At 37.8% G+C, this 72,089-nt stretch overlaps 4 pseudogenes; 1 reads left to right on the top strand and 3 right to left on the bottom strand.

Annotated features, from left to right (window-relative positions):
* Nucleotides 1-26,445: 26,445 nt before the first annotated feature.
* On the bottom strand, nt 26,446-27,958 carry LOC118532727 (thymidylate synthase-like; annotated as a pseudogene).
* Nucleotides 27,959-28,097: 139 nt separating this feature from the next.
* Nucleotides 28,098-28,865, bottom strand: LOC118532725 (large ribosomal subunit protein uL30 pseudogene; annotated as a pseudogene).
* A 35,712-nt stretch (nt 28,866-64,577) lies between these two features.
* On the bottom strand, nt 64,578-65,264 carry LOC118532726 (NADH dehydrogenase [ubiquinone] iron-sulfur protein 4, mitochondrial pseudogene; annotated as a pseudogene).
* A 2,854-nt stretch (nt 65,265-68,118) lies between these two features.
* Nucleotides 68,119-68,631, top strand: LOC118532723 (alpha-ketoglutarate dehydrogenase component 4 pseudogene; annotated as a pseudogene).
* The last annotated feature ends 3,458 nt before the right edge of the window (nt 68,632-72,089 follow it).

Raw genomic sequence — 72,089 nt, 5'->3', positions numbered from 1 at the left:
CTTACGGCGACTGCATTTCCTGTCTTGCCCCTGTGTGTTCAGCCTCTTGCCTAGTGAGCCTATATAATTCTGGAATGGGGGTGGAGGGTTTGCCTTGCTCTTGTTAGTCCCCTTAAAAGCTGAGTGCCTCTTACTGACATTGAAATGATGATTTTGAGCCTAAAACTGAGATTCAGGCTTGGTTAAAAACAAAGAAAAAACAACTGTGAGTCACAATAGTATTTGATGAGAGACCTTTGGAGGAAGCAAATAAGGTTATTACTACTTTCAGTGAAATAAGGAACAGACAGGTATGACGTGTATGTCCCAGTGGCCTCTAAAGTACAACAAAGAGCATCTTAGGAGAGGGATGGTAAGGTCTTATTCAGGTTTAAGTCTATTCATGGTCTGTTTCTTATTATCATGAATTATTTCTTCTCTTTAATGTTGGTTCATTAATGTTTAATCCCACAAGAATGTAACCTTTAACCATGAAGCTTGTTATAAATACAAATCTTACAAACATATTTGTTATGATACTGAATGTACTTGCACAGTCTGTGGCTATGTTTATTATAGGTAAATAAATGTGTTTATTTAGGCTGTCAATAAACCACCTTGTAATAATTAATCCACATTTTGTGTAAGTTGATTAGCCTGTTACTCTATAAAAGTCCTGTAGGTTAGCTCCTTAGGCAGAACTTTTATATGCTTCTGGTCAGGCGTTAATGAGGGCTGCTTGAGATAAAGGGCTGGTAGTAGATTCTCTTATAAATATAATGTGGCACCATGTCCTTCTGCATTGACTCCCTGTCTGTTTTTCTTTCTTTTTTTTTTTTTTAAAGATTATTTTCTTTTTTTTTTTTTTAAAGATTTTATTTATTTATTTGACAGAGAGAGGCACAGCGAGAGAGGGAACACAAGCAGGGGGAGTGGCAGCGGGAGAAGCAGGCTTCCCGCAGAGCAGGGAGCCCAACGCGGGGCTCGATCCCAGGACTCTGGGATCATGACCTGAGCCGAAGGCAGATGCTTAACGACTGAGCCACCCAGGCGCCCCTAAAGATTATTTTCTTGAGAGAGAGTTTGCACGCATCTGCAAGGGCAGGGGGACAGAGGGAGAGGGAGAATCCTCAAGCAGACTCCCTGCTGAGTGTGGAGCCCACCCAGGGGCTGGATGCCAGGATCCTGAGATCATGACCTGAGTATAAATCAAGAGTGGGCAGCTTACAGACTGAGCCACCCAGGTGCCCCTCCCTGCCTATTTTTCTATCTGCATCTCCAAATAGTTCCTCTTTGCCATTTCCTATCACTAAGCTTTTCTACCTCTTGGAACCATAGGTTCCTCTGTATCACTTCCTGTTGCTTTATATATTATCCCTTTCTGAAGGGTTCTCTATCCTGCCTGCTGAACTACACTTCCTTCATGCCCTGCCACCGGATTTCCTCCTCCAGGTAGTGTCCAACCGCATGTACCAGTTGCTCCCTGTCTTTCATCTCAACACTCTAATTAATGGGATTAGGTCTAACATGACAGGTGGAAAATGTTATATTTTTCTTTCTAAAAAACTCAAAATGTAACCTAGATTAAGCTGCTTTTTGTAGCTCTGTGGTTCTTTATTAAATTTATTTAGATTCAATTTAGTTAACATATACTGTATTATTAGTTTCAGGGGTAGAATTTAGTGATTCATCAGTTGCATATAACACCCGGTGCTCATTACATCACTTGCCCTCCTTAATGCCCATCACCAAGTTACCCCATCCTCCCACCCACCTCCTCTCCAGCAACCTTCAGTTTGTTTCCTGTAGTTAAGAGTTTCTCATGGTTTTCCTCCCTCTCTGTTTTAATCTTTTATTTTTCTTTCCCTTCCCCTATGTTCATCTGTTTTGTTTCTTACATTCCACAATGGCGTGAAATCATATAGTTTGTCTTTCTCTGACTGACTTATTTCACTCAGCATAATACCCTCTAGTTCCATCCACTCAGTGCAAATAGCAAGATTTCATTCTTTTTGATGGCTGAGTAATATTCCTCTGTGTGTGTGTGTGTGTGTGTGTGTGTGTGTGTGTGTGTACATATGTATACACCACATCTTCTTTATCCATTCATCTGTTGATGGACATCTGTGCTCTTTCCATATTTTGGCCTTTGTGGACATTGCTGCTATAAACCTTGGGGTGCATGTGCCTTTTCTAATCACTATGTATCTTTTGGATAAGTACCCAGTAGTGCAACTGCTGGGTCGTAGGGTAGCTCTATTTTTAACTTTTTGAGGAACCTCTATATTGTTTTCCAGAGTGGCTGCACCAGCTTGCATTCCCACCAACAGTGTAGGAGGGTTCCCCTTTCTCCACATCCTCGCCAACATCTGTTGTTTCCTGAGTTGTTAGTTTTAGCCATTCTGACCAGTATGAGGTGGCCTCTCATTGTGGTTTGGATTTGTATTTCCCTGAAAGATGAGTGATGTTGAGCATTTTTTCATGTGTCTGTTGGCCATTTGTATGTCTTCTTTGGAGAAATGTCTGTTCATGTCTTCTGCCCATTTTTTGACTGGATTTTTTTTGGGGGGGGTGTTGAGTTTGATAAGTTCTTTGTAGATTATGGATACTAGCCCTTTATATAAGACATTTGCAAATATCTTCTCCCATTCTGTAGGTTGCCTTTTAGTTTTTTTGACTGTTTCCTTTGCTGTGCAAAAGCTTTTTATCCTGATGAAATCCTAATAGTTCATTTTTGCTTTTGTTTCCCTTGCCTTTGGAGATGTGCCTAGCAAGAAGTTGCTGTAGCTGTGTCCTCTGTGGTTCGTAAATGATTTTGTTTTTGATGGGTCAAAAGAAACTGAATTGAGAAGCTGCTCAAACAAAAATGTTTATATCCCTTTCTGCAGGGAGTGACAATCTCTAGGTCACTTACTCTTAAATTTCTAAGGGCATAGGATCACTTGAGAATTTGTTAAGATTCCACAGACAGCTGTAGATGTTTGGAGGGATGTGAAAACTTTCTTTTATGCATGCTTTACTTGTTATTTTGAGCCAGGGGGTCTGGGGTCCACACATTGAGATAAATTGCTATGATGAATTAGAGAAATCCACCAATGTTTTTTCTACTGTTTAAGGCAGGAAAGTGTGTGATAGAGACTGTCTTTATTTTTGGTTGATCAAAAGGCTGGTCACAGGAAGAAAAAGCAGCTTCCTAGAACCATACAGGGCATTGTTTGCTATCTCATATGGACTGGCATACAATGCAGGCATTTAGTTACCTAGTGAGGGAAATTCCCAATGCCTTTATCACCTGATAGGCTGCCCTAATCTCTCTGTCTCTAGCAGGAAATGAATGACTTTATTTTGCTGTTCACACCACTAATTTCTGATGCAACTTGGCATGGTGCTTAATAAGAGGAATGATTCTTAAGAAGAATGGTGTGTGTGAGTATGTATGTGTGTGTGTATACTTTAGCTCCAATTTCAAATCACTATTTGAGGTTTTATGAGCGAATTCCTACTTGTTGATTATAAAAATTATAAAAATGGGGATGCCTAGGTGGCTCAGTCGCTTAAGCATCCGACTCTTGATTTCAGCTCAAGTCATGATCTCAGGGTTGTGAGATCAAGCCCTGCATCAAGCTCTATGCTAGGGATGGAGCCTGTTTAAGATTCTCCCTCTGCCCCTCCCCCTCCACCCCCCTTTCCCAGGGCACATATGCGCTCTCTCTTTCTCAAAAAGAAAAGAAAAAATTATAAAAATGGTACTTAGGAACATAATGCTTTTCATTCATAACATACATTCACTTTATCATTCAAACATTTATTTAGCATCTACTTTTTGCCAGACAATGTACTAATAAACACAGGAGAAATAGCCATGAACAAAAATGGCAATGTAATTCTGGTGACCACAAGGAATAAAAAGTTGAAAGCATTCCAAGAGTAGAATCTAAATTAAAAGGGGGTGAGTAGAGTGGAGAAATGAAGACTGGGGAGTATTTTTGTCTGATGAAGAGACACTTAAATTTTGATCTTAAAGATGAGTAGGAGTTAGGTTAACAGGGAGGGTGAGATCTTCCCTTGAGTGCTTGATGGAGTAGCCAGGCCTATTCAAGGATCAAAGAAAGCCACTGAGGGAATTGGGAGGGAATTAAGAAGAGGCTGGAGTGGTACATGGAGACAGCTCACCAGAACCATGTGCATTATGCCAACTCATGTACAGTGAAATACCCCTGAGCAGGTTTGAAGTGAGGAATGGTGGCTTGATGGTTTTGTTTTGTTTTGTATCTAAAAAGGACAGAGAAGCTACTCTATGAAGAATGGATTGCAGGGGAAGAGCCACAGAAATGAAGGCAGGAGATGGGTTAGGAAGCCATTGCAGTAGCCCAAGTGAGCAATGGTTGTGGATGGTTCTATGGTGATGATAATGGAATAAGAGTAAATCTGAGTCATAATTTTGAACTTGGTAATTTATTAGACATGGAGGCAAGAACCAGGGAAGTGTGACCAAGTTCTCCAGGTAACTGGCTAAGCAACTGAATGGAGAGCTGTGTATTTTACTGAGGTTGGAAACACCAACAAGGCAGTAGTGTTCATGTAGAGTTCACACATTTAGCTCCTGATCAGAGTGGGTCATCCAAGTAGAGCTGTCAAATAAGTAATCTAGGACTTCAGAAAAGTCATGCATAGACACAAATGTACTGAAGTCATGGGAGTGGATGGACTCATCTTGAAAATGAGTAGAGACGAGGTAGCCACTGGATAGGTTGCTGAGAAGGGAGGGTCCAGAGAACACAGAGAGTGACTGGCCTTTGAGAGGAGAAGGACATTTTAGCCAGTATGAAAGAGGAAAGAGGGAGGATAGATGCAGATGCAGGTAGATTTTGAGAGATTTTTCTTTATTTGTAGGAAGGTAAGGGCTATTTAATGGCTTCTCTTTTCTCTCTGAAGTCAGAGGCAAGGTCATCTGCTGAGAGTAAGGAAGATGGAAATGAGATCAGAGGTTTGAGGAGAAAAGAAAGGGTTGAAATGCAATGCTTTGAAGACACATGCCAACATTTCTATTTTGCCTTTTTCTGGATGGCTGCCAGCCCCTCCTGGGGCCAGCCCAGCACTAAAACAGCTGACGTGTATGTCTTTTACAGAAGGATTTCTCCTTTGAAAGGTATGTGCTGAGGGGCACCTGGGTGGCTCTGTCAGTTGGGCGTCCGGCTCTTGATTTTCGCTCAGGTCAATGATCTCAGAGACTTGGAGTTGAGCCCCAGAGTGGGCTCCATGCTCAGTAGGGAGTCTGCTTGAGATTCTTTCCCTTTCTTTATGCCCTTCCCCTGCTTGTGCATGCATGCTCTCTCTCTCAAATAAATAAATCTTTTTAAAAGAAAAAGTATGTGTGATTTGGTTTGGTATTCTCAAATTTTTAAAAGGCTCATATTTATTAAAGAAACTCCTGAAACACTGTTCCTTTACTGCCTAGAATGCCTTCAATGCACTTTAGGGTTATAAAACATTGAATTTTATGCTGCTGAGAATTTTCCATACGGAGTATGTCGTACAGCTCTTTTCTTGCTGAACACACCTGCCCTGAGAAAGTGACCTTTGACTTTACACCAAGCAGGAGGGAGTTGCTAAAGAACACCCAAAGAACACTTTGAAGTAGGCAATAGAATCGACCCATTTTTGTTGAGTATAATGGCTGATTTTCCATTTAGATAAAGGCCTATGGAGAAACCTATAATGGACTTCCCCTTTAGTGTGAATTTTACTAAAACTGGTGCTGATACCTAAATACACTTATGTTCTGGTTCTCCCAGCATCTTACCAAGCTGAAGAATTTTATAGTGAAACCTTTGGTGATTATGTTTAATAGCAGCTGATAACTAGTCATGATGTGACTTGATTTGAAGCCAAACTCTGTAAGTAGGATTAATGTCCCTGTCTGTTTTTCCATCCCTAGTGCATATTTAACCAAATTATCCTTTTCCCTCTTGATTTCATTTACTCATTAGCTGTGCTATAATGAAGATCCACAGTGACTAATTCTTCAGGCTCACAAGGATGTTGAGATCTATCAGTGCCGGTGTGAGGCTATAGTGTGTAACGGCTCTTTTCTCTTAAGCTGCCACTGGAGAGGTACAGAATCACAATCTGCCATTTAAACAGGAAGAGGTTTGTAGAATGAAACACCATGGAAAGGGTTATGAAGAGAATAACAGTGGTCCTTTGGTGCCATGAGCTCTGTAGCAGTCTAAAGAGAAATAACAGGACTTCATTTACCAAAGGTGAATTAATGGAAAACTACTCAGGAATGGTGAACAAACTCATCTTTTCCTACATAGTTATTTTTCTCGCACCACTCACTTTTCTCCAACCTGATGGTAAGAGGGAGAATCTTAGTTTTTGTGCTATTTTTCTACTTTTAATATAATTTCTTTTGCTTTTCTTTACTGTGAAGTCCTAAAAGTTACCTCATATATGTCTGTTTCCTAAAACATTCCAATGTTTGCTTCCCTTAATATTTTTAGGGCCTATATTTTGTTATTCTCTCAGGGCTTGCGTGACTTTTTTAATTGCTCACATAAGTCTTGAAACACTCAAACTTCTACCTAGTATTTTCACCAACATCATGGTTTCTCCATTGGAACAAAAACACTATCTTAGAATATCGGAGTACAAATTAGCTTAATATGTTAAAATAATATGACTATTTGCCCTTTTTGAAAAAGAGAACCACATTAAAAGGAACTCACAGCAACAATATTAGTGGGATTTCAAGTCCTTGAATTTGTTTCATGGGATCTTTCAGGACTGGATACTCTGGCCACATTCAAGGTTAAACTTGACTACATCCAGAAACTGGATTCTTGTTTTCTTAAACACACGCTGGGCAAACTGGGTCTTTGGCCATGTTGTGTATGCTCTTCTAAGGGGAAGCCCTCCAACCCTTGCCTTAGGTGGAACTCCCACCATGAGTAGAAGGAGCGTTGGTCTGGGAGCCTGATGAGCACTGTTATAATCCTGACCCACCATGCCTACCATGTGACATCCATCAGCCTTATCTTCCTTATCTTAAATGAAGAGGATACCTACTACCCTCTGGTAGGCAGTTGTGATACTCCATGGCATTTTGTACTCAACTCCTTCTACAATAGTTAGTAAAACCTGTTGCAATTTTTTTAAATGTGGTCATCTTTAAACCTTGACTAGAAGCTCAAGAACTGTTGTTTTCATCTTTTTATACACATTTTTCCAGCACATTGTAAAGACTAAAAATTAATTAATTAATTAATTTATTTTTTAAGTAGGCTCCAGCATGGACCCCAATGTGGAGCTTGAACTCACGACCCTGAGATCAAGACCTGAGCTGAGATCAAGAGTTGGACACTCAACTGACTGAGCCACCCAGGTGCCCCCCAAATATTCTTTTAAATAAGCGAATTCAACTTAACAACATCTATTAAGATCTATATGTAAAGCCTTTCTCTAGGTGCAATAGAAATGCCAAAATGAATAGGAATTTACAATCTATTTTGAGAGATGGGAAAACAGCTAACTGCACAGATTAGAGTACAAAGGTGAGATCATAGAGATGATGAAGAATCGTTGGAGGGAAAAATTAATTTCAGTGGGGAAAACCTGGGAGGTATTCTTCAAAGAGGTGCATTTCAACTGGCCTGAAGGCTGGGAAGAATTTGGGCATGTGGAAGCTCACAGGTAGTGTTGTGAGGTGCATGAACTGAACTCAGGAGAGTTTCCCTACCCACTACCATGTAGAGGAAAAGAATCAAGGGGAATTGGGCTGATTTGTGACATTTAATACTCTTAGCAGAAAGCATGAAGGTTTGCCATTCATAATTAATAGAATAAGTATCAGAAGTTTCTCTTTGATCAGATTTCAGAGTTCAAGCAAAGATCTAATAAATAATTCATTATTCCTAAGTGTTATCTTCATTTGTAAGTTTTTCCTAAGTTTTGTAAACACATAATGGAACAATAATCATTACCTTTTTAAAAAAGATTTTTATAAGGGAAATAAAGGCAAGTGGGAAGAATTTCCTGCTTAGTAGAAGTGAAGAAAATATATAATTTCGTTCTTATAATTTGGCTCATTTTAAAAAACAAAGAGTGAAATACGAACATTAAGTATCAAACTGTGCCCCCCCCCCAGAGGCCAACATCCTTGGATCTTTTCCATTCATGATGGAATTATGGTTCTTGGTAATTAGGGAGGAAGACTCACTCTTCCTTCTGTCCTATCTTCCCTGCCAAGCCTGAGCCCACATGGGCCCTGAGCTAGCCCTCTGGGAGTCAAGCAAAGAAGTCTCTGTGAGAGCTTTTTGAAGCTATCTGGATTCTCTCCAAGCTCAACAGTACACAGGTTTGTTGCATCTGGCCCCAGGTCAGTTTGAAGCCCATGGACACATCTCCAAGAACTCAATCACCTTCTTCCCTCTCAGTCCTACTTCCAGTAAAGCATCTAAAGAGATTTCATCCTCAGGTGGCCCAACTAGCCCCTTACCCTTAGATTAGGGAATGCCTTGGCTGGTGTCCTTAGGGTGATGATAAAAATGCTTTATGCTACAGAATCAGAGATGATGCAGTGTGAGAGAGAGACTTAGAGTTTAGAGACTGTCAAGTAGCAGATCTCAAAAGTAGGGGTCCTCAAAAGGACATTATGAATAGGATATAGATCATAGATACTGATGTAAGAAAGGAAACTTTCTGTTCCAGGTTAAAATAACACAACATAAATACCCTTTCCAGCAGATACAGGGTACCCTGCCTAAAGGCCTTTGGATCAATCCTCCAGCTTCCCAATTTGACCATGCTAACAATCCACTCCTGTACCTTCACAGGATTGCTCATGGAGCCAGAATGGAGAGGTGAAGGAACCTAGAAGAGTCCCTCCCCATCCCTTCTGGCTACCAGCAACCAACAACAGGGTGATGGAGTACAAAATCTCAGTTGTCTGCTTCCAGATGGAGAAACTGCCCTTAGGATCAGGCCTGGCCTAGGACTTCCTCTCTGAAACATAACCTTTGACTTGTTCCCCTTTCCAATCCTCCTCCTCCTCCTCATTGTCTCTTTGAATAGCATATCCTTAATGAACCACTTGTAGCCAAATTCTTGGCTCAGGGTCTGCTTAAGGGAGAACCTCATTTAAGCTATCATTACCACATAATCTGGGAAGAAACTACCCCCCCACCTTAGATTGCAAGAAAGAGAAAGAAGAGAGATGTTTCATTCATTAGCAAGATGAGCTGTTATGAAAGTCATATTTATGTCTGCTACTCTATGAAAATAAATCAGAAAAATGATAGTAATATCACCAAGTGGATCTAAAAGAATAGTAGGCATTGGCTACAATGTTTCTGAAGCAGAATTTCAGAAAACAAATATATCCTACTTCCTATCTTTCTGTTTTGTTTCGTTTTCCAATGAAAGTCCTACTTCCCATCTTATTTATTAAGCACCACGATAGGTTTTTCCAGGTTACATTAGGCTGAAAATGAATGAGCTCAAGGAGATAAAAAGATGGCCTTCCTCCACTGGTAAATAACATAAATGTATCTTCTGTTGATTTTTGACAAGATAATCTCTATATATCCTGCCAATATTCCATTGAAAATTGGTCTATGTGGGGCTGCAGCTATTACCCATAAGGCTAAGACAACAATGTCTATAGTAACCAGAGATTCTTCCATTGCTTTCAGTGGCCTATGGAGCAATCATGTAGCAGTCTGAATACTAGGTAAGCCTCAGTTTACTGTCAGGAACAGAGAAAAGAGAAAAGTGATACAGGAACGTCACAGTTGAGATTGAATTAATCTTAAGGAATTATGTTTAGATTGACCACTTGACAGTGGATGGGGGATACAAGAGAGGAATGCTCTCATTTTCAGATCTTAACAATGGGGGCTAAAATTCACACATTTCATCATTCCAGAAGCCCTCATCATCTTTCCTTAACAATTTTTACACATGGGATTAACATGTAGTGTTTACTTGTGTAAGCTTTATGTTTCTGTCAATTGTGGGGGGTTTTTATTGCCAATGATGTGTTTTATTCTGTTCTGTCTTACTGACTAGAGGACAGTTTTCTTTTTCTTTCCAAACTCCCCACAGAATGAGCCTCAGGAGTGTCTTATTCACTCCTATGAAATAGATCATTACTGTAAAATCATATTTTCTTCAAGCTTTATAATTTGAATTCTTTCTTATTTACTCTAGAGTATTTTGATATTTAAGGAACACTGCAGTGACTTTTATTTTGTTTTGTTTTAAAATATCATATTGAATTATGTACAGAACTTTCAAGGGTTTTCTGGGTAGCCATTAGTCTTTTTTACACAGTCTGAATTTCATTAACTGGGAAGCTTGATTTTAGATGTGCTGCCAACAAATATTGATTTAGTGCAACTATATATTATCTGAATCTTCCTTACTTTCTTCTAGAGATCTAGGAATAATTGTCTGGGTCCCAGCCACTTCTTCCACTGTGAAAGCTAAAGGCCAAATATCAATTCCAATAACACATTCAGGGAAGGTGAAGATGACCACAGAGAATGTTTTTGATTCTCTGTGATTGACTTGTAAGCTTGGTGCCCCCAGTAACCCCAACTACTTTCTCCTCTGTGTTCTCCCATAGTTAAAGCAGTCCCTCTTATCCAGTTGTGATTGACTAGAATTAGGGTAATCTCTGGGCCTCTATTTGAAAATCCTTAAAGTTTTAAGATTTTTACTTTTGTCCAAAACACATAAACTAAGCACAGGGCCTTGGGTGTCATCAAACAAATCTGCTATTATAATGAATTTAGAGAAAAGCTTTGGGCTTCTTGTCCTTCTCTGTAGGATGACCCTGCTTGGTTTCTAATCTTTAGGGCACATATCCATAATTCAATGAAATAAGGGTAAATTAAAGAGATTTAATTGAGGTGCAGAGATTCAAGAACACCTGGCCTCCAAATTCCCTTTTTTGGCCTGTTTCCCAGAGCAGGCCCAGTACTGCTCACGTTGAGAGCTTGCCACAGTTTTTGCAATGGCTGCAGTGGCTTCTCAGAATTTAACACTTTTAGGTGCTACCTCTTTTATTCTTGGTCACTTCACAGTATTGTGGGCTTGAGCTTCTGGTATTCCAAAACTCATAACCCATTTAATATTGAAGAATTGCTATAAGGCTAAAGCTGGAAATTGGCTCCTTGGACTAATATTCAAGCATGGATTGCTTATTAAACATGGCAGATTGACAAACATTTGTCTCCACTCCCTTCTTAAACTGGGTTATGATGAAAATGGAGAGGATAAAATAATAAATAAGAGACATCAAGAAAATTTTGGAAGATGAAAGTATATAAAAGTCTCCCATCTTGTGCAGCCAGATTCTTCTACTCTAGAGAAGTTGAACCAGACAGGAGATGGTCTCAGGGCAACTGGGCACAGCTGAGGACGGAGTGGGGGGCACATCCAGAAAACAGATCATTGAGTGAAGGTCTGCATATTGAATGAGGAATGCATTAGTTCTTCTCTCCTGCTTGGCATTAATATCTCTACAAGTCAGATTAATACTTAAATAGAAGATGTGAGAAAGAAATGAGTCCAAGAGAAAGATCTTCAGTGACTTGTGGGTGACCCAGAAAAATGGTGAGTTTCTTGCTTGGTCAGCCTGCAGTAAAGCCCAGAAGTCAGCAAACTCTGCCCCCACCCAGGAGCTTTTCATTGTGATTTTAAAATATAAATGGATCCACCAAGATCACCAGGCATTTGAGGAAGGCCTTTAGAAAGAAAAACACGGGCCCAAAGCAAAGTGGGAAGGGCAAGGCAGAGGGAAATTCATAGGAAATAGAAAAATGCAAGGAGCATAAGAAAATATTAGAAAAAAAAACCCCAACTATCCTAATATTGCCAAAGAGATGAGAGGAGATTGCATTTTTAAAAAGAAGCGGGATAAGAGGAAAGGAGAACATTAGAGAAGAAGAAAAGCTCCTGGAAATTAAAACAATGATGGAAGATAAAATTGAGATAATCTTTAAGAAATTAGAAACAACACTACCAACAAGGTGATGAAAAATAGGAAAATTGCTAGTCTTGGACTGTATAGGAAGAAAATCATATTATTTTAAAGTGATGATTTTTGTCTTTTTCTTTCCTGGGATTATTTCCCTCATTAGTTTTTCTTTTCTTATTCATTGCCCTGGGCTTCCAGAACACTGAAGAGTGGCCATAGCAGACATCCTTGTTTAGCTCCTGACTTAAAAAATAAATACTTCTTATCTGACTAAAGATGACTCCTTATATTCCTAGCTTACTTATTATTTTAATCATGAATGAGCGTTGAATATTACAAAATGGAGATTTACAGGGGCACCTGAGTGGCCCAGTCAGTTAAGTGTCCGACTCTTGATCTCAGCTCAGGTCTTGATCTTAGGGTCATGAGTTCAAGCCCAGCATGGAGCCAACTTATAAAAAAAAAAATATGGAGATTTATAAATCTCCATTCAGAAGACTAAATGGTTTTTCTCCTTTATTTTTTAAATTTATTTTTAAAAAGATTTTATTTATTTGAAAGAGAGAGAGAGGGATAGCAAGAGAGAGCATGAGCAGGGGCAGGGGAAAGGGAGAAGCAGGCTCCCCACCAAGCAGGGAGCCTCATGCAGAGCTTGGCCAGGACCCTGGGGTCATGACCTGAGCTGAAGGCAGACGCTTAGCTGACTGAGCCACCCAGGAGCCTGATTTTTCCCCTTTAAATTTGAACCAGTATTGTACTGGCCCAGGAATAGAATAGGAGATTGAGAGTCAGAGTGGAATAAATTATAATATGTGTGTTTTACTCAATGATATCATTTAATATAGAAAAATTAAAATAAGCACATTAATGATGCTGAAATCACTGCAATTTTAATTATTGCTTATTCTTAGCATCATTTAGGAATGAGCTAATTTGATAAAAGATAAATAATTGCCTTTAGCCCAGTTTGTTAATCTAGTTAATTTATTTAAATAAGTGTGGTGATATTTTGGCTGTATCAAAAGCACATAAGATAAAATTACAAAAACTATCTTAGAGTAAATTAATAACTTTAGTTTGGTAACAAAAAAATGAAATCGTCTTGTATTCTATGCAGATAAAGCAACTTACTGATTGTATGTATATTTTTACTGTGTGAACAGGGAGTGTGTGGAACAGAAGAGGTTTATGCTCTGAACCACCTAGAACAGAAAATGAAGATGTGAATTAGAATGTAAGTACTAGATTTGCACACAAAGATCTGTTTGTAAGATTCCTGAGAAGAAATGCGTTGGTGTGGTAAAGAACCCTGGACTCTGTAGCCAGACTGCCTGAGTTGGAATCTCAACTCTACCCTAACTGGCTGTGCAAACTCAGGAAAGTACTTGATCTTTCTGTTTCACTTCCTTCTCTTTAAAATGGAGTTATAATAGTACTCACTTCATAGGATTGCTGTAAGGACTAAATGAATTAATATATGCAAAGCCCATGGAATAGTGCGTGATCCCTTAGGCATCTATAAATGTCAGCTATTATTGTTGGTTTGTTATTTTAAAGTTCAAACACATGTATCTCTTTATATTGGTTACCAACCAGGACCATTTAGTTTTCTCTTTTCCACCTTAGGTATTAGTATGTGTGAGCACACGTGTATGTATAGTATGTTCCATGATAGACAGAATGATGCAATAAGTCATATTTACAAAGCCTGATTCCCAAAGCCCCTTATCTAATAAAACATAGAAATTGGATTATGATGTCATTGAGTACTTCCCTCTGTCTCCTTATGACAGCAAGTTTTCCACATGTTGGCAAACTTCCTAGTGTGTTTTGGAATAGAGCCCTATGCCGGAACCACCTTGCTCTAAATTTACCTTCTTCTTTGAGTTATTCAGCTTTAGGCTCATGCTTTACTTTTATGGGGTGTATTCAGGGTTTTAAATGGAAAGTCATACTGTGGTACACAGAGTAATTTCTTAGCCTTTCTGAGAAACAGACTCTTATTAAGCCACACATCTGGGAAAACAATATATGTTCTTCTCATGCCTAATAAAACAGCAACAACATCCTTTCCTGAGCATTGGATGATCTTTTGGTTCCCTTTCATACATGATATTATAATTACACCCCTCTTAATGAACTCTAATTTCAGAATTTAGAAACAATGGAAATAAAACTTCATAATTTGGATAGAGACAATTTGAACAAGGGGAATGTTTTGAAATGTGTATGTCCTGTGTCTTTCCCTCAGAAGAGGAAGTAATCTGCCAAAATGATGGACGTTCTTAACTCCCAATCATTTTTCTACATGACCTTTGGGGAAGGACTGTAGTCTTGTGCTATTTTTGACACAATTCCCCCTTCCTCTCTCCAACTAAAGGGCCCAGCAGCCCATTGTGGCTTTGAACTCCACACTGCTCTCCAACATAGCCTGCTCTCTGGAGCTTACAGAGGGTAACCATATTCTCATCGACTTGAACGTGATGTTAATGTGTTAGTTGTGTGAGAGCATCTGCATTTTCAGGGGATAAAAAATAAGTCTCTGGTGGTGGGTTTTGGGACAACAGGAAATAACCGCAGAGTTTTGCAAGGACACCGACAAAGGCTTACTGAGAGCACGCATAAAGGGTGACTGCTTACCAGTATAGGGCCTCATGGTTTATGAAGCACTTCATGGGCATTTTAGTTTTTATATTTAATTTAATCTCTGTAGCAGTCCTATGAGGTAGGCATTAATATCCTCACTTTATGTATGAGAAAATTAAGGCCCAGAAAATCTAAGTGGTTTGATCCAACTTACAAAGCCAGAGATTTGCTATGGCCTCACAGAGGCTGTTCATCTTCTCATCAGGTGTTCTTACTGTTCCTTTGGGTGGGTGGGAAAAGTAGACTTTCTGTGTATGTTATGCTACCTATAAGGACAAACGCAAATTAAAAGCAAGAAGCTTAATTCTCCTAGTTGCAAACAAGGGATGAGACTTCCTTCTCATTTTCCCAGAGCATTTACCTTAGAAATGCTTCAGAAAACTTGTAAAAAAGAGAAATGACCCAAATAAAATCATAAATGAGAGAGGAGAAATAACAACCAACACCCCAGAAATACAAACAATTATAAGAGAATATTATGAAGAACTATATGCCAACAAATTGGACAACTAAGAAAAAGTGGATAAATTCCCAGAAACATAAAACCTAACAAAACTGAAATAGGAATATAGAAAATTTGAACAGAATGATAACCAGCAAAGAAATTGAGTCAGTAATCAAAAAACTCCCAACACACAAAAGTCCAGGACCAGATGGCTTCACAGGCAATTTCTACCAAACATTTAAAGAATACCTATTCTTCTCAAACCATTTTAAAAAATAGAAAAGGAAGGAAAACTTCCAAATTCATTCTATGAGGCCAGCATTATATTGATACCAAAACTGGTATGCTCTAGGTAGCATTGACATCTTCACAATATTTGTTCTTCCAATCCATGAGCATGGAACATTTTTCCATTTCTTTGTGTCTTCCTCAATTTTGTTCATGAATATTTTATAGTTTTCTGAGTACAGATTCTTTGCCTCTTTGGTTAGATTTATTCCTAGGTATCTTACGGTTTGGGGTGCAATTGTAAATGGGATTGACTCCTTAATTTCTCTTTCTTCTGTCTTGTTGGTGTATAGGAATGCCACTGACTTCTGTGCATTGATTTTATATCCTGCCACTCTACGGAATTCCTGTATGAGTTCTAGCAGTTTTGGGGTGGAGTCTTTTGGGTTTTCCACATAAAGTATCATATCTTCTGCAAAAAGTGAGTTTGACTTCTTCTTTGCCAATTTGGATGCCTTTTATTTCCTTTTGTTGTCTGATTGCTGTGGCTAGGACTTCCAATACTATGTTGAATAGCATTGGTGATAGTGGACATCCCTGCCACGTTCCTGACCTTAGGGGGAAAGCTCTCAGTTTTTCCCCATTGAGTATGATATTCGCTGTGGGTTTTTGATAGATGGCTTTTATGATATTGAGGTATGTACCCTCTATCCCCTATACTCTGAAGAGTTTTGATCAAGAAAGGATGCTGTACTTTGTCAAATGCTTTTTCTGCATCTATTGAGAGGATCATATGGTTCTTGTTCTTTCTTTTATAAATGTATGGTATCACATTGATTGATTTGTGGATGTTGAACCAACCTTGCAGCCCAGGGATAAATCCCACTTGGTCGTGGTGAATAATCCTTTTAATGTACTGTTGGATCCTATTAGCTAGTATTTTGGTGAGAATTTTTGCATCCATGTTCATCAAGGATATTGGTCTGTAATTCTCCTTTTTGATGGGGTCTTTGTCTGGTTTTGGGATCAAGGTAATGGTGGCCTCATAAGATGAGTTTGGAAGTTTTCCTTCCATTTCTATGTTTTGGAACAGTTTCAGAAGAATAGGTATTAATTCTTCTTTAAATGTTTAGTAGAATTCCCTGGGAAGCCATCTGGCCCTGGGCTCTTGTTTGTTGGGAGATTTTTGATTACTGCTTCAATTTCCTTAGTGGTTATGGGTTTGTTCAGGTTTTCTATTTCTTCCTGGTTCAGTTTTGGTAGTTGATACATCTCTAGGAATGCATCCATTTCTTCCAGATTATCTAATTTGCTAGCATATAGTTGCTCATAATATGTTCTTATAATTGTTTGTATTTCTTTGGTGTTGGTTGTGGTCTCTCCTCTTTCATTCATGATTTTGTTGATTTGGGTCCTTTCTCTTTTCTTTTTGATAAGTCTGGCCAGGAGTTTATCAATCTTGTTAATTCTTTCAAAGAACCAGCTCCTAGTTTCGTTGATCTGTTCTGCTGTTCTTTTGGTTTCTATTTCATTGATTTCTGCTCTGATCTTTATTATTTCTCTTCTCCTGCTGGGTTTAGGCTTTATTTGCTGTTCTTTTTCCAACTCCTTTAGATGCAGGGTTAGGTTGTGTATTTGAGACCATTCTTGTGTTTTGAGAAAGGCTTGTATTGCTATATACTTTCCTCTTAGGACTGCCTTTGCTGCATCCCAAAGATTTTGAACAGTTGTGTTTTCACTTTCATTGGTTTCCATGAATTCTTTTAATTCTTCTTTAATTTCCTGGTTGACCCATTCATTCTTTAGTAGGATGCTCTTTAGCCTCCATGTATTTGAGTTCTTTCTGACTTTCCTCCTATGATTGACTTCTAGTTTCAAAGCACTGTGGTCTGAAAATATGCAGGGAATGATCCCAGTCTTTTGGTACTGGTGGAGACCTGATTTGTGACCTAGGATGTGATCTATTCTGGAGAATGTTCCATGGGCACTAGAGAAGAATGTGTATTCTGTTGCTTTGGGATGGAATGTTCTGAATATATCTGTGAAGTCCATCTGGTCCAGTGTGTCATTTAAAGTGTTTATTTCCTTGTTGATCTTTTGCTTAGATGATCTGTCCATTTCAGTGAGGGGGATGTTAAAGTCCCCCACTATTATTGTATTGTTGTCGATGTGTTTCTTTGCTTTTGTTATTAATTGGCTTATATAATTGGCTGCTCCCGTGTTAGGGGCATAGATATTTACAATTGTTAGATCTTCTTGTTGGATAGACCCTTTAAGTATGGTGTAGTGTCCTTCCTCATCTCTTATTATAGATTTCGGTTTAAAATCTAATTTGTCTGATATAAGGATTGCCATCCCAGCTTTCTTTTGATGTCCATTAGCATGGTAAATTGTTTTCCACCCCCTCACTTTAAACCTGGAGGTGTCTTTGGGTCTAAAATGCATCTCTTGCAGGAAGCATATTGATGGGTCTTGTTTTTTTTAATCCAGTCTGATACCCTGTGTCTTTTGATTGGGGCGTTTAGCCCATTTACATTCAGGGTAACTATTGAAAGATATGAATTTAGTGCCATTGTATTGCCTGTAAGGTGACTGTTACTGTATATTGTCTCTGTTCCTTTCTGGTCTCTGTTACTTTTAGGCTCTCTCTTTGCTTAGAGGACCCCTTTCAATATTTCTTGTAGGGCTGGTTTCATGTCTGCAAATTCCTGTAGTTTTTGTTTGTGCTGGAAGCTTTTTATCTCTCCTTCTATTTTCAATGACAGCCTAGCTGGATATAGTGTTCTTGGCTGCATATTTTTCTTATTTAGTGCTCTGAATATGTCATACCAGTCCTTTCTGACCTGCCAGGTCTCTGTGGATAGGTCTGTTGCCAATCTAATGTTTCTACCACCGTAGGTTACAGATCTCTTGTCCCGAGCTGCTTTCAGGATTTTCTCTTTGTCTCTGAGACTTGTAAGTTTTCTATTAGATGTCAGGGTGTTGACCTATTTTTATTGATTTTGAGGGGGTTTCTCTGTCTCCTGGATTTTGATGCCTGTTTCCTTCCCCAAATTAGGGAAGTTCTCTGCTATAATTTGCTCCATTATACCTTCTGCCCCTCTCTCTCTTTCTTCTTCTTCTGGGATCCCAATTATTCTAATATTGTTTCATCTTATGGTATCACTTATCTCTCAAATTCTGTCCTCATGATCCAGTAGTTGTTTATCTCTCTTTTTCTCAGCTTCTTTATTTTCCATCATTTGGTCTTCTATATCACTGATTCTCTCTTCTGCCTCATTTATCCTAGCAGTTAGAGCCTCCATTTTTTATTGCACCTCATTAATAGCCTTTTGATTTCGACTTGATTAGATTTTAGTTCTTTTATTTCTCCAGAAAGGGTTTCTCTAATATCTTCCATGCTTTTTTCAAGCCCAGCTAGTATCTTTAAAATCGTCATTCTGAACTCTAGTTCTGACATCTTAATGTCTGTATTGATTAGGTCCCTGGCAGTCAGTACTGCCTCTTGTTCTTTTTTTGAGGGGAGTTTTTCCGCCTTGTCATTTTGTCCAGATGAGACTAGATGAATGAGAACAAAATGCTAACAGGGTAACAACAACCCCAGAAAAATATACACTAAACAAATCAGAAGAGACCTGAAACTGGAGGAAAAGAAAGGGAAAGAAAGAAAAATTAAAAAAGAAAAGAAAAGAAAAAGAAAAGATAAACAAACAGAATATGATCAAGTATGATCAGGCTGGTGCATAGACCAGTGCCACACACTAGATTTTGGGCGTATTTTGGTCTGTTAGAAGAAAGTGCCTCCCAAAATTTTAAAGAAAGTAAAACTTATATATGTACAAAAATAAGGGTCAATACGATGAAGGGATGGAATATGACTATAAAGATGAAAATTATAAAAGATTTTATAAAAGGAATTGATAAGTTGGTTGATAAAAGAAAGAAAAGGATTTAAAAAAAAGGCGGAGAGAATGTGATCAGGCAGGAGACTAGAACAAAGCCATACACTAGCGATTTAGGGTATATTTTGGTCTGTTAGAAGAAACTGTATACCAAAAATAAGGTTAACTACCATGAAGGGATAGAATATGACTCTAAAAATGAAAAATAAAAAAGCTTTTTTTACAAAAGAGATTGATAAGATGTTGGTTGAAAAAGGGAAAAAGAAAAATTCAAAAAAAAAAGAAAACTAAAAAAATTAACTTTGAAAGTCTAAAGAATCATGGTAAAAAAGCCATGAATTCTATGTGCTGTATTCCCCTAGCGCTGGAGTTCTGCCGTTCTCCTTGATCGGTAAACTTGGCCTTGGCTGGCTGTTCTTGCTGATCTTCTGGGGGAGGGGCCTGTCGCCATGGTTCCCAAATGTCTTTGCTGGAGGCGGAATTGCCCCACCCTTGCCAGTCCGGGCTAAGTAATCTGCTCGGGTTTGCTCTCAGGAGCTTTTGTTCCCTGCAAGCTTTCGGTACAGCTTTGGAGGACGAGAGTGAAAATGGCGGCCTCCCAATCTCCACCCTGGAGGAGCCGAGAACTTGGGGCCCCACTCCTCAGTGAGCCCCCAGAGAAAAGCAGTCAATCACTCCCATCTCCCTGGTCTCTGGCTGCACCCCGTGCTCACCCGGCCTGTGACGGAGCATTTCTATCTCTGGCACACCACCCCATGTGGAGTCTCCAAACCCAGCAGATCCCTGCGGTGCACTCCTGCGCCGCTCCTCCTGGGGGAGGACGGGGAGTCTCCCTGGATCTGCCGCTTGTTGGGTCCCTGCTGGAGAAGCAGTGGCCCAGCTGTGCTGTGGATCACGGTTTATGGCAACCCCGAGCTGAGGGCCCACTCCTCAGCTCTGTCTCTGCAGCCAGCTTCCCCGCTCCGATACCTGGGAGCTCGGCCGCACTCAGGCACCCCCGGTCTTTCTGTGACCCTGAGGGTCCTGAGACCACACAGTCCCAGCGAGGGTTCCACCCCCCACTTAGCCACTGGAGCGATGTCCCTCAGTGGAGCAGACTTCTAAAAGTTATGATTTTGTGCTCCACTGCTCTATCACTTTCCTGTAGTGGCTGAGGGAGGCCCCCACCCCCGCCATTTATCTTCCTGAATATCGCCTCGGATTCACTTCTCCGCATGTCCTACCTTCCAGAAAGTGGTCGCTTCTCTGTTCAGAGAGTTGCTGCTATTCTTTTCTTTGGTGTCCTGTTGAGTTCGTAAGTGTTCAGAATGGTTTGATCCCTAGCTAGCTGAATTCCTGGGACCAGATGAAATCCAGGTCTCCTACTCCTCCGCCATCTTGCTCCTCCAACTCACCTTCTTTTTTAAACAGAAATACAAGTGTTTCTCAGATATTTGAAATTTAAGTTACCCTGTTTATTTGGTTCAGATTGTTGATACTGGATGAAATTTTGACAGCTTATACACTTAGATGAGTAATGCTTTTACTAGTCAGTTGGAATTGTCACACATTTAACCTTTTTTTAAACCTCCCTTGTCAGATAGATCTATTTATTATTTTTACATGTTTTCTTATTCTTCAGTTTTTAATTAATTTGTCCTCTCAGCCACACACAGAACTTAAAAGATGTGGCAAATGGTTGAACACAAGTGCCAAATCCAATCAACTCTTCAACATTGACCATGAACCACAGAAGCATAGTCTAAGAGTATTTAGAGGCCTTATGTTAAATTAAATTCTTCACATCTCCTTGATACAATTCCCTGTTTTGAATATTTTCAGCATGACTGGACATATATATATCTAGATAGGTTCAACCATGATGAAAATATATAACTTCTATGGTCAGTGAATAGTCTTCCATTGCTTTTTTTAGTAGCAATAAGAAAAGACATACTTTACCTGGGCAGAACAACACCTGTTTGCTACAAAAATTGTTCAAGTCCTAAGTCCAAGGTAGGAACTAACACAGATCAGTGGGGAGAAGCTTTGTTACTATGAGAGATATGCCTTGGGGATATATTTTGCTAATATGCATTTATTAACTGAATTCCATCTGAAGTTTAATCGGTCTTCAAAGTAAGGAAATGGATTAAATGTCATCTTCTTATGATGATGATGATGATGACAAGACTTTTTTCATCTCAGACTGATTTTCTACTTTGGCATTTTTTCAGGAAAGATAAGATCCACTTAGAAGCTAGTCTATATACATTTGCACATTTTCTGTATTGAAAAGCTCAATCCTTGTTTTCATACAAACCTATTTTTATTAATGTTTAATTGCAATTTGAACAAAATGTTTCTCTTGGCTGCACTTCAGGTCCTGAATATTTTCACTGCAAGGTTTCTGAATACACCGATAGATCAAATTACTATGCAAAGTAAAACTCGTGTGTGTGTGTGTGTGTGTGTGTGTATGTGAAATAAAATATAATACATGATTGGCCAATTCATGGATAATGATCTAATTTCCCCCCTTTTTATTTTATAGTCTTGCAATGCCTGTAGCTTTAAATTAATTAGAGGTTATTTAAATAATTTTTGAAATAATTTAAAAATACTTTTTAATAATTTTTTGAAAGTATAGAAAATACTCTGCTATGGCAGCACAATTATGATCAGCATTGAAAAACCAGTGAAGTATAGTGAAACAACTGAGTTTTTAATCAGTTTTTAAATTTAAATTTTAGTTTTGTCATTTATCAGCTGTGAGACTTTAATCTCTCTGAATCTCAATTGACTCATCAATAAATGGGGAAAAATAATACCTACCTCTTTAGAGTTTTTGTGAAAATAATATTTATAAAGTTTCTATTGTGCCCAGGATATAGTAGCTGCTAAAATAAAAGTCAATCTATTAATATCATTGTTGTTACAGAAGTAGTTGGGATGTACACCATTTATGAATCTCCATAAAGCAAGCCATTCAATTGCAGGATAGCCAAATCTGTGGTTAATGTCAGTAAAATAGAATGTGGTCAAGGAGGTCTAAAATATTTTAAATTCTTTTAAGAAATAACACAGTGCTTCTCAACTTAAGTGTGCCTCTGAATCACCTGGAGATTTTGTTTGATGGTGATTCTGATTTAGTAGGTTTGCTTGAAGCTGGAGCTTCAGCATTTCAAACCAGCTCCCAGTGATAATGTTGCTGGCCCATGGACCACACTTGGAGTAAAATGGCTCAGGTACTAGGCAAGCTCTTGGGATACTTATTATCACATATAAGGTAGTTTCTTTTTAAATTGGTACACATACCACTGAACCTATTTTTTTCAGTTATCTACTATTAAAATAGAACATATTATTTTGTATACCACTCCTTATTTTTAAATTATTTTCCACTTGTCATCCACAAATTGCACAGTTACAGAAACATTAAAATGTGCCAAATCCAAATATCCTCTCACCTGTCCTAAATATTGGGGGGGGGGGGTCCTTAGATTGATTGACTGATTAATTGATAGATTTTTATCCAGCTTTATTGAGATATGATTGACATATAACATGTTAAGTTTAAGGTATACAACAAGTTTGTTTAATACACATATATGGCAAAATCATTACCACCATAGCATTAGCTAACACTTTCAATTATGTCACATAATTACCATTTTTTGTGTGTGTGTGGTGAGAACATTTAAGATTTACTCTCTTAACAACTTTCAAGTATGTAATACAATATTGTTAACTATAATCATCATACTGTACATTAGATCTCCAGAGCTTATCATCTTATAACTGGAAGTTTATGTTCTTTGACCAACATCTCTCCATTTTTCCCACCCCTCAGCCCCTGGATAACCACTCTCTGCTTCTGTGAATTAAGCTTTTTTAGATTCCATATGTAAGTGAGATCATGCAGTATTTGTCTTTGACTTATTTTACTTAGCATAATACTGTCAAGGTCTATCTATGTTGTCACAAATAGCAGGATTTCCTTATCACCACTGAATAATATTTCATTGTATATTTATACCATACTTTCTTTATTCATTCTTCCATTGATAGACACTTAGGTTGTTTCCATATATTGGCTATTATTAATAATGCTGGAAATAAACATGAGAGTGCATATTTGAGATAATAATTTCATTTCCTTTGAATATATACCCAAAAGTGGAACTGCTGGATCATATGGTAGTTCTATTTTTATTTTTTTGAGAAACCTCCAAAATGTTTTCTGTAGTGGCTGTACCAATTTACATTCCCACCAACAGTACACAAGGGATCTCTTTTCTCCATATCTTGGCAAGCACTCGGTCTGTATCTCTTATCTTTTTGAAACTAGTCATTCTAACAGATGTGAGGGGATAGCTCATCGTAGTTGGATTTGCATTTCTCTGATGAGTAGTGATGTTGAGCATCTTTTCATGTGTCTGTTGGCCATCTGTATGGCTTCCTTGGAAAAATGTCTATTCAGTTCCTTAGCCCATTCCTAAATGTTTTTTAATCACTTCCAGTTTTTATAGTTCATGCCTAGCACAGAACCTGGTGGGTAGTAGATGATCAAGAATTGCACATTGATTATCCTGAGAGTAATAACCAGTGTTAGAAGAATGGTGTTCTACCCTGGCTACACAAGAATTGGCCTGGGGTTCTTTTAAAACATACATTTGGCCCCTCCCTTGACCAATTAAATCAGCATCTCTGCCAGTAAGTCTTGGTAGATTCTTAAAACTTCCCAGGTGATTCTAATGAGCAACCAGGACTGAACCACTAAAATGAGTATGAACAAACCTCCAGACATTTTCTATAAACATCCTACCCGTGGGTTCCTTCAGGTCATATACATGATTTTCATTATCCTATATCCTGCCTGTGTTGAGCATGAACATATCCTAGGGACCCTCTGTTGCAAATGGTGAGCATAAAATGCCCCATGGGAATTTTAATTTCTTAACCATCTCTTGATAAAATGGGGTTTGTTTTTTTGTTCCCTCTCTCTCTGCTAAGTAGCTTTTAAGGATCATTTTAATTTATTTTATTTTCATTGCAAAAGAAATACATGCTTAAAATTTTTTTAAAAAAATCAAGCAATAGGTTGAAGGAATTTAAGTAAAAAACCTTCCTCTCTGCACACCCTTCATTCCTACTCCATTCCACAAAATCCACCCCCATTATCTGGTAATTATCCATGCATATACCATCATATATATTCTTACATAAGCACACAATACACACAAACACTCAAACTTAACCCACATTCTCTTGGCAGCTTGCTTGTTCATTTAACAACATATCTTGGAGGTATTTCGATTAGCACATACAGTTTGACCTTCTTCTTCTTAAAGGATACATATCATCATGTGGATATATCATAATTTTTTAACTAGGGCCCTTATTAAGACACATATAAAATGTTTCCAGTTTGTAAGTACTGTATTAAAATCAATGCCGCAATGATAATCCTTGCCACAATGATCATCCTTGCACATGTCTTTATGTAATTTTGCCATCATATCTGTTAAAAAATGTCTGTGTACTGTGCACCTGCCACTTTCAGCTGCTGTCATTGTCGGTGCCTCCCCATACCTTCCTGGATTAGCTGACTATGTCAGCCCCCTTCTGCCTGCCCAGTGTCTCATAGCAGAGCTTGTTAATCCCCCCACCACAGGCTCAGTTGTAACCCACTTCTTAGATCCATCCTAAGAGAAGACAGAGGAAGAGTAGAGGAGAAAGAAGAAAGAAATGTGGATTATGTTCCAATTACTGCCAGACACAGCAGTCTTAGAAGCAATTATACAAAATTGCTTTCTATACTATAATAATTATAGTTATTTTTACCTCCTTTTTTTAAGTGATAAACATGGCCCACAGAAATGGACTGATCCAGGCAAATAGGGGTGGAACTGAGATTCAAAATCCTGGCTCGTTTTGTTCTAAGTACTTAGTCTCAAAGTCTTAATCTCTTTTCCCCTTCTGTGCTGTTTCCGTGGTACAGGCATTAGGTTCTACTCACTGTGAATGAGACCGGGGTGACCTTTGAACTCCAATGTCATTTTGTGAATTGCGGCCCCTCCTCTTCCCTAGCAGTGTCTCTATTCCCGGAACTGGCCAATCTCATACTCATATTCTTGTGCCTTGCTCCTATATCTAAGTTTCTCTTCCAGTACCTCACTTGGTATTCTAAATGTTCTTAAGACAAGGTACCAGCCTTCTGTGTCTCAAATATCTTTAGGCAAGAAGTTATTAAACTGCCATTTAGCTACAGTGCATGATGCATGTGTGTTGGGAGGGTGTTGGTGGTATAAACAGGAGGTGACATGACATCTGAGTTTTTGCTAAGTAGGGTTCTTGTTCGGTTTATGTTTCCAACAGGAAAGTTACTTTACCCATTAAAGGCACATACCATAAAACCTCCCCTTTGTAAAGAGGAAGAACAAAAGTGTCATAGATACAGACATAGGGAACCAAAATGGATGGACAAGCAAATAGAGAAAAGTTCAATTCTTCATTAATAAATACTAGTGGTAGGTATTTTGCAAAGTGTTTTCCAGGGAAGACATACCTTCTTTGCAGTACTGAAGGTGAACCTTGAACAAGTGCATTGGAAAAACCGAGAAGTTTCTGCAAACAATGAAATCATCAATATGAGGAAAACCAGATCCCAGCACAGAATAGCTTTAGGTAAGACAAGTGAAGACCCACAGAAGGGAAATCCATAAAAGAAACAAACAAACAAAAATCTTTTTCATATTAGATCAAGTTTTTACCAGTTCTTTAGGGAAGAGTAATTAAAATTTAATTCTAATAACCCATGTGAATCATTTAGTCTTTTTTTTTTTTTACAGAACACTCCTTTATTATAGCAATATGTAAAGCAAATATAACTTTAAATGTTTATAACCACAACTGTATGTTATTATGACTATTTGGTATTATTCAGCTTGCTCAAATTTAAGGGAGTAGTTTATATGCAATTCTAGAAATTCACTGACCTTCATAAAAATATGGGATTGAAATGCTGTGCATATTTTTAAGAGTATATAAATTTTCACTCTCTGACTTTATTCCCAATCTCAGCATTTTCACACGTCCTTGGTGAGTTAACCAAATTCGGGGCCTTTTGTTACTAAGAGAACCCTCAAGGTTATATTTGCCAGAGGCAACATCCTTAAAATTTAATGAACAATACCTGCTGGTCACCAATAGATTTTGGACCTAGTTCCTTTTTCCTTTAGAATAAATGAGCTTTCCCTGGGCATTTGGTCCAACCCCTAAAGACTGAATCTCCTTGGAACACCTCCTTTAAAGGCACTTGAAACAGCCGTTTCCATTTTAATAGTCAGGTGAGGATTGTACCCTTGGATCTGAAAGTCTTCAGCCTTGAAGTCATGGATTATCTCAACTTTTTGAAGGATTTTGAGCTTCAGGAAAGGCCTTGGTTCTCGCTGAAGCTGCATTTTCAGAGATTCAATGTGATTCAGGTAAATATGTGCATCTTCAAAGTATGTACGAAGTTGCCTGGCTTCCAGCCTGTGATGTGTGCGATCACATAGGTGAGCAGCACGAGCGGGCCATGTTGAAGGGCCATTGAGGGCAAGAGACAGCCAAGCCCATGTCTCCTGCCCTCCGGTCCAGCTGGCAGGACAGCTCACCAGTCAGCACGGAGATCTGGCAAAGGGCATGGCAGAGAGGTGGGGCCAGAAGATGAAGTGCTTTTGGATTCCAACCATACAGGATGATTCTTCTGTCCTTGGGTTTGGTTTCAATTGTGCCAAACACCTTTTGCGGTTGGTCTACTCCTTGACCTGAATAATCTGAATCTTTGTCTTTGAATTCTGCCCCCAAATGCCTCTCCGCTGAGAGCCATAAACTGGACCTAAATCCCCTTCTTCTGTTGGAGAATCCCAGACTGTCCAAGAAGTCTCAGGAGGCATTGGCATTCCAGATTGTCACTCCCTTGGAAGACAGTTTCTTAGCGTTTTTAGATCCCTTGATAAACCACAACAACTCCTCCAAAACACCCTTTCAGAATTCACATGTTGTTGTCAACAGAGGAAAGGCTGTAGTGCACCTGCATGCCAAACAACCAGAGCATGCTGGTGCCAGTGCGCTCATCCTTCTGGAACCTTCAGTGCAGAATGTGCTGGATCTGCCCCAGGCACTGCAGCTCCCTGTGGGGTGGCGGCCAAGGGCTCCCCGCCCCACCTGTGCTTGGCAGGCAGGGATGATGGGTGCTGCTGCTTGGAGCCGAGCACAGTCAGGGTGTGGGCATGGCTGGCGGACCCTGGAGGCGTGGGACACCAGCCAGCAGGCAAGGTGTTGTGTGACCCTTCCATGTGCTTCTTTTCCCCTCATTTACTCTTTCCTGGGAAGCCTGCTTTCTTGGATAATTACTGCTTGAATACACATGTGGAGCCTTGAGGATGGTATATGGTACAGCAGGGTGAGCAGAACTTGACACAAAACAGCCCACGCTTAAAATTCTGGATTGGTCACATAACCATCTATGTCAGATGGTATTTTCAAGGATGACCACAACAGTACCTGTCATCCCACATGTCCTTCTAGAACCTTCCCATTCTCACATCAAGAGGTGTAGTTGAATTATTCTCTAGTTGAAAATGGGTGGATTTGTGACTTTCTTGTAACCAAGAATGTGATAGAAGTACACTGTGACTCAGAAGCTAGGTCAGAAAAGGTGATGTAGCTCCCCTTGCTTGCAAGACATTTGTGTCGAAAATCTGAATCACTGTGTAAGCAATCCAAGTGTGCTGAGGCCGCCATACTGTGAGGAAGCCCAGACTAGCTCACATGGAGAAGCTCTGAGACTCTCTCTCTCTCTCTCTCTAGATAGGTAAGTAAGTAGTTTACGTAGGTAGATAAATAGATATCTTTTTTTTTTCAACTTGAAAGTAGTCATTTATTAACTGACCAGATTACAAAAATAATCATGGTAGATACCTTAGTTCATCCTTCTGATAAGCCTATTGATCTAATCTTCCCTGTTGCTAGCATCTCCACCTTCTACAAAATGGGAGGTCGTCTTCTTCATTCCCCGTCTTGGAGAAGATAACTTGAAGGGCCATCAAAAGTTGTTTGCGTCTTTGAAATGTTTTCCAACAGTATAGATCTGAATCAGATCCTCCTCCCTGCCATATTTACCAAGAGATCAAGCAATCAGTGTGTCGTCTGTCAGGTAATTTGCTTCTTGTTGATTTTTCCATAACCACACTTGTAGATCAATTTACTCACTGGTTTCAGGTTTGGGTCCACCCATGCTATATATATGGTTCCACCATCCTTAACATGTTAACTGAAGTCTTGTTGAGCTTAACAAAGGTGCTATTGAAGATCTGGCAAAGGCAAAGAAGCTGCAACACCTTTCAAACCTTTGGGCTCACACCATTGATACCTGATTCTGATGACCAATCCAATCTGGGTTCCACAGGTACATAGAAGTTGCCAACTTTTCTTGCCAACCTAGTCATTTGAATCTCAGTTCTGTACACCTTCCTTGTGGTAATGCTTAGCTTTTTCATCAATAAGCTTCCTCCTTGCCTTTTGAAGCATCTTGTGGGCAAACTTCTTTCTCTTAATGCTTGATCTGCAACTTTGCGAAATTCCTTTGCTTTTTCTTAAGGGTTTCTGGCAAAGCAGGAAACTTCTTTTTCTTCTCTTTCACACCTTCCATGGTTCTAGCCAAGAAAGAGCTATAGACAGATATCTTGATATCAGTATATCTTGAGAGAGAAAGGGAGACCAGCTTTCAGCTGCTCCAGCCCCTAAGTGTTGCAATATAGCTGCTATCTGACCACAGCCTCATAAGAGACCCCAAGACAGAATGGCCCAGCTGAACCTTTCTCAGATATCAAGTCCACATAATCTGGGAACATAATAACATGATTGTTTTATGCCACTAAGTTATGAAGTGAATTGTTACAATGCAGTAGTAGTTTAGGATCAGCATCTTGTAATCTTCAGCAAGTCACTTGATTTCTAGGAGTCTTGGCTTTCTTAGCTATGAAATAAGGGTAAAGATAACAACTAAAGAGGGTAAGTATTAAACTTGCCCACATGATGAGCAGCTAGTAGCAAGACCCATCCTCACGTGTGGGTCTACTACTTCATAGCCCCTCCTCACTGCCCCATTTCACTGAGTAAGCAATCACTCCTTTCTATTATTGACCTTATGACAAAATCTCAAAACTTCTAGATATTTTGAAATCAGTAGACAAAACACAATATGGTTTATATGAAGTTAAATAGGCTTTTTCTCACTGGTTTGGAGGAGGTAGAGCATGGAAGAGTCTTATGGACATGAAAATGTATTATTTAGGAGAAAAAATACATCGAAGCACTGTTAACCACTAAGCACAAATTAGTTCACCAGATTAATCACCAAACAGGGTTCCAAGGACCTAAGAACAATACAACAGTTTTGGTTGGAGGTGTAGAGAATCGGGGGTAGGAATCAGACATATGCCAGCAGTGGAATACAGCCAAATTGAAGGCTGAATTGAAGGTGCTTTCTTCCCCTCTGCTCATTTGCCCAGAGGATCCCTCCAATGTCATAGATCCTACTATTTTTACTCATGTTTCTTGTTCAATACCAATTTGCATAGCCCCTCAGAATGTCCTCAGTCTAGACCTGCTGTGGGTATATTGTGTGTGTGTCTGTGTGTGTGTGTGCGCACCTGCACATGTGTGCATGCATTGGGGAGGAAAAAATTTTAATTCTATCTATCTAGGTTCTTTGGCTGGTCTAATAATCAAATTAACATAAAACATTAACAAGACAAAACAAATTTAATTATGTATGTATGGGTGGCCCATAAGAATATGAGACCCAAGGACAAGCCGGGCAATTGAGGCTTATATGCCATCTTGAGCTAAGGAATGGGATGGGAACCTGAGGTTTGAAAAGGGAGGAGGATGATTCATAGGATGATAAGGAGAGCAGATGTGTGGTAATTATATTTTTGTCCTGCCATACATATAGGTCATTCAGATAAAAATGTTATCTCTTGGTAATAGCTTTCTTTCTGGGCCAGGTGTCCATCTAAATTCTTTTAGGTAGTTTAAAGGAGAGGTAAAAGTTATTCCTGAGTCTCTGGGTCTTGATTGCCTTCAGCTCAAAATGGTCCACATTTTGGGGAGACTTGTTCTGAACCCCTTCAGTGTAAGGAGGGATAAGGAAAGTAGTGTGGTGATAGATACTTAACATACAGCTCTTTTCTTTCTGTAGAAAGAAAAAGCCCTGATTTTCAGCATTTTCTGATTTCCATGGAGTAAATGCTTTCATCATGGTGAATTTCAAGCTACCAATTTGGTATTACTGAGCACAGAGTTGGGAGGGCCTGAGTAGTAGCACACCATTATATTGTTTCCATCATACACATATAATAGGCATAAATAACTTCAAAAACATAGTTAACAATAAAATATAAGAAATTGGGGTGCGTGGGTGCTCAGTTGGTTAAGTGTTCAACTCTTGATTTTAGCTCAGGTCTCAATCTCAGGGTCGTGAGTTCAAGCCCCACACTGGGTTCCACGCTGGGCATGGAACCTACTTAAAAAAAAAAGAAAGAAATGTACAGTAGTAAAGTGGTAAAATGTGAGGTGTTGAGAATTTATTACTTTCATTTTTAATATAATTTATTTATAATTTTATGTAATTTAATTTTTAACAATGGCTCTATTTAACGATGGTCTGGCAAAATTCCTAACGATTTAGCAAATGTCTCTCACCAGCCAATGGGAGACATATCTAGTATATCTCTGGAGATTAGTTAATAATTCTACATCAGCAATTACAACAGATCTCAGAGAAGGCTTTCCAGCAGTTATGCCATTTCAGGGAGCAGAATTTGCTACTCCAAGGTATGCCTCTTTGTTTTAAGGCTTATCTTAGGTTGATTATTTTTAAGAAACAACAGAAGTTACCCTTTCATAAGAGACATCAACACTTATAGGGAAAATCTCCATTTCTAGGGGTGTCCCCCTCTCTGGACCAGGAAAAGAAGAATGACGACATTTATAGAAAGTCTTATCATGGAGAAAGCAGCTGACTTAAATTTGCATAACTACTTAATCCTTCTTAACTGTGCTTTGCCTGATAACTGACTCCCCACCCCTCATGTCAACTTCTTTTGTCTTTAGCTAGAGATGGTATTGGAGGTAGTAACTTGGGCCATTTAAGAGTTACTCAGTTTTTTTTCTGGGTCTCTCCCATGCATACAGGAGGTATATATGTTATTAAACTTCTGTTTGTTTTTTCTCCTATTAATCTATCTTTCATTATAGAGGGGTCTCAGCCAAGAATCTAGAAGGTAGAGGGGAAAATTTTTCCTCCCCAACAGCATAAATATGGAGACATTCATCTCCCACATGGGTGGTGGGTTCTGAGTCACCTCTGGCTTCAAGCAGCCTCATTCCTTTAGCCAAGTGCTGTGCAAATGGGGCCATTTCCTATGGTGCCAGGACCTGACTTGAAAAAGACTGAGAAGCCCTGCTTCAGAATACCTGCTACCTCCTTTCAAGCCATTTCTCTCTTGATCCAGTGCTCAACTATGTTATGGACTAAAGTTTATCTTTTTCTGTACTTTTTATGTATTTAATGACCTAAAAGTGCAATCAGACAAATAACCAGGAAAAATTAATCACATACCCTGTGCCATAGACTCTGGGAACATTATAAGGAAGAATACAATAAAATCCCAGTCCTGAAGGACTCTATAATCTAGTCACAGAGATAAGACTAACACTTCAAACAATCACAAAAGCAATAAAAGATATTAGATGTGTGTAATAAAAGGCAAAATGATATGGCACAGACCATAACTGTCATTGAATTTCAGAGGAGTTGAGAAAACAGAAGGAAATGCAACAGATTTTACCCTCTTGGTTTATAAATACAGGACTTATGATGATTATTAACCAGTTAAGTGGAAGTGAGGCAGGACCCAACTATCCTAGATTCCATGCCATCCATATACTCCATTCAACAGTTGAACAGCTATCATGCCCTGGACACTGTTCTCAGGGTGACTTCTCCATTAGGAGATATAGTGCCCGGGCTCAGAAACAAATTTTAATTTCTTTCCAATCAGAAAAAAAAAAAAAAAAAAAATTTTAGTTCCAAGAAAAGTTTTTTTTTGTTGTCTTTTTAAGATTTTATTTATTTATTTGACAGAGAGAGACACAGCGAGAGAGGGAACACAAGCAGGGGGAGTGGGAGAGGGAAAAGCATTCTTCCCACTGAGCAGGCAGCCCAATGCGGGGCTGGATCCCAGAACCCTGGGATCATGACCTGAGCCGAAGGCAGACACTTAACAACTGAGCCACCCAGGCGCCCCCAAGAAAAGTTTTCATACATGATATTAATATATTAGTCTTTATACCAATACAACCATAAAATATAATTTTTAATATTTTTTTATTTGCCATCCCAAAATGTATCTCTTTGGCATGTGGATTATTTTAGGCTGATTATTTTTAAGAAGCAGAAGGCTTGGGAAGTTTTTCTTTTTTCCTTCTCACTAATTGCCTAAAGGAATAAGAGGACCTGTTCCAGGAAGGGAGCCATCACCATAGATACCTATCATATAATATGAATATCATAGAATATGAACATGGTAGAGGAACCTAGCAAGATCTGTTTGATTAAAGTCCTCTCTATGTCCCATAGAGGCAAGATCCGGCAAACATTTGTTTACCAAACATTTACTCTTTTTCATCTTTTTGTGAATTGCTTTACTTTCCTTTGAAGTCCCAGGCCTCTACCCTCTTCACCTTAGTTTAGGATGGCATATATATCTTATTTTGCCTGATTATCTTTGGAATCTCTCATGTTAATGGGGACTCCTCGCATGTACATAACTAAGTTTTTTTTTCTCCTGTTAATCTGTCTCATGCCAATTTAATTCTTTTTGTTTCAAATTTTTATTTTTTATTCAAATATAATTAACATACATTGTAATATAAGTTTCAGGTGTACAATATAATGATTCTACAACTCTATATTAACTTCTCATTGCTCATCAAGATAAGTGTATTGTTAATTCCCTTTATCTATTTACCCATCCCCCACACACACCTCCTCTCTGGCAACCACCTGTTTGTTCCCTGTATTTAAGAGTCTTTTTGTTTGTTTGTCTCTTTTTTCGTTGATTTGTTTCTTAAATTCCACATGTGAGTGAAATCACATGGTATTTGGCTTTCTCTGGCTGACATATTTCACTTAGCATTGTACCCTCTAGGATCATACACATTGTTGCAAATGGCAAGATTTTATTCTTTTTTAGGGTGGAGTAATATTCCATTGGATATATACACACCACAGCTTTTATCCATTCTTCTATCAGTGAACACTTACTTGGGTTGCTTCTGTATCTTGAAGGATTGTGGTAAATAATACTGCAATAAACACAGGGTTGCATATATTTTTTGAATTAGTGTTTTCATTTTCTTTAGGTAAATACCCAGTAATGGAATTACTCTATCATATGGAGTTTCTATTTTTCTTTTTTGAGGAACATCCATAATGTTTGCCACAGTGGCTGCACCAATTTGCATTTGTACTAATAGGACACAAGGGTTCCTTTTTCTCCACATCCTCTCTAACACTTGTTATTTTTTGTCTTTTAATACTAGCTATTCTGACATCTATAAGGTGATATCTCACTGTGGTTTTAATTTGCATTTCTCCCTGATGATTAGTGAAGCTGAGCATCTTTTCATGTGTCTATTGGCCACCTGTATGTCTTCTTTGGAAAAATATCTGTTCATGGTTTCTGCCCATTTTGAATTGAATTCCTTGGTTTTTTGGTGTTGAGTTGTATAAGTTCTTTATATTTTTTTAATATTAATCCCTTATCACATAGATCATTTGCAAATATCTTCTCCCACTCAGTAGGTCACCTCTTTGTTTTGTTTATGGTTTCCTTTGCTGTGCATAAGCTTTGTATTTTGGTGAAGTTCCAATAGTTCAATTTTGTTTTTGTTTCCCTTTCCTGAGGAGACAGAGCTAGAAAAATGTTTCTGTAGCTGATGTCAAAGAAATTACTGCCTGTGTTTTCTTCTAGGACTTTTATGTTTACAGGTCTCACATCTAAATCTTTAATCCATTTTGAGTTTATTTTTGCATGTGGTATAAGAAAGTGGTCCAGTTTCATTCTTTTACTTGTAGCTGTCCAGTTTTGCCAACACCAATTGTTGAAGAGACTGCCTTTTCCTAATTGTCTATTATTACATCCTATGTCATAGACTAATTGACCATATAAGTGTGAGTTTATTTCTAGACTGTCTATCCTGTTTCCTTGACCTATGTGTCTATATTTGTGCCAGTGACATATAGTTTTGATTACTATGGCTTTGTAGGATATCTTTAAATCTGGGATTGTGACACCTTCAGCTTTGTTCTCTTTGAAGATTACTTTGGCTATCTGGGGTCTTCTGTCATTCTATACGAATGTTAGGATTATTTGTTCTAATTTTGTGAAATATGTCGCTGGTATTTTAATAGGGATTGCAGTGAATGTGTAGATTGCTTTGGGTAGTATGGACATTTTAACAATATTTGTTCTTCCAACCCATGAGCATGGAATATCTTTCCGTTTGTTTGTGTTGTCTTCAGTTTCTTTCATCAATATTTTATAGTTTTTGGAGTCCAGGTCTTTTACCTCCGATGTTGATATTTTTTTGTGGAGAAAAGAAGCCTAGGAAGGCAAAAATGCCTCTGGCCCATGACAGTCATAAGGCTCTGACTATTTTTTAAATTTTTTATTATGTTACGTTAATCACCATTCATTACATCATTAGTTTTTTTTTTTAAGATTTTTTAAATTTATTTATTTGACAGAGAGAGAGATAGCGAGAGAGGGAACACAAGCCGGGGGAGTGGGAGAGGGAGAAGCAGGCCTCCCGTGGAGCAGGGAGCCCGATGCAGACCTCGATCCCAGGACCCCGGGACCATGACCTGAGCCGAAGGCAGACACTTAACGACTGAGCCACCCAGGCGCCCTACATCATTAGTTTTTGATATAGTGTTCCATGATTCATTGTTTGCGTATAACACCCAGTTCTCCATTCAGTACCCATCACCAAGCTAACCCATCCCCCCACAGAACCCTCAGTTTGTTTCTCAAAGTCCATAGTCTCTCAAGGTTTGTCTGCCCCTCTGATTTCCCCCCCTTCGTTTTTCCCTTCCTGCTATCTTCTTCTTCTTTTTTTTTTTTTTTTTTTTAACATATAATGTATTATTTGTTTCAGAGGTACAGGTCTGTGATTCAAAAGTCTTACACAATTCACAGCACTCACCATAGCACATACCCTCCCCAGTGTCTATCACCCAGCCACGCCATCCCTCCCACCCCCGACCACTCCAGCAACCCTCAGTTTGTTTCCTGAGATTAAGAATTCTTCATATCAGTGAGGTCATATGATACATGTCTTTCTCTGATTGACTTATTTCGCTGACTATTTTAGACATTAGGGAAAGATAAAATGGTGAATAAGGCAGACAAGGCCCTGCTTTCATGGAGCTTTCATTCTCCAAGCAGGGGAAACTATTAGGAAACCAATAAATAGATCAAGAAGCAAAATAATTGCAGACAGTGATAAAGGAAAGACTCTAAGAAAATAAAACATAGTTTTATACAGAGGAATAAAGTAGGGATGTTTCTAAAAAGACCTTTCTGAGGAAGTTGAGCTCTGAATGATGAGAAAAAGCCAGTCCAGTATAAAGATCTAAAGGAAGAGCTTTCCAGACAGAGGGAACAGCATGAGGAAAGGTGCTGAGTCAGGAATGAGCTTGGCGGGGTGGAGGAGCCAAAAGTCCAGTGGGTTGGAGTTCAGAGGGAAAGGAGAAGAGGAGAACATAAGAGTTGGAAGTAGTAAGAGAGGCTATTGCATGGAAGCTTGAAGCCATTGAAGGGCATTAAATATGGTGAAGAGCACAATGGGAAACCATGGTAGATATTTAAACAGAGGAAGGACGGGATCACAATACACACATCACAATAAGATCAGTCTAGGTGCAGTGTGAAGAATTGCCTGGAAATGGGGGAGACCACCTAGGAAGTCTGTGCATTAATGTGAGTGAGTGATATTATTTCTTATGTCAGGATGGTAGTGTTGGAGATGGAAAGGAAAGGATTGATATGGGATGTATTTTGGATGTTGAGTAGCAGGAATGGATGTTGGAAGAGTGGGAAAGTGTATCAAGGTTGGAGAGAAGCCCTTAGCAGGCTTCATGGAAGAGATGCTTATGCAGTTGGAGGAATGGATCATTTCATAAAGAAAATAAAAACTATATTTCACCAACACGAAAAGAGCTTAATTTAGATTATTGGACTATAAAAATACACCAAAGTTAATGGGCTAAAATGTATGCATGCCCCAATTGTAGTTTTTGTAATGTTTTGGTATTCAAAAGCCATTAAGAAAAGGAGTAAGTTCTTTAAGTTCATATTGCTTATGAGTCAGAAGATGCATTGCATTATAATAATTTTAATTATCCTGAAATATACTTTACTGAAAATATTTTGTTGCTAAATGAGCCACAAGGGAAAGCCCAATTTTGTATTCAAAGAGTACTCAAAAACAAACAAAAACAATGTATAAATAGAAACAAAAGATAATTGTAATGAGTATATCATGAAACATTGACATAATTCCTCTGTATTATAATTTGAATCCACTATGTAAAAATTAAGCACAATGGAATGGATAAAAATATGTTTAAATTAGTAGAATCTTATATGTGTGAGACAGAAGCATGAGAATCATCTGGGGGAAGCCACAGTGAACTTCAGAAATTATTTAACCTTTCTAAGCCCTGTCTTCTAAAATGTGATAATGCTCAGCTCATAGCATAAGATTAAATAAAATAATGTATTTTGCAGTCTGCTATATCAGTGGATGCATTACTTTTCAGAGATGTGGTCTCTGAAGTTAAAAAAAAGTCATCAAACTAGTTAAAAAGCCAATTTTAATCCAGTTAGTCTCTTAAACAAATTAGTGAGATAAAATAGATTGCAGGATAAAAATTTTGACTACCTATGAAAGCAAACAGCGTTATTTTTCCAGCTTTATTGAGGTATAATTGACAAATAAAATTGTCACATGTATTTAAAGTATACAATGTGATGATTTGATATACATATACTTTGTGAAATGGTTATCACAATCATGTTAATTTATGTATCCATCACCTCACACAGTTACCTTTTATGTATCTGTGGTAAGAATGCTTAAGATTTACTCTCCTAACAAATTTCAAGTATACAACCCAGTTATCATTACCATTAATATCATACATCACAGTATCAAGCTGTACATTAGATCCCCAGAATTTAGTCATCTTATAACTAAAGACTTGTACTCTTTGACCAGCATATTTCGCCCGCACCCCAACCCCTGGTAACTACCATTCTATTCTCTGTTTCTATGAGCTTGACTTTTTTTAATTTTTAGATTCCACATATAAGTGAGATCATACAGTATGTATCTTTCCCTATCTGACTTATTTCACTTAGCATAATGTCCTTTAGGTACATCCATGTTGTTGCAAATGGCAGGATTTCTTTCTTCCTCCTGGCTGAATAATATTCCGTGTGTGTGTTGTGTGTGGGTGACATCTATATCCATTCATCCATTGATGTACAACTAGGTTGTTTTGTATCTCAGCTACTGAGAATAATGCTGCAATGAAAATCTTTTTCATATGTACATTCAGAATTTTTATTTCAAAACAAGGAACCACAGTAACATTAATATAATAATAGAAAATCCATTTGGAAGTATTCATAATCTGGTCACTGAGAAATGGGAAAACTTCCACATGGCATTACTGCCAACCCTCTGGTTTTGAGGAGCCCAAAGTAGAGGTGCAGTTAAAGGAAGTCATCTGTTGAACCAAGCCCCATTCCTTATAAGCTCTGTGAGTTTTTTTCCAAAGACTCAATGAGATATCTCTTAGAGATAGTGATTGCATTTCTTTTGGATGTATACCCAGAAGTAGGATTTATGGTAGTTCTATTTTTAATTTCTTGAGGCACCTCTGTACTGTTTTCCATAATGGAAATAATGTACCAGTGTATATTCCACTGATAACAGAAGGGTTCCCTGTTCTCCACATCCTTGTCAGCACTTCTCTCTTATCATTTTGATGAAAGCCATCCTAACAGGTCTGAGTGATATCTCATTGTGGTTTTAATTTGCATTTCCCTGATAATTAGTGATGTTGAGCACCTTTCATATATCCCCTGTTGGCCATTTAGCAAACAACTTGTAAGGAATGTTAAGACTGCTTTAATAGTGTAGGGTTTTACAGAAAAATTAAAGTTATATCCTTATTACATTTAGTATCTAGATATATGCAATGGTATCCTGTGAGAATTCAGAGGAATTATAGAAGTCAGATAGTCTAGTGGTTCCCAGACTTTGGGATTTATAGACCAGTAAATTTTCTCAAGAATGAAATAAAAATGAGAGACTGACATAAGATTGGCAACTTTTGATTTATTTATATTGTAAGATAAAAACATCAAAGAATCACTATCATCTACTATTAAATTGAGTTCTTAAAATAAGACATTCTTATACCAAACTTTTATAAAAAATACTCAAATATAAATATAAAAAATATGTATTTATATATATAAATATATATATATAAAACACTCATATTTTTTTTTTTACAAATTACAACCAATTACAAAATATTGGTTCATATTTTTCTGTTTTTTGGCAGACTATTGAATATTAGTCATGATCCAATTGGCAGTTTTTGACATCTATGCCCATTGGCAGTTGAAAATTCATTCAGTGCTCCAATTTTTCAAATGATGGGAAACTCACTAACAACAAATCACTGGGTGACTATTCAAGTTTAAAAGTAAAGACAACCAAGATGAGTTTGCTTAATATGGTAAAATTTACCATGATATTGCTTAGACAGCTTGTTTTTGAATTCCTCTTAAAAACATAGATCCTATAAAACATGGATTCCATTGATATACCTTTTATTTACATATAACTATAATTATACCAAATACACATTGCTCTGTTTATTCAGATAGTTTTAGCAGGATCTCATAGATGACATTTTACTGTGTGTTTAACTATGTTAGAGTTACACTTTTAAAAATCTGTAGATTTTTCTTGGGGCACCTGGGTGGCTCAGTCGGTTAAGCAGCTGCCTTCAGCTCGGGTCGTAATCCCAAGGCCCTGGGATTGAGCCCCACATCGGGGTCCCTGCTCAGTGGAGAGCCTGCTTCTCCCTCTGCCTGCTGCTCCCCCTGCTTGTGTTCTCTCTCTCTGTCAAATAAACAAATAAAATCTTTTAAAAAAAATCTGTAGTTTTTTCCATAATTTAGTCTCCCTCTTGAGAAGATTTTGTATTCAATTATTCTTTTGACAAGCATCAGTCTGTATTATTTCATGTCTCCTGGGCTGCCGAAGGCTGACATAAATAATCACTAGGGTAGGAGAAGATTTGAGTGGCAGTGAGAGGATACCGAGAGGGCTCGGAATCAGGGAAAGTAATGAGGGGCTAGCCTGGTACCACAAAATAAAATGGGAGGTGGCATTTTATCCAAATGCAAGACAAAAAGGAATTGTGCTGACTCTGACAATAGTATTAATATTTACCTCTCATAATTCTTCTCTTCTTTAAGATAAGAATCAGATAAGAATGAGGTCATGGGAGAAGAGACTTCTGAGAATGACTTTGAAGGGGGCCATTTAATTCCTGGCTGTAATAAGTTCATAACTGAACAGATTCTGAGCTCTATCTTCTCTCTTTCCTCTCACTCGTGATGCTTCAACTCCTCGATCCACTTCAGCCAAGGAAAATGTATTGGTCTCTTGATATAAATTTGAGAGCTGACAAGGGAGGTTTTGGAAACCATGATTGCTCTAAAGAATGTACGTGAAACCTTGTAAAATGATAGGCAATTAAAGTAAGAAATACGCCAAAATCTCAAAATTTATCATCTCTGGGCAGAGGGATTATAAGCACTTTTTATTACTTGTTCTTTTTTGTAGTTTTCAGATGTTCAACTATATATAAGTATCACTTTTACAAGCCCAAGAAACATGTTACATATGTAGAAGGAAAAAAAAAAAAAAAACCCCAGCCAGTGTGGACAACTGATTCAATTGAATATAGAGAATGTTGGCAGTGAAAGCAGCATAATTTCCCACAAAATCCTTATATTTTAAGCACTAATGGAAAAATATCTTAAACTAGAATAGAGAGGTGTTTGGTGGGTTACATAAGTAAACTATTTGCTTTCTCAAAGGAAACGTGTAAAGTAATTATATTTAATATGCTTAATCCTTGAACTGTGTGCCTTCTTAGCAATATCATAGGTCTTAAAAATGAGGCAGTATGAACCATGGTTCAGTTTGCTTTGTAAAATTGCAGGAGGTATTATGTGGGATAAGTTACAGCACAACTACCTTTCCAGGGACTTACTTGGAAAGTAGAACTCTAGGATGAGTGGAAACATAGCAGAGATGTGAGGAGCCATAGTTTGAGGTGATTTGTGTGGGTAGAGACCCCCAGCAGTAGAGAGCACCTTTCAAAAACTCCTCCAGCTTGAGTCATACGTCCCTGAGGCATTCTCCTGCACCTGGGTAAATGTGGATTATTTTTTAGCCAACTCCTATGGTAATTAGACTGTTGCCTCCTGTATAGAGGACAGAATATCCTACTCATTTGAAGATCAGTGTATTGATATTTGAATCCAATCTTTAAGAATGATTGAGCTATCTGGAATATGGCATATTACAGAGCTGATTTCTTTGGGGTTCTTTGGCCTTTATTTCTTTAAAGCACTATTTTAGATTTTAAAGGAAAAATGTCTTTGCCATTGACTGCATAGGAAGACCCAATGCCATGTTTATATGTAATCTAAACTAGTATTAAGTAGAGTGGAATTTGAATGACTAATACAATTATAAAATTTTTAAATGAAACTAGCACCAAAAATTCTTTAGTGTCCTCCATCGTTTTATCCTAAAACAAAGTTGTTAATTGGTGACATGTAATGCCACCACTGAGAAATTGTGTTTCTTTTTAATATTTCTATTTTGGAAGGAACATTAAGTGCTTAGATTAAGTACTTCTACTTATCTCTATATGAGTCTGAAAAGATGACTGGATGACTCTTGTTTAGGTAAAAACACAGCAAAAATGCAACTATCTCAAATTTAAAGGCCAAGAAAAAGTAATTACCCATATCAGAAACATAAATGACAATTCTTCATAGAAAAGATTTAGAGAACAGTTGAACTCCCAGGACTCACTCCCGATGGCAAATCACACAGCCTCACTTCCACATGCCATGGGAATAACTTCATCTTTTAAGTATTGTCTACTCCCCTCTCATTCCAAGGACTGTGCTAGATGGGAATTTTAAAGTTTGGGGTTATTATATCATCAGCTCAGGAGAAGCAGAGCTGAGACAGATGTTAGGAAACTTCTAATCCAACTTCCTTGTTTTCATGTTTTTTGGGGGAATGAAGAACAATAGGAGAGAGAAAAACTTGCGGCATTCCCCTAGGTCACACAGAAAGGCAATTTGCTAATTAGATGACAGTTACTTATATGGTTTCATTGTTTTTATGACGAACTTTAAAGCCTTACCTTCTCCCTCCTTCTTCACTGAATTTCCTTTCTCTTTGGAGACCATGATGATTAGGGTAGAACACTGAGGTAATCACAGTATATCCATAGACCCATCCTGATTGCTATCCAGTGTCCAGCACTCACAGATTCTTTACTGCTGAGTTGTAGCCTGTAAAACACCTGTTTTTGTCATTTTTCTCTGTAGTGAACACAAGTATGGGTATAAGTATGCATAGACCCGACACACTCCTGGCCATGGGTTCATAGTCCCAATGGACTAACTGCACTGTATTCCTTTCTACTCAGGAAAGAACAATTGACTACAACAGTGATATTCTTTCCAGAAAAAAATCTTAAATATACTAAAAAATGTTTATTAATTAAATCGTTCACATATTCTCATACTTTAAGATATTTCTAGCCACCTCTCCAAACTGATCATAACTATGGGCACTGATATTCCCATTGAGAAGCGTTGCTTTGTGAAGTCACTTCATTTGATTTAATCCTTTGCATAATCTTATGTGGTAGGTACTAATTTTATCTCCATTTTATACATGAAAAATCTGAAGCTCAGAGAAGTTAAGTAACTTGCCCAAAGTCCCACTGACCAGTGGAGGAAAAGCCAGTATCCTAACCCTGGTGTCACTAATTCTGAAATAAGTGACTTTTCTCCTATGCTGTGGTTCCTTCTTTAAGAACTAAGTCTTAGATACATGAGTGATTCCATGCTTAGCTGGAATAAAAAGCTGCACATATTTGCAGAGTGCCTGACTCCCAGAGAAATGTAGCTTCTACCCTGTCCTCTCTACCATATTTTATCTCTCTCTTTAGAAGTAATGACTTTTTATTACCTTTTCAATTTAAAATGTATGTAAAAACAAATGCATGTGTTCCTCTCCCTTTCTTTCACAGACAGTAGTATAATACACTATTATGTATTTTTCCCCTTTGCTTTTTTACTTAGCTGTACTTTCTGGAAATTGCTCCAAGAACATCCATAGACATATTCTCTATTCCTTTTACAGTTCCATAGCACTCTACCCGATGCATGTACTATAGTTCATTTAGCCAACTTCATTGGATAGATATTTGGGTTGGTTTTGGTCTTATTTTGTTATAAATACTATTTCAAAGAATAGATAGCCTTATGTATTATTGTATTTTTGTATACATATTTTTGTCTTTTCGTCATGCATCTTTAGGGTAGATTCATATGGGTAGTTAAAATTGCTAAGAAAGTAAATGCACATATAATTTTGCTACATATTAAATTCTATTCTCTAATAGTTGTATAGTTGTATTAGTTTACAACCCCAATCAGCAATTCAAGAGTGTCTTTCCCTCACAGTGTTGTTAACAAAATATTTGTCAAATGTAAATTTTTATCAAACTGATGAGAAAAAGCTTATAACAGTGCAGTTTTAATTTGTGTTTCTTATTATGAACAAATTTGAGTATCTTCTCTTACGCTATTTGTATCTCATTTGTGCAATATTTGTTCATTTCTCTAGCCTATATTTCCAGTGTTGTTTTCTTTTCAGTTTTTAAGACCTCTTTATTTTAAGAATATTACTTTTTTTATGTGAGAGACATTGCAAATATTTTTCTTAGACAAACGACAATTTGTCTTTTGGCATTTTAATTTTGTTACCATAAAACTGTTTGCCATAAAATTTCCATCATAATCAATGTCCCCTTATCAAGAAATAGTAACAGAGTAACCAGTTTGAGAAATAATTGTGTTTAAAAACACTATTAATATACTGTGGATTTTTGGAAATGTATAGTTACTATGAATCAGTGAAGATATCCACAAAAAAGAAGCAAGGTCAGTAATATTAAGATATATATTCTTCCCAAATTTATCTATGAATACAAGACAAACCCAATAAAAATTTCAGTAGGCTTTTTTTTAGAAATTGACAAGTTAATTCTAAAAATTACATAGACATGCAAATGACTGAGGATAGATAGCCAATGTAATTTTTTAAAAAAGAAAACAAAGTGGGAGGAATTATATTAACTGATTTTAAGACTTACTATGAAACTATGATTATTGGAGTGTAGAACTATATGTCTTATAATAGACATATAAGTCAATGGAACAGAATACAGAGTACAAAAATAGAGCTACACACATACACTGATTGCTGATGAAAACACAAAAGTAATTTAACAGAATTCTCCTAACATATGCAACAAGACTGCTTTCCACAGACGTTTGGCTAAACATGCCATTTTATGAACTTACAGAATAGGCAAGTCTAGTCTTGATAAAAATCAGATCAACTCTTGCTAGGAGTAAGTAATGGTTGGGGGAGGTTGACAACAAAGGGATATGAGGAATCATTTGGGGGGGAGTAAATGTTCTATATCTTGGTTGGTATGGTGTTTACAAGGGTGTATACAGTTGTCAAATGTCACCAACATGTACACTTAAAATATGATATTTTTATTATAAATATATATCTCAATTTTTATTTTAAAAACACCTCTCATATAACTGTTACCTCTCAGTAATTAATGTTTATTGCAATATTGTTTATAATAGTAAAAAGATTGGACATAAATTAATCCAACAGTAGAAAAAGAGTTAACCTATAGCCAGAAAAGATTGGAGGTGGGAATAATTAAAATTAATACAAATCAGCAAAAATACCTACTCATCAGTTTGCAACTAATATTGTGAACCATAACAACCAATAGACACACACTGTATGCTGGTTATTCCACATTTGCTTCCTTCACACTCATTTTCTATCCTTCTATTCCCTACCTGTTGCCCTGCATAGTAAACTTTTAGGGCCAGTATTGCCCAGATTCCCTTGTTAGCTCAATAAACCTGTTGAACTTAGCCAGTGAAAGCCATCAACAGTACACTGGAATGAAAAAGGAAGATGAGATAGAAGTATGTCTTTACCACATTTTCCCTGCTTCATTTAGGGGTTCTGGAAGTGGCTTAGGACTCTCAAGCCCATTGCTTCTTCTGTTGGGCAACCTCTCCTCCACGACTCCAGCTTTTATTGGCTCTAATAGCATTATTTATTTCCTTATTTCGAGGTTGGGATAGGATTAGCTTCCTGCTCTGCTATCTCTGGGTACTTCAACATCCCTTACTGTTTTTATTAACTCTGCCCACACCTGTGTTAAATAGTCCCTTTATTAAGGACTCTTGAATTGCTCCATCTTTTTTTAGATTTTTTTTATTAACATATAATGTGTTATTTGTTTCAGGGGTACAGGTCTGTGATTCATCAATCTTACACAACTCACAGCGCTCACCATAGCACATACCCTCCCCAGTGTCCATCACTCAGCCACCCCATCCCTCCCACCCCCCTCCACTCCAGCAACCCTCAGTTTGTTTCCTGAGATTAAGAGTCTCTTATGGTTTGTCTTCCTCTCCAGTTTCATCTTGTTTCATTTTTCCCTCCCTTCCCCTATGATCCTCTGTCTTGTTTCTCAAATTTCTCATATCCGTGAGATCATATGATACTTGTCTTTCACTGATTGACTTATTTCACTTAGCATAATACCCTCTGGTTCCATCCACATCATTGCAAATGGCATGATTTCATTTTTTGATGGCTGCATAATATTCCATTGTGTATATATACCACATCTTCTTTATCCATTCATCTGTTGAAGGACATCTAAGCTCTTTCCATAGTTTGGCTATTTTGGACATTGCTGCTATAAACATTGGGATGAAGGTGCCCCTTCGGATCACTACGTTTGTATCTTTGGGGTAAATACCCAGTAGTGCAATTGCTGGATCATATGGTAGCTCTATTTTCAACTTTTTGCAGAACTTCCATTCTGTTTTCCAGAGTGGCTGCACCAGCTTGCATTCCCACCAACTGTGTAGGAGGGTTCCCCTTTCTCTGCATCCCCACCAACATCTGTCGTTTCCCAACTTGTTAATTTTAGCCATTCTGACTGGTGTGAGGTGGTATCTCATTGAGGTTTTGATTTGGATTTCCCTGATGCCAACTGATGTTGAGCACTTTTTCATGTGTCTGTTGGCCATTTGGATGTCTTCTTTGCAGAAATGTCTGTTCATGTCTTCTGCCCATTTCTTGATTGGATTATTTGTTCTTTGGGTGTTGAGTTTGGTAAGTTCTTTATAGATTTTAGATACTAGCCCTTTATCTGATATGTCATTTGCAAATATCTTCTCCCATTCTGTCGGTTGTCTTTTGGTTTTGTTGACTGTTTCTTTTGCTGTGCAAAAGCTTTTTATCTTGATGAAATCCCAATAGTTCATTTTTGCCCTTGCTTCCCTTGCCTTTGGCGATGTTTCTAGGAAGACGTTGCTGTGGCTGAGGTCGAAGAGGTTGCTGCCTGTGTTCTCCTCAAAGATTTTGATGGATTCCTGCCTCACATTTAGGTCTTTCATCCATCTTGAGTCTATTTTTGTGTGTGGTGTAAGGAAATGGTCCAGTTTCATTCTGCATGTGGTTGTCCAATTTTCCCAACACCATTTGTTGAAGAGACTGTCTTTTTTCCATTGGACATTCTTTCTTTCTTTGTTGAAGATTAGTTGACCATAGAATTGAGGGTCCATTTCTGGGCTCTCTATTCTGTTCCATTGATCTATGTGTCTGTTTTTGTGCCAGTACCATACTGTCTTGATGATGACAGCTTTGTAGTAGAGCTGGAAGTCCGGAATTGTGATGCCGCCAGCTTTGCTTTCTTTTTCAACATTCCTCTGTCTATTTGGGGTCTTTATTGGTTCCATTTCTTTGAAAAAAGTTGATGATATTTTGAGAGGGTTTGCTTTAAATGTGTAGATTGCTCTAGGTAGCATAGACATTTTCACATTATTTGTTCTTCAAATCCATGAGCATGGAACATTTTCAATTTCTTTGTGTCTTCCTCAATTTCTTTCATGAGTATTCTATAGTTTTCTGAGTACAGATTCTTTGCCTCTTTGGTTAGATTTATTCCTAGGTATTTTATGGTTTTGGATACAATTGTAAATGGGATTGACTCCTTAATTTCTCTTTCTTCTGTCTTGTTGGTGTATAGAAATGCAACTGATTTCTGTGCATTGATTTTATATCCTGCCACTTTACTGAATTCCTGTATGAGTTCTAGCAGCTTTGGGGTGGAGTCTTTTGGGTTTTCCACATAAAGTATCATATCTTCTGCAAAAAGTGAGAGTTTCACCTCTTCTTTGCTGATTTGGATGCCTTTTATTTCCTTTTGTTGTCTGACTGTTGAAGCTAGGACTTCTAGTAGTATGTTGAATAACAGTGGTGATAGTGAACATCCCTGCCATGTTCCTGACCCTAGGAGAAAAGCTCTCAGTTTTTCCCCATTGAGTATGATATTCACTGTGGGTTTTTCATAGATGACTTTTATGATATTGAGGTATGTACCCTCTATCCCTACACTGTGAAGAGTTTTAATCAAGAAAGGATGCTGTACTTTGTCAAATGCTTTTTCTGCATCTATTGAGAAGATCATATAGTTCTTGTTCTTTCTTTTATTAATGTATGGTATCACATTGATTGATTTGTGGATGTTGAACCAACCTTGCAGTGGAGGAATAAATCCCATGTGATCATAGTGAATAATCCTTTTAATGTACTGTTGGATCTTATTGGCTAGTATTTTGGTGAAATTTTTTGCATCCATGTTCATCAGGGATATGGGTCTGTAGTTCTTTTTGATGGGGTCTTTGGTTTTGGGATCAAGGTAATGCTGGCCTCATAAAATGAGTTTGGAAGTTTTCCTTCCATTTCTATTCTTTGAAACAGCTTCAGAAGAATAGGTATTAATTCTTCTTTAAATGTTTGGTAGAATTCCCCTGGGAAGCCATCTGGCCCTGGGCTCTTGTTTGTTGGGAGATTTTTGATGACTGCTTCAGTTTCCTTAGTGGTTATAGGTCTGTTAAGGTTTTCTATTTCTTCCTGGTTCAGTTTTGGTAGTTTTTATGTCTCTAGGAATGCATCCATTTCTTCCAGATTATCTAATTTGCTGGCATATAGTTGCTCATAATATGTTCTTATAATTGTTTGTATTTCTTTGGTGTTGGTTGTGATCTCTCCTCTTTCATTCATGATTTTGTTGATTTGGGTCCTTTCTCTTTTCTTTTTGATGAGTCTGGCCAGGGGTTTATCAATCTTGTTAATTCTTTCAAAGAACCAGCTCCTAGTTTCGTTGATCTGTTCTGCTGTTCTTTTGGTTTCTATTTCATTGATTTCTGCTCTGATCTTTATTATTTCTCTTCTCCTGCTGGGTTTAGGCTTTATTTGTTGTTCTTTCTCCAGCTCCTTTAGGTGTAGGGTTAGGTTGTATATTTGAGACCTTTCTTGTGTCTTGAGAAAGGCTTGTATTGCTATATACTTTCCTCTTAGGACTGCCTTTGCTGCATCCCAGTAATTATGAACAGTTGTGTTTTCATTTTCATTTGTTTCCATGGATTTTTTAATTCTTCTTTTTTCCTGGTTGACCCATTCATTCTTTAGTACGATGCACTGTAGCCTCCATGTATTTGAGTTCTTTCCAACTTTCTTCTTGTGATTGAGTTCTAGTTTCAAAGCACTGTGGTCTGAAAATATGCAGGGAATGATCCCAATCTTTTGGTACTGGTGGAGACCTGATTTGTGACCTAGGATGTGATCTATTCTGGAGAATGTTCCATGGGCACTAGAGAAGAATGTGTATTCTGTTGCTTTGGGATGGAATGTTCTGAATATATCTGTGAAGTCCATTTGGTCCAGCGTATCATTTAAAGTCTTTATTTCCTTGTTGATCTTTTGCTTAGATGATCTGTTCATTTCAGTGAGGGAGTTGTTAAAGTCCCCCACTATTATTGTATTGTTGTCAATGTGTTTCTTTGCTTTTGTTATTAATTGGCTTGTATAATTGGCTGCTCCCATGTTAGGGGCATAGATATTTACAATTGTTAGATCTTCTTGTTGGATAGACCCTTTAAGTATGATCTCTTATTATAGTCTTTGGTTTAAAATCTAATTTGTCTGATGTAAGGATTGCAACCCCAGCTTTCTTTTGGTGTCCATTAGCATGGTAAATTGTTTTCCACCCCCTCACTTTAAACCTGGAGGTGTCTTTGGGTCTAAAATGCGTCTCTTGCAGGAAGCATATTGATGGGTCTTGTTTTTTTTTTATCCAGTCTGATAATTTGATTGGGGCGTTTAGCCCATTTACATTCAGGGTAACTATTGAAAGATAGGAATTTAGTGCCATTGTATTGCCTTTAAGGTGACTGTTACTGTATATTGTCTGTGTTCCTTTCTGGTCTCTGTTACTTTTAGGCTCTTTCTTTGCTTAAGAGGACCCCATTCAATATTTCTTGTAGGGCTGGTTTGGTGTTTGCAAATTCTTTTAGTTTTTTTTGTGCTGGAAGCTTTTTATCTCTCTTTCTATTTTCAATGACAGCCTAGCTGGATATAGTATTCTTGGCTGCATATTTTTCTCATTTAGTGCTCTGAATATATCATGCCAGTCCTTTCTGGCCTGCCAGGTCTCTGTGGATAGGCCTGCTGCCAATCGACTGTTTCTACTGTTGTAGGTTACAGATCTCTTGTCCCGAGCTGCTTGTAGGATTTTCTCTTTGTCTCTGAGACTTGTGAGTTTTACTCTTTGATGTCGGGGTGTTGACTTATTTTATTGATTTTGAAGGGGGTTCTCTGTGCCTCCTGGATTTTGATGCCTGTTTCCTTCCCCAAATTAGGGAAGTCCTCTGCTATAATTTGCTCCAATATACCTTCTGCCCCTTTCTCTCTTTCTTCTTCTGTGATCCCAATTATTCTAATGTTGTTTTGTTTTATGGTTATCATTTATCTCTCAAATTCTTCCCTTGTGATCCAGTAGTTGTTTATCTCTCTTTTTCTCAGCTTCTTTATTCTCCATCATTTGGTCTTCTATATCACTAATTCTCTCTTCTGCCACATTTATCCAGCAGTTAGAGCCTCTATTTTTTATTGCACCTCATTAATAGCCTTTTTTATTTCGACTTGGTTAGATTTAGTTCTTTTATTTCTCAAGAAAGGGATTCTCTAGTATCTGCTATGCTTTTTTCAAGCCCAGCTAGTATCTTTAAAATCATCATTCTGAACTCTAGTTCCAACATCTTACAAATGTCCATATTGATTAGGTCCTTGGCAGTCAGTACTGCCTCTTGTTCTTTTTTTTGAGGGGAGTTTTTCCATCTTGTCATTTTGTCCAGATGAGAGTAGATGAATGAGAGAACAAAATGCTATAAAAATGCTAAAAGGGTAACAATGACTCCATAAAAATATACACTTCCAGAAAGTGGTCACTTTTCTGTTCAGAGAGTTGCTTCTATTCTTTTCTTTGATCTTCTGTTGAGTTTGTAGGTGTTTTGAATGGTTTGATAACTATCTAGCTGAATTCCTGGGACCAGAAGAAATTTAGGTCTCCTACTCCTCCGCCATCCTGCTCTTCCCCTTCCTTGAATTGCTCCATCTTAACAAAATTCTGTTTCTCACCAAGACATATCCATGCTCATCTTTCTGCAGTATCCCTAATTGCATAGAACAGTTTTACCTTACTACTGTTAAAGCAACCAAAATAAAAGTAGGCCAACGCATCTGAAAACAGATTTCTCAGTTGCTATCATTTGACCATTTTCCATTGAGTAATTTGTGTAGACTTGCTTTAGACATTTTAGTTCTGCTCTTTCTGAGGATATTTCTAACATTAAATGGAATTTAACTTAATCATTCAAACATATTTTGTACAGCTTTTTGACCTGTTTTAACTATGAATTTGACTTCTCTCTGATTTCTTTTTCTTCCTTTACCAAATGTAATAGAGAATTCAGTTTTTGGGTCTGAGAACCCCTGTAGGTTTATGTACTTATCATTTTGCGTTTTCATAAAATTTAGACAGGACAGCTTGACAAGTACACCAGTATTTTTATTTATTAGGTATAAATATGCCTTCTGTAGCTTGGTCAGATTTTTATTTATTAGGTATAAATATGCCTTCTCTAGCTTGGTCAGATTTCCTCAAGCCTTTCTTAAATGATTTTGCACTGCTAAAACCTTTTGTGCTCAGTAAACAATTGATTTAGATATTGTTAAATCATTAACCTGCCAACTTCCTCTTCTCCTTTCTTTGCTGAATAACATGGTTAGTGTTTGCTGTTCTCTGTTAGCTCTGAGCTAAAATTCAGAAGGAAGCAGTGCTAAGAATTGTGATCAGTGATTCCAAGTGAAGCGGCTGCCCTTGTCAAACATTTCTTCCTTGACTAGGAAAGATGAGAAGTCAGTCTTATTTAATCTGATCATCCTGATGATGCTGCTCTGATAATGAAAAATTTTAGTTTATTTGGAATCAGAACTTCTACCAATATTAACCAGTTATCTTTCCAGGACAGAATGTTGGAACAACCTTGGTCCAGAAACATTATTACTTGTGCAGATGCTGACAACACAGTAGAAGCTGTTTGCCATTTATGAAAATCAGAATCAATTTAGTACTAAATCAAGAACCCATGAAAGCTTTGCTTCAGTGGGTGATTTCTTTGATTAGCTATAACTTCAGGTTTGTGAATACGGGAGGTGATTATCTTTGCTTATGAAAGACAAATTCCTATTGCAAAAGGACAAGAAATCTATCCCCTTTTTGATGATGACACCAATCAGTTCTAATGTGAACTATAATTCTTCGGTGCCCTGTAATTTTCCTAAAAGCATCCAGATTAGAAAATGCTGTTCAAACTGACGGCTTCTTTCTCACTTTATGTACTTGCACAGCAGGCAGATATAGAAATGACAGAAATGTGTCCTGTTTCATTACTTAATCTTTTCTATGGATATCACGCTATCTCTTTATTGTACAACTGGAGAAAGGGCTTCTTTGCTGTCATGGTTACAATATGTCAGTGCTGGAATTTTAAATTGAGATATGTTGTAGTTGATGAGAGCTTTTCTGCAATCTCTAACATTGTCCCTGTCATTGATAACTCTGCAGAAGAAAATCTTTGTTTCAAAGTGCCTAATCCAGTTTTCTCAGTGATGATGAAGTCACTGGATGATCAAGAGGAGTATAAAATTCGATAGTTGGAGAATGAAATTGTCTTTATTGGTTCTCTTCAGCAAATACCACATTTTTGTGTTCTTTTTCAGAAAATATTAAATATTTCAGTAAATATTTCCCCAGGGGTTTTCATTGATACCCAATTATCATTATTTTAAACCCTAATATTCTTTACAAAAATGTAACGTTCACTGAAATAGGACATTTTATGTACTATTAGCCTATTTTCTCCTCAGTTTTTCTTTAAAGATTTTATTTATTTATTTGTCAGAGAAAGAGAGAGAGAGCACAAGCAGGGGGAGCGGCAGGCAGAGGGAGAAGCAGGCAAGAGAGCAAGGAGCCGGATGTGGGACTCGATCCCAGGACCCCGGGATCATGACCTGAGCCAAAGGTAGATGGTTAACCGACTGAGCCAGCCAGGCATCCCCTCTTCAGTTTTTCTATAACAATATTTCTTAGATAACAGGTGCTTTCCCTACTTATTATCTAGAATTCAAAATTTATCTACATGGGTTATCTACACAGGTGTTTAACAAATTTAAAAATACAATCTATTTTGATATTATTAGTCTGTTTATGTGAAAACATGAATTAACTCATCTGGAAGCATGAATTGGGCCAAAATTATAGTGAAGTATTTCTGAAAAGTTATGTTCATTACATCACCTATAATTTAGTATTCAGCATCTAAAAACTCCAAATTAAACAATCACAATATTCCTTCTAACGTTTAGTATTCCCCATCATGTCCCTTTGAAAATGATGGCATTAGCCCAATTTTTAAAAGGGAGGAATGATCTTTAAAAAAAAAGAGAGAGAGAGAGAGAGGAATGAGTCAGAAAGATGGTAAAAAGCTGTAGGTCCAAATATGTGTTTGTATTTTTCTATTTATATTTTCACTGTAATGATTGTAGTATTTTATTTTGAAAAATGAAGTTTCTGAGAGGAGAAAGTAGCATAAGCTCAGTTACAACCATTGTTCCTTTGCAAATGGACTACATGGTGGTTTTATGATAAGGATATTGCGACATTAAGAATTTATGTTTTGCCTGAGCCACATAAAATACAATTTAAAAACCAATCTTGTTTTGGTGATCTGTAAACAAAATTTTCTAAACTTACATACATATGTATATTTCCTCTTCTAAGATCGTAAATGCTTCCAGATAATCATTTATATTTCCATTCTTACTTATTAAAGACAAAGTTATTTATTTTTTCTGGTGCTTTAAGACACCTTATTTATGTCCTGACCAACCTAGGCTTCTGCTGTGCACCTGTGGTCAGGGTAATCTCTTGCCTGGTATTACCTTAATCCAACTTCAGAATTTTATCAAACTTGATCACTTGACATTGGGCTATCATCCATGTAGGGGACAGTTTACCTCTGGTCCTTCCTTCTATGATTAAACCATTTGGAGTCCCAACCCAAGCACAGGGTTTTACCAGATTCCCCAGTTGTTGGGGACACTGCTTTTTCTTCTGTATGCCAAGCTAAGTAAGTCGGATGAAGCAGCCTCTTTAGGAATCAACAAATGCCCCTGGAAAGCAGTTCCAAATGCTTATGTCTCTGTTTTCCCATCTTTTCCTAAATCTTGGCCTGAGAATTCTTCAGTATCTTTATATTTATATGATACCAATGTGTATTTTTTTTTAAATTGTGTTCATTTTTTTTTTTAAATGTCATCTGAGTGAGTGCTGGTCTGAGTTGTCTGGCTTTCCATTAGTACAAGCGGAAGGCTCATTATCTTTTTAATTTTCATATAGATCTTATAGCTCATATCAACTAATGTAGATAATATATGATATAGGTAATTTACAAATGTGTTTTTCTATACTTGTTTCACCTTGGAAACTTTTATTTCCCCAATAAAACTAAGCTTTTTGCAAACAAGGGCTATTTTATGTATTTTTCCATATACACATCTGTAGCACCACTCACCTCATGCCCCAAATTCTGACTCAGGACTGAAGTGTAACTAAACACAATTATATCCTTACTAGCTTGATATGATAAATCCCTGAGTCAATTAACATAGGAAGAAATTGGTTTTATTTTTATTTAGAATAAATTATTATGGGTAGAAGTTAATTAGGATTAAGAAAGTAATGCTCTGGGCGCCTGGGTGGCTCAGTCAGTTAAGCGTCTGCCTTCGGCTCAGGTCATGATCCCAGGGTCCTGGGATCGAGCCCCGCATCGGGCTCCCTGCTCAGCGGGGAGTCTGCTTCTCCCTCTCCCACTCCCCCTTGCTTGTGTTCCCTCTCTCGCTGTGTCTCTCTCTGTCAAATAAATAAAATCATTTAAAAAAAAAAAAAGGTAATGCTCTTCGGGGGCGCCTGGGTCGCTTAGTCCGTTAAGCATCTGACTCTTGATTTTGGCTCAGGTCATCATCTCAGGATTGTGGGGTCGAGCCCCGCATCAGGCTCAGCAGAGTCTGCTTCTCCTTCTCCTCCAACTCTCTCTTTCTCTCTCAAATAAATAAATATTTTTTTAGAAAGAAAGTAATCCTCTTATTTATTACTGTTATTTTTATTATTGTTGTTTGTAGGTGTTTCATTCATTGTAATCACCATCCCTTCTTGCCCTTTATCCATAGCACATCTTTCTGGCATCTTCTTTTGATGAGTCATTTATTTTGGTCACATTGCTTGTCCTATGTATATTTCTTTTCAATACAATTATGTTTCTGGCAGAGCTAGAAAGCCCAACTCCTGGCTACCTCTTAAACAGTGGTCATTGTTCTTTGGACCTCAGGACATCTAAGGACGCATGGAACAAATTGAGCCAATCAGATGCTTTCTCCAGAGAGTTAGGAATTAGATTCTAATCCATTTTCTTCAGTTGTGGAATTGAAAAAATGACATGAAAAGTACTGAAGTAGCCGTGTCTATAATAGACATAAAAAAGTCAGTCTGCAGAGGAATAAGAAAAATGGGACAGTTACCATGAGATAAGCAAAGAAGAAAGGCCATGCCATACCCGAGATGGAAGCCTCCTTTTCACTTTCTGAGCTTGAACTTGTTTTTGTTAACTGTGACACCTAACTGCATGAGGCATTGAGATATTTTTTAATCCTATTAAATCTCCTCCCCGCCCCCCCGCTTTTTTTTTTTTTTTTTTTTTTTGGCAAAGGCTAGTACAGGTGAGTTCTATTCCTTGTCTAAATAATTTTTCACCAGGGCAAGACCATTTCATGAAATTACTTTTTGATCATTTGGGTTATTTTTATCTCTATCTGAATGAATAACTGGTAGTTTATTACAGCTTCTTGTTTTGCCCCCAATTTTAATTTATTTGAGATCTAAACTAACTGGAATTATATACATAGAAAACCACTTTATAAGTTCTTATAGTAGGTTCGAGTACTTAATGAATAAGTGAATACTTTGAACTAGGGAGAAAAATAAAACAAAATGCTTGAGTCAATCTCACTGGGTTACAGAAAATCCTTTCCAGACATATGCCGTTATGGGATCTTTTTTTCTAAGGTAAACTTTCAGATAGAGGCCCCAAATGAGGCAATAAAATGCCTTTGAAAAATCCCAAGGAAAAGAAGTATCATAAATCTTTCCAATTCTTGATTTATGCTACATTGTTTATAATTAACCATACAAGGAACTAAGTCACAGAGACCATATGGAATTGTTTCCTTGAAAGAACCTTTTCAGAATGAACCACTGAGAGATTTTAGAGATCACTCTACAGCCAAGTTTTCTTGACTTGTGAAAATGTACTAAAAAATAGCACAATACCAGGAGATTTTATTTTACGTGGGTACAGAATAAATCAGCTGTACTTAAAAAAAAAAAAGTTTCTTGGAAATGATAGGATTCATGCAGCAACCTTTAATGCCTGTGGAAAAAAGCTGAAAATTCTGTGCTTTTAAGTAGCAATTTCAGAAAATGATTCCCTTTTCCTTGTTTACTTGCAAAACCAATAGTAATTAAACGTCAGTAGGCAGGAGCAATTCAACTTCAGGGTTTTTAGTAAGTAAAAATTTATATGGATACAGTCCCTTCTTGAATTTGCAGAACAATGAGTTAGCAGACAATCAGCTTAAATAATATCTACTTTGAAAGACAAAGCAAAAACACATGAAAAACATAATGACAAAGGCAGTTTTTATTACATATTTAGAAGCACAGTCTCCTATGACAAATTCTAAACTGCACCCAAAAGACTGAGAACACGGCGCTAATGATGTGTAAGACCAAGACCAGGAAGAGCTCTGGTGGAAGAGGATCATTGTGATCTGGACACTTTTCAAAGAAATGTCCTCTGTTAAGAGGAATTAGGAATTAGGCCAGGTGTGCTTCCCGCTAAGGATACAATATAAGGAAATACCTTAACCATTTTTTTTTTCATTACAAACAATGGCAAATAAAACACAAAGTATCAGTTGATCTCAAAAAAAGTATAATTTGGGAAGACTAATTCCTGGGATGGGAATAGGCTGTGGAAAAAATGCTCTAAAGGATTTGAATGTAAATCATAGAAAGGACATGGCCTCCTGCAATGAATGCCATGGGAGTAGCTAGGGATCCTATTATCAGCTTGAGCAAAAGCAAAGTAAGATCTGATGTTGCAACATTTGTCCTTTAATCAGATTTCTCTGGGCAGCTTGTGCTGTCCTCCAAATTCTTATTTTCTCCTGCTCTTCTTGACTGTCATGATCATTAGCATTTGAGGGAGACTTGGATTTGGGAAACACACCCAATCTTCCAAGGGTGAAAGGTGGTTTGGCAAGTAGCTCTTCCACCTTGCTTACACTGAACTTGGTAATGGAGCCTCTGAAGAATGGAGGGGGTAAAGGGAAATTAAGATTCCTTTCCCAACTGCTTGCTGGACCAGTGGTTTTCAACACCCATCACGTACCATGACCACTTGTAGAGCTTTTTATATGCAGAAGGCTACTCTGACTCCTCTGACATTTGACATTCTGATTATGCTGATTAGGTAGCTCTGGATGGGGAAGAGATGACCATCAGCGCTGTGACAAACACTTCACAGGCAGTTCTTGTGAGCAGCCACAATTAAGACCTACAGGTTAGGTTCAGGAAAGTGGAGAAATATACATTCCGAACAGGGTTACTTTTTCAACACATACCTGTATTCGTCCTTTTTTCTTATGCTTTCCATTAATTGTAATTGCTTAATTGTAATCTGGTGCCATTTTGACCACTTGCACTTTTAGCATTTAACAATGCCCCTCAAATGTAGTAGTTAAACAGTAAGTGTTTGCTAAATGCATCTTTCAAACCTGATGTCAATCTGGATGGATATTACTGCTTCCAACTTAAAGTTAGTAAACCTGAAAGCTTGAAGCCCACTTAAATTACTCAGAGAATTATCAGAAATAGCCCTCAGGACCTTGTGTTGAGGTGAAGATAATATTTCACGTCTATCAGTTTACTTATTTCAACTAATTGTCCTCTGGCAATCAAAATAGTGGTGACCTCACCCTTACAGGCTACTTAAAGGGAAATTGGAAAGCCACCCCCAAACAAACTTTAATCCATACTTTGTCACAGGCCAGCCCTAAAGAAGGAGCTCCAGACAGATACATCAAGCATTTGCTGATTGTCTTCTTCCACCATCCTCTTTATACACATCGCAGTACAATATAATCAGTTTAGTAGTTTTGAAACAAATACATATAATTTAAGCAGCTCTTATAGAATAAGAATTAGCATGGACATAGCCCCATCTCCCCTATATTCCTACAGTTCCTAAATCAACTTTGATTCTCTTTCTAGCATTTTAACCTCATGCCATGGAAAATAACTAAACCATACTTCTTTTGCCTCTATGAGAAAAATCTAATGAGAAAAATCAATTATACTTAAAATATGGGTTTAATTAGGTTTTCAAATCACCTGATATGGGGAAAATCTATGTCCTGTTAATCTGTTTGTAAGATTAAAAATGGTGTAAAAGTCTTCAAAAAGGTGATCCATACTCTCTGTTTTAAAGAGAACTTGAACTTTGCTGAGAGAACTGGATCATCTTCAGTGTTAATTTCTTCTATAATTTTTGGTTTAATTATTCATTGTTATACTAAGGTGAGTTTGGGTTTGCAAATTTGTAAGGCATTTGCTACTAAAGGTAACTTTTAGAAATTTGTACAAAATCAGGCATCATGGGGAAAATTACACAGTTTGGGGACAATCCAAAATTTAGCATGGGACATAGTGTTCTGCCACTGTTTTTGAGGTGAGGACATGTGCTTTGAAATGAACAAAATCATGTATTTTCACTATTCACATTTGTCCCAACGTGTGTTTCTGTGTTTGTTTATAAATGTAGGTACCCTCTACTAAGTAGAAGTCGCTAATGACTGGAGGTCTCTCCACCCACAATTTTCCTACTAGATAGCATGTTACAATGAAAGCAAGTTCTAGACCAAATTTTGTTACTATCAGTGAGGCTAATAATGGGCCCCAGAGCAAAAATCATCATTTTCTGTAAGCTCTGTGAATTTCTGTTCTATGTCCTTCTAAGTACTTCATTAAGCACCTTGGCTGAGAGGTTCACTCCATTGTAAAGTGGTGATGTTTTAAGACAGCTCAAGTGAAGGGGCTCCTGGGTGGCTCAGATGGTTAAGCGTCTGACTTTTAATTTTAGCTCAGGTCATGATCTCAGGGTCATGAGATCGAGGGCCATGTGGGACCCTGTGCTGGGTGTGGAGCTTGTTTAAGATTCCCCCTCCCTTCTGCCCCTCTCCCCAGCTCATGCGCTCCCATGCTTACTCTATCTCTCTTAAAAAAAAAGACAGCTCAAGGAAACTTTTGATTGGTTCGGGCAACGCAACATTTCATGAAGGGGTTGACATGGGACCAAATGGAATTCTAGACCTAAATAATTATTCTTGAGGTAGAAGACTGATAGACTCTTCAGTTTCTTATGCTCCCTTCATGCAGTGGAGAATGCTGTATCAGTACAGTATTTTAAACCAACCCATATACTGTAAACAAATTCATTGCACCAATGAAATATTAATTGTTACATTTACACTGATTTATAAACTTGATAGTGAGGACCCAGATAGCAGTAATTGAAGCACTGATGGTAGTTGGGTTAGGACTTCTGATGGGAGCATTTGAAAGGCTTGTTAACCACCTCTGGTATGTCTATTTGTGATTAGAACACCTCAAAGATGAACCAACTTTCCAGTTATATAATTTTCTCATTCACAAATATATCATGCTGTCTATGCTGAATTGATTTTAAGCAAATTACATCCAATATATCAATGTGGTAAGAGAGTTTATCAGGCAGGATTTAGACTTGCCTTTAGATCAGTATGTAGTTTGGACATTTACCTCAAAATTTTCCCTCCTCTGTTGGAAACACCTGCAGAACACTCATAATGCTGCACTCATGCCCCATGAAGTTTGCTTGTTCTCTCTACCCAACAGAGGTTAAAGGTGATCCTGCTACCATTGGTCACTTTGTCATCTAAACTTGCCATGTGCTATGGTCTGAATGTTGGTGTCCCCTCAAAATTCACATGTTGAAATCCTACCCCCCCCCCAGGTGATGGTATTAGGTCGTGGGGCCTTTGGGAAATGATTATGTCATGAGGACAGAGTCCTTGAATGGAATTAATGCCCTTATAAAAGAGACCCTGGAGAGCTTGCTTACGCCTTCTTGCCTTGTGCATTTATAGTGGAAAGACAGGCACTGGTGAGGAAGCAGTTCTTACCAGACACTGAATCTGCCAGTGTTATCATCTTAGACTTCTAACCTCCAAAACTGTGAGAAGTCAGTTTCTGTTTTCTTATAAGTTACCCTGTCTGTGGTATTTTGTTATAGCAGCCAGAATGGACTAAGACACTGTGGGATATTGAAAAAGGAATTTTACTTGGTGTTCTGTCATCCAAAGTATCATAGGGTTTGTGTATCATGATCATCAGTAAAACCTGAAAAGGAAGACTTCCTTCTATAACCAGGAGCTCTGCCAGGAGCCTGGTCTGAAATTGGGTATAAACTCTTTATTCTTCACCTGTCAGAAGGTCTTTGGAAGCCCTGGACTAAACTGGAGCAATTCACCACTAGTCACTGGCAGTTAATGTTTTTTGGACACAGAGACATGCTTCCTGGAATCAATCCAAATGCTTACCCAATCTCTTGCCAAATAATTCAAAACTACCATACTGCTGTTTTGTTCTGTTTTCAAACTGCAACCCACAAGACAATTTTTCTTTTAAGTGCAACAGCTTTTATTGTCTCTAAAATATTTACCTAAAACAAGATGAACAAAGGTGTGAACGGCAGGTGGGTGGAGAAGCAGACCGATAACTGGGAAGGCACCATCCCCATGACTCTTCCTGGGATGTGCAGTTCCTCTCAGGCTCCTGCTTCATCTATAAACAGTTCTTGTCCTGGCTGAGAAGGTTCCTCAGCATCCCATCTGCCCACAAACAATAAAGAGTGGACCAGAACTTACAAAGTCATATCTAATTCGAAGACTCTCTGCTAGACGGAATGATGTCCTGCAGTCCTCTGGTGCCCCTAGAAGGAGGCAGAAGAGCAGTCAGCTTCTCACAAGTCCCCCAGATTGGCCATAGATGTAACCTTGGGGGCAGAGAGAACTTGCTGAAGTCAGGGTGCTTTGATAGCGACTCTGAGGAAGTGACTGAAAAGAGGAGGCTGGGTGGGCCACTCAGCTGGCCTCACTGCAGCAGACAGTCAGCTCAGAAGGGATCATGGGAGGCCAGCACAAAATGGGCAGAAGCCATGCAGAGCCATTCAGTAAACCACCAGTCAAGCATCAACACCAGAGAGCATGAGGGTAGTCTACAAGGGCTGAATTTTAAAGCTACATTGCCTGAGAAAACATAGAAATTGACAGAGCTCACCTAGGAGCAAGTACATTAAATTTTCCACATTAGGCAGAAGAAATGTTTCAGTCAAAAATAAATTCAGATGGAAATATTTAAAGAAATAGACATATACAAATATAAATATAATTATGTATATAATTGTGATATATGTAAGTTATGACTGAAATTATATATATAAAATTTAAGAGCTATATATCATTAATTATAAGATATAAATATAAGATATATATGATAAATTATAATTATCACAATTGTAAGATAATTGTAATTATAAGATAAGATAATCATAAGATATCACAGATTTTACATATATATAATTTCATAATCATGTGGTCGATAAGCCCCAACATGATGTAGATATAAATATATGTATGATTTATGATGTATTGATATCAATATAGATACACCAGTGTTTGTGGACTGCATGACTGAAATATGAAATCATGACCGTTAAAAAAATCTTCCCCAAATGATTTACTCATCCAGTTGGCTTTTATGTAACAGTTCTAACTTTATGCAAGGTTGAGCTTATCTGGAATGAAAGCAGTCTAGAAAATAGGCTCTTTGAAGAGCTGTACAAGGCATGACGTTTTTATAGACCAAGTGAGCAGGAACAAGGCACGTACTGATTGCTTAAAGCTGGGTTACTTTCCTTATATGGAGCAAAGGGAAGTCTTGGAGCCAGGGTAGTTAACTGGTGCTGAGCTATCAAGTGCTGATTGGCTGACCTAGGCCTTCCTCTTCTGGGAGAGCTGAACAAAGAAACTTGTGTTGGTTTGCTGACAGATACATATGGATCTATCTATTATCTATCTATCTACAGATAAATGCGGATCATCACATTGCATTGCTTCCCTTTTTTTTTTTTTTTTTTTTAGAGAGAGACATAGTGTGAGCAGGAGGGTGGGGAGTGGCTGGCAGAAAGAGAGAGAGAATCCTAAGCATGCTCCAGGCCCAGCACGGAGCCTGCCACGGGGCTGCATCTCCAGACCCTGAGATCATGACATGAGGCAAAATCAGGAGTCAAAACACATAAGGCTATTCATTGCAGCATTTTTTGCTATAAGATAAAACTGGAAGCAGCCTACATGTGCATCAGTAAGGGACTGAATAAGTACTTCCATATAGTGCAATATGGTGAAGTCATTAAAATTGAAGTGGTAAAACAAAACAGAACAAAAAGAGTCCAACACTTAAGCAGCTGAGCCACCCAGGTGCCCCTTCCCACCTTTCTTTGCATCACTTCCTCTTATTTCCTGACCTGACCTTGCACCTCAGTCTCCGCTCTTGAGAGAATTCAGGCTAAAGCACTCAGTCAAGCCCTCAGCACTGGCTTCTTACTTACATGTGAAGATAAGTTCTCTCTGGAAGGATTCCTCAGCTTTCTGCCTCCCATACATCTGTAAATAGACCTAAGTCCAGGTGGCCCCATCTTGGACAATCTTGTCTAAATTTGGGCCAGGCAAGAGTTCATTCTGGGGAAGGCTATGATTCAAAATGAAATACTGGCCATGATGAGCCCTTAAAAAAAGTATAGACAAGGTAATTCAAGGGGGCGCTTGGCTAGCTCAGTCAGTAGAGCATCCGACTCTTGATCTTGGGGTCATGAGTTGAAACCCCATATGTTGGGTGTAGAAATTACTTAAAAAAAAAAAAAGAGTCAGTAACAAAGATGAAGGAAAGAGAAAACAGAAACTTTGCATAAAACACCTAAAATGAAAGGGAAAATTTACCTCAAACTTATTAAATCTAGCTCAAAGATGGTTTAGATTTTCAATGCACTCTATTAATATAAAGCAGTTCCAATAATGCTGTAAAATTTTTCATAAGACGGAATTTCATTAATTTTAATTAAAATTCTTTTCAAATGTCTTGGGACTTTTGGAATTTTTATTGATTATTTCCTGCCAATAATTTCTAGATACCACCACCACTGAAAGCATCTTATCTATTTGGATTATGTTTGGAAAATACACAAGCGAAGACTCAGTGCCCCAGGCTGCATCGGCTCCGAACCCAACTGCAGCTGCAGTAGACAGTTCCTGGGCACCAAGAATCATCCCACCTCAGGATGCCACACTCTTTTTTTCATACCTCATTGTTCCCTGGAGGTTCCCTCAGCTCATAGGTAGACATGGCCTATGCATAAGGAGGGTTTGTGCTTCTAGAGGTATCCCCCCAAACTGTGCATAAGTGCCCAGCAGCCTGTCCTTCAGAGGGATGGTTCCTCAGAGTGTTAGAGTGGTAACTGCCCAATCCCACACCCACTAAGGGCTTCTGCCTTCTCACTCTCTAACTCAATCTTCTGGGCCCCTCATAGCTGCTTTCTTATATCACTGCCCCCAAATACCTGTACCCATTTCCCTGCCTCAGGCTCTGTTTGTGTGGGAACCCAAACTTAGACACATGTGGACAAATCAAGATCAGCAATTCCCTGAATTTTTGCACAGTTAAGGCACTTTGAACTTTTTATAACTAAAAATCAAGAATCCATTTAAAAAAGCTAGTGTTGGGGTGCCTGGGTGGTTCAGTCGGTTAAGCGACTGACTGGGGTCATGATCTCAGGGTCCTGAGATCGAACCCCGCATCCTGCTCCTCGCTCATTGGGACTCTGCTTGTCCCTCTGACCGTCTCCCTCCACTCATGCTCTCTCACTCACTCACTCTCTCAAATAAATAAATAAATAAATAAATAAATAAATAAATAAATAATAAAAAATAAAAAATAAATAAATCTTAAAAAAAAAAGCTACTGTTGACAATGTAGAGAGTAGTCTCTCATTAATAATGCATGGTCTACTAATGGTGTTGAACCAGAAAATGATAGTAAAGTATTGAGGTTTAGTATCAGGTGTTTAGTTGTAGGCTGATCTTACCTACTGATCCTAAAGAGATTTGTCTTCCTTGGACCATATAGCATCACAAGAGATTGATCACTTTCTGTTTGCAGCTTTGTAGGTTAGAGCCAAGATGAGAAGAAAGTAATTTAGTAGCTACTTTTTTTTTAAAGATTTTATTTACTTATTTGTCAGAGAGACAGAGCACAAGCTGGGGGAACAGCAGGCAAAGAGAGAAGCAGGCTCCCCCCTCAGCAGGGAGACCAACGCGGGGCTCTATCCCAGGACCCTGGGATCATGACCTGAGCTGAAGGCAGACGTTCAACTGACTGAGCCATCTAGGCATCCCAATTTAGTAGGTATTTATACGGCTTAAAGTGCTTGAATATAGAAAACAGAGACTATAATATAGAAAATAGGGTAACTATATTTGAGATTGAATACAGAAGAAAGGATCAGAGGTGAACAGTAAAGGACGAATTCTGTGGAGAAACTGATGCATGCAGTTTAAGCAATAATCATGACATTATAAACAAGAGTTTTACAAGACAGATTTGGAGATTTCTTTAGTCCTCTGGTGTAGTCTACCATGCTTGGAACATTGTTCTTGGGTCTGGGTGCTTCTGTGACATATTAAGTCACTAAGATAGAGCCATCCACTTGATGAGGAGTCTTGGAATCAAGCTAAACAAAAATATCAAACAGGATTACATCAGCGGCATGCAGTCCACTCCCTGCTCTCCCGTCCTTGACGTGTAGCCTTTGTTTCCTTGGCCAGAAGATGTCTGCTCCATCTCTAGGCATTGTGACTGCATTTCAGTCAGTAAAAAGGTGTGGGAATGGTGAAAGGAGAAGGTGCATACTAGCTCAATCTATCCCTTTTTTAATTTTTGCAGCTGATTTCAAGCATTCCTTTTAATAGATTTTAAGTACTGAAATTTCCTAGAGGTATGATCACCTCAAATCTCCTTTATAAATAGGCAATTGAAACGTGTTCACTTTGAGACATCCAAAAACATTTAAAATAGGCCCCATAAAATGTATTTGTGGTTAAAGATCAAATTTATTAGGAGATTAAGAGATGTATTATACATGGACTATAAATACTGCACAGCTGACTTTATTCACTGTCAAGCACAGAGATATAGTCAGTGCCAACCTATTTGGTGGATACTCTTGTTCTTTTGTTCCAAGAAAAATTTGCACCATAAGACTTGGACTTGGGTTTTGGAACCTTCCTCTCTTCAATGTCATAGCTCCACCCATTTTTTTCTGCAAAGGCAGCTGCGTCTTCTTTAGTACTGAAGGTTAGAACCATGTTGGACAAGGGATCAGCCCTTGATGCCCAACCCATCAAAGGATTTTCCCATCGCTCCCTGGTATCAAGCTCCATCTTCCATTTCTTTGCGTTATTTACTCCAGACTGCATGTTATTGTGAGCAGGAACAAAGATCCTGACTTTTCTAGTTTTGATATGCTCTTCTGGAACACCAGTTAAAGTAGTGATATCCAGTTTTTCATCAACTGTTATGGGTTGCGTGTCCCGAGCTTGGGCCTGTGCCAGCCTCCATGTGGAAGTGCTTAACGACCTGATAGGAACCCTGGAAGCGGAAATGGCAGCTACAGCCACTGCTCTTTTCCCCCACGACATTTGCCTCAACGCCTCTGACATTGAGACCGCCGTCATCTTGCTGCCGGCAAACGCCAGGACCTCAATCTATCCCTTTTTAAACAGGGAGGAAAAAGCTTTTCTCTTACATCCACCTAATAGGTATTTGCTTAAATCTCACTGGGCAGAACTGAGGACTGAGGAAAGATTTGCCTGCAAGTTCTAAATGCACAACTCAGATTAAACCTCAAGACTTTACTATGAGTTCTGGCTCAATCTGTGAAGAGGTGTGAGGAGGGAGGTGTTGTTAACTGGGCTCTTCATTGCCCTGCACAAAATCAGAGTTCTGCTAAAAAGGAAAAGGGACAGAGTATTCATTGGGTTGGGAAATTCCCGTAAGTGCCACAATGAGAGACAAGTGAAAAATTGAGAAATTCAACTTAAAAAGCAAAGAATGAGAGAGCATGATATTTCAAAGTATCATGAGCAGTTGAGACTTACGTGGATAGCTTTTTATTCACTGACTCTCTCTTGCCTGTCTTTTGCATCTGTCCTTCCCTTTATGTCCCAGCTTCTAGCCCTGGTTCTAGAAAGGAAAACCAGAATAAGATGGAAATAAAGAGAGGATACATGTAAAAATAACTTTATAAAAGATGCTTGACTTACCCCACCTAGATGTATCTGTTTGGGGCTATCATTTGTTGTACCCATGATCATCCAACAGTAGGCTTAGCTGTAATTTCTTGAGCATCTATTATAAGACACAGATATAACTGTCCCAGTTTTGTGACTAGGAAATTAAGATTTACAGAGGATAAGTCCCTTGGTGACACACAAGGTAAATAGCGAGTCTGGGATTTGAACTAACATCTGAACTATTTCAAACACTCCAGCAGTGCTCATTTTAATCACCTCATGCCCAAAGCTCTGAGCTGGGCATTTTAGGTAGCTTGAGAGCTGTAACTTTATTATCGTGAGTGTTCTGTGCCAAAAGAGCATTTCTAAAATAATCCCACCTTTCTTAACCTATGGTCTTCATATTGATTTCATTATTTAGAAGAAAACAAACATTTTATATATACCTATGATAAAACTACAGAGTAAATAAAGTAACACGTTTCTTTTCTTTTAATATGAATTTAATCAGCTTTACCTGTTTACGCTCGTTCTGACCAGAAAGGCCTTGCAATTATATGTTGTTGTCTAATTCAAAATGGAGAATGAAAGTTTGTTATCTAATCAGTGCAATTTATTTCATTGAAAAAAAAATAGTCTTTTAAAACTTGAGACTCCTGGCAAAAATAATAAAGACAGTGTGGGCAGTAAAAAGTTTGGGAGCGTCATATCAATGAAACAGGATATTCTTTTGAGGCAATGTGAGTCATTCAGGGGTTTATCTATCTCTTCTCCTTTTTTTCGTTTTCTTGTTTTTTTGTTTCAAATTCTCTATTCCCTGTCAACATCCTTCACTGACCTTCTGGAGCTGTGCCCAGTTCACCTCCATCGTAACAGGGATTTGATTCGTGGTAGCCATAGATTTCAGTCCGGGGGCCAGCTTGCTCTCTCGCGTTCCCTGCAGATACAGAGCATCTGCTGCATGGTTTTCTGAAATAATTTAATATATATTTTTCAAAGAAGCCAGCAATGTAGACGCCAGGCATGCTGATTGTGGGAACAGGAAACACAACAGGTAGTAATGAAATAGCATTTTTCCTCCTTCCAGCTTCACACATGTAGTTGTCATCCACCTGAGACCTCAGCTGAGACTATTTTGTTCCCACAATGAAAATCTGCAAAGGAAGTGACCCCACATATACACTGATGAGGAATGGGCACCTTCAGGGGGCTGCTTCATGTTGTATAAAGACCATGGTTTGCTTTCACCTCCTTTTTCAGGTTTCAGTTTTCAGGACCCACAGCTATGCTACTGTTCCTCTTTAGGCAGACAGTAACTTGGAAAATGGGCTTGGCATTTCCTGGCCTAAGGTGGTAAAAGCCTGCTGGGAATGAAACAAGTTGGCAGAGATGGAGTTAATGTGGAAAGGGTGTGAAAGGCCTTGGGATTTGACTTTTTTTCGCTTCTATTGGTTGTAGAAGCTAAATAAAAAGTAAACTGGCTGTTATACACAACTAATGAATCACTGAACACTACATCAAAAACTAATAATGTACTATATGTTGGCTAACTGAACATAATTATAAAATAAATAAATGAATAAATAGATTGGAATTCTAGGATTTTGAAGCCAAAAGAGTCTCTAGAGGTTTCTATGCTTTCTTATATTACAGCTGATTCAGAGACCCAGGGAGAAAAATGGAGCCAAGACCACAGGGCTATTCAGTGTCCACACCAGCTTCTGCCCAGTACAGTTCATAGGTCAGAGGTTACACAGGAAATGGGGGAGCAAGTCACTTCTTAGAGAAGATATAAGGTGACCACTTTAGGCATCACTGAAAGTGGAGAAAATGATCTATAAAACTTTGGAAAGATCCAGAAAGGTCATTTAGTTTAGTCTCTACCTTTTTCATCCCCCAAAGGTTTATTGTTCTCTGCAATTGTTTAATTAAACTTTTTATTTTGAAATAATTGTAGATATGCAGTTGTAAGAAATAATACATCGAGATCTGCTGTATCCTTTGCTTGATTTCCCCCAATGGTAACATCTTGCAAAACTTTAATACAGTATCACAACCAGGATATTGGCATCGGCACAGTGAAGATAAAGAACTGTTCCATCACTATGAGGATCCCTCCTGTTGCCCTTTTATAGACACACATTTCCCTCCCTCCCCCCAACTCCATCTCTGCCACTAACCCCTGGCAACCACCAATCTGTTCCTTATCTATACAACCTTGCCATTTCAAGAATGTTGCATAAACAGATCAAAAAGTATATAAATAAAATCATGAAATCCCAATATTTGGGGATTCACTTTTTTTACTCAGCATCATTGCCTCAAAATTCAGCCGAAGGATGGGCAGCAAGATGGCGTCTGCCAGCAGGGTCGTTCAGGTAGTCAAGCCACATACTCCATTAATAAGATTCCCTGACAAAAGAGACAATCCTAAACCTAACGTATCAGAAGTTTTGAGATCAGCAGGACTACCGTCTCACTCTTCTTCAATTTCACAGCATTCTAAGGGAAGTAAATCCCCAGATTTGCTGATGCATCAGGGTCCACCAGACACTGCAGAAATAATAAAAACATTACCTCAGAAATCCAGAAGGAAACTTGTATCTCAAGAAGAAATTGAATTTATCATAATCACTGACAGTGTGGCTGCTGTTTGTCATCAGACAAAAGACTAGTCTTTACAATAAAGGACTTCCAAAATGGTACACAAGAAATTATATAGTAAACAACTTGAATGAATACTCTACAAAAAAAAAAATCTAGAAAATTTAGATGGACAATTGTATCTCCTAATATATGTATCTTGGTCAGCTTCTCCACAAGCTTACCTAATTGTTTATATGCTTATTGAAGTATACATTTTTAAAATGTTAAAAAAAAAAATTCAACCCAAGTTGTTGCATTTATCAATAGTTTGTTTCTTTTTATTGCTGAATAGTTATTGCGAAGTATGAATGTACCACAGTCCATTTAACTGTTTATTGAAAGGCATCTGGGTTGTTTTCAGTTTCTGGAATTTATGAATAAATCTGCTATGAACATTTGTGCATATGGTTTTGTGTGAACATGCCTTCATTCCTTTGTGATCAATTGCTGGGTCATATAGTAGTTGTATGTTTAGTTTTAAAAGGAACTGCTAAACTCTTTTCCAGAAAGAGCATACCATTTTACATTCCCACGGATAATGTACTAGTGATCCAGTTTATCTGCATCTTTACCAGCATTTAATGTTGTCATTAATTTTTTGTTTTAGCCATTCCAGTAGGTGTGTAGTGATATCTCATTGTGGTTTTAATTTAATTTCCCTAAGGCTAATGATATTGTACATATTTTCTTGTGCTTATTTGTTATCTTTATATCCTTTGGGGAGAAATGTCTATTCATAATATTTTACCATTTTTATTGGATTTTTTGTTTGTTTTACTGCTGAGTTTTGAGAGTTCTTTATGTATTCTAGATAATAGTCCTTTGTCAGATATGTGATTGGCAAATATTTTCTGCCAGTCTGTAGCTTGTCTTTATATCTACCTCCCAGAGTCTTTTGCATAACAAAAGTTTTGAGTTTTGATGAAATCCAAGTTATAACTTTTTCCTTTAGTGCATTACGCTTTTGGCATCAGACTGAACTCTTTCTTGGTCCAGTCCTTTCTAGTCTTATATCCCAAAGATTATTTTCTGTGTTTTTTTCCTAAATGTTTTATAGTTTTACGTTTACATTTAAGACCACAATCCATGGGGCGCCTGGGTGGCTCAGTCGTTAAGCGTCTGCCTTCGGCTCAGGTCATGATCCCAGGGTCCTGGGATCGAGCCCCTCATCGGGTTCCCCGCTCCGCGGGAAGCCTGCTTCTCCCTCTCCCACTCCCCCTTCTTGTGTTCCCTCTCTCGCTGTGTCTCTCTCTGTCAAATAAATAAATAAAATCTTAAAAAAAAAAAGACCACAATCCATTTTGCGTTAACTTTCATACAAGATGTGAGATTTAAGTCAATGTTTTTGTTATTTTTTGTTGTTTGCTGTTTTTGTTTTTGTTTGGGTTCGAGGTTGTTTTGGGGATTTGTTTTTATTTTTATTTTGCTTTGTTTTATTTTATTTTATTATTTTCTTTTATTTTATTTTATTTTTGCCTATGGATATCCAATTGCTTCAGCATCATTTGTTGAAAGGGCTATTCTTTGTCCAGTGAATTGTTTTTGTACTTTTGCAAAAAATCAGTCAGACATATTCATGTTGCATCTATCTCTGAGTTCTCAATTCTATTCCATTGATCTATCTGTCCATTTCTCTGCCATCACTACACACTCTTGATTTCCATAGTTATATAATGAATCTTCAAATCAGGTACAATGATTCTTCTCACTTTATTTTTTTAGTAGTGTTTTAACTATTGTAGGGCCTGTTCCTTCCAAATAAATTTTAGAATAGGCCTAACTATTTCTACAAAAAAAATCTTGCTGGAATTTTGATGGGAATTGCTATAAACCTACAGATCAATTTGGGGAAAATAAGCATCATTACTATGTTGAGTCTTGCAATTCATGAACACAGTAAGCCTCTCCATTTATTTAGATGTTCTTTGATTTTTTTTTTCTTAAGTTGGCATTTTGTAATTTTTGTCATACAGATTCTGTACATGTTTTAAGTTCATCCCTATATAAATACTTTACTTTCTTTGTAGTGATTGTAAATGGAAGTATATTTTTAATATTGGTTTCCACATCATCTTTGTTAGTATAGAGAAATGTTATTGATTTTTGTGTGTTGATCTTGTATCCTGAGCACTTACCTCATTTCATAATTTTAGGAGATTTTGGTGATTCTTTAAGATTATACATAGAGAATCACTTGTCTGCAAATAAGGACAGTTTTATTTGTTCCTTCCCAATATACCTACCTTTTATTTCCTTTTCTTGTGTTATTTCAGTTGCCAGAATATTCAATATCCTATCGAATGGGAGTGATAAGAGTGGACATCCTTGCCTTACTCCTAATATTAGAGAACCATTTAGCTATTCACCATTAAATATTATGTGCTATAAAATTTTTATAGCTGCTTATATCCAGTTGAAATATTCCTCTCTAGTTCTAACTTGCTGAGAGTTTTTATCATAAATGGGTATCAGATTCTGTGAGGTGTTTTCCTATGTCAATTAATATGATCATTTTTTTTCTTTATCTGCCTGCTATAATAGTTTACATGGAATGATTTTCTTTTTTTAAAGATTTTATTTATTATTTGAAAGAGAGAGTGCAGAGTGAGAGAGAGAGACAGAGCACAAGCGGGGGTAGGGGCAGAGGGAGAGGGAGAAGCAGGCTCCCCACTGAGCAGGAAGCCTGACATGGGGCTCGATCCCAGGACCCTAGGATCATGACCCGAGTCAAAGGTAGACACTTCACTGACTAAGCCACCCAGGAGCCCCTACATTGAATGATTTTCAAATGTTGAACCAACCTTACATACCTAGAATAAGTCCCACTTGGTCATGGTGTATAATTCTTCTTATATATTATTGGATTTGATTTGCTAATATCTTGTTGAGGATTTTGGCTTCTAAGTTCATGAGAGATATTCATTTTTTAGTCGTCTTTTTTCTATTGTCTTTTTCTGCTTTTGGCGGCAGAGCAATGCTGACCTCATAAAATGAGTGGGGGGGTATAATCTCTTCTTTTATTTTCTGGAAGACATGGTGCAAAATTCATTTTAATTCTTTAAATGTTTGAGAGACTTCTCCATTGAAACTATCTGGCCCTAGAGATTAATTTTCAGGAGATTTTTAGTTATAAATTAAACTTCTTTAATTATTATAGACTAATCAAATTATTTATTTCCTCTTGCTTGGGTTTTGCTAGTTTGTGGTTTTTTGAAGAATTGCTCCATTTCTTCTAAGCTTTCAAATTTATAAACATAAAGTTGTTTATAGTATTCTTTTTTAATGGCTACAGGATCTTTAATGATCTCCCTTATTTTAGTCTTGATATCAATGATTTGTGTCTTTCTCTTTTTGTATTTGTCAGCCTTGGTGGAAGTTACTCATATTTATTTTTTTCAAGGAACCAGCTTCTTTTTGTTTATTGATTTGTCCTATTGTTTCCTGTTTTCAAGTTCACTGATATCTGCTCTTATTATTTCCTACCATCTGTTTGCTTTGGATTTAATTTTTTCTATGTTTTTTCCCCTAGTTTCTTTAAGCAGTGATTTAGATTTTTATTTTAGATCTTCCTTCTTTTCTAAATTGTACACATAGTACTATGGCTTTTCCTCTCAATACTACTTTAGATGTTCCCATATATTTTGATATGTTGTATTTTCATATT

Source organism: Halichoerus grypus, chromosome 12, assembly GCF_964656455.1.
Source record: "Halichoerus grypus chromosome 12, mHalGry1.hap1.1, whole genome shotgun sequence".
NCBI lineage: Eukaryota > Metazoa > Chordata > Mammalia > Carnivora > Phocidae > Halichoerus > Halichoerus grypus.
Note: the sequence above shows the minus strand (reverse complement) of the source record. Positions and strands in the feature narration are given on the sequence as shown.